At 52.7% G+C, this 69,491-nt stretch overlaps 2 protein-coding genes across 3 annotated transcripts in view; both read left to right on the top strand.

Moving 5' to 3' along the window:
• The window catches only part of LOC131097021 (glutamate receptor ionotropic, kainate 1), a 102,180-nt gene extending 75,748 nt beyond the window's left edge, over nt 1–26,432 (top strand). For both annotated transcript variants that reach the window (XM_058045691.1, XM_058045692.1), the window contains 7 exons: nt 451–654; nt 1,023–1,246; nt 4,101–4,219; nt 8,525–8,742; nt 14,141–14,366; nt 18,436–18,686; nt 26,049–26,432. In XM_058045691.1, coding sequence (XP_057901674.1) covers nt 451–654; nt 1,023–1,246; nt 4,101–4,219; nt 8,525–8,742; nt 14,141–14,366; nt 18,436–18,686; nt 26,049–26,204 — 1,398 coding nt within the window. In that variant the 3' untranslated portion in view covers nt 26,205–26,432. The remainder of the gene's footprint in view (nt 1–450; nt 655–1,022; nt 1,247–4,100; nt 4,220–8,524; nt 8,743–14,140; nt 14,367–18,435; nt 18,687–26,048) is intronic.
• Nucleotides 26,433–38,123: 11,691 nt separating this feature from the next.
• Nucleotides 38,124–68,832, top strand: SLCO2B1 (solute carrier organic anion transporter family member 2B1). Its single transcript, XM_058045693.1, has 15 exons — nt 38,124–38,161; nt 45,071–45,148; nt 49,367–49,504; nt 49,595–49,757; nt 51,140–51,367; nt 52,353–52,451; nt 52,815–52,945; nt 57,594–57,702; nt 61,540–61,704; nt 62,810–63,002; nt 63,856–64,012; nt 65,258–65,418; nt 66,498–66,562; nt 67,959–68,079; nt 68,295–68,832. The coding sequence occupies exons 2-15, from the start codon at nt 45,080–45,082 to the stop codon at nt 68,467–68,469; spliced, it is 1,974 nt and encodes a 657-aa protein (XP_057901676.1). The 5' UTR covers nt 38,124–38,161; nt 45,071–45,079; the 3' UTR covers nt 68,470–68,832.
• The last annotated feature ends 659 nt before the right edge of the window (nt 68,833–69,491 follow it).

Below are 69,491 nucleotides of genomic sequence, written 5' to 3'. Positions count from 1 at the left end.
TTCTCCATTCCCTGTTTGCTCCATTTGAAGCTTTTTCTGAGTAAAGACTTATTTTTCACAGAATACAAAATGCTAGTTTCCCCTTCTGGGTTTTTTTTTCTGTTATTTAGGATCCTCTGTCCTTCAGTATCCCTTCCTGTCCCTTGGAATGGGACAATGCAGGATCCAGACCCTGGGTCAGAGTTTGGAGCTGCTGGGCACAACTGGAATTAAAGCCCCTGGGAGCCCCAAATGGTCCATTCCACTGAAAATTAGGGCCCCTATGCTCATCACTAATTCATTCAGTGAGTTTGTTAACACACCTAGAAGAGCTTTTAATGCACACAGTAAATTGCTGGTTTCCATGTACTTGCAATCCCTGTGGAAAATATTAGCATTGTGTAGAGAAAGCGATCTAACCCGAGCCCAGGCTCACATCTCTCCCTGCCTGTGTGCTGTGCTTTCCTGCAGGAGGATCCCTACGTGATGTACAAGAAGTCTGACAAGCCCTTGTATGGCAATGACAGGTTCGAGGGGTACTGCCTGGACCTGCTCAAGGAGCTGTCAAACATCTTAGGCTTCATCTATGAGGTCAAACTCGTTTCTGACGGCAAATACGGAGCCCAGAATGACAAGGGAGAGTGGAATGGGATGGTCAAGGAGCTCATAGATCATGTAAGACTGAACCCTTCTTCTCTCTCTGTTCTCCTTTCGCCTGGGGTATTCTGTATCTGAAATCTTTGCTGTGGGTTTCACCTCCAAGCGCCACTGCTGTGTCTGTTTTACCATCCATCAGAGTAGGAACGTCTGAATGAGCAGTTTGCAGGTGTTGGGGGGAAATGTCCATCTGTGGCCAAGTCCCCCTTCCTTGTAAAAAGAGGAAATGGAATGTCACACCCCCTAAAATACCCTGGAAATGTTAAATTCTGTTGAATTTGAGCCAAAAGTGGTTTGTTTTTTAATACTCGGGAAAGAAATGGAGGAAATTGCAGTGGGTTTGCTGAACACGAAGGAGATGAGTGTTTTCCCTTTTGTGCTTCCAGAAAGCTGACCTGGCTGTTGCTCCTCTCACCATTACCTATGTCAGAGAGAAAGTGATTGATTTCTCCAAGCCCTTCATGACACTGGGAATCAGCATCTTGTACCGGAAGCCCAACGGGACCAACCCCGGCGTTTTCTCCTTTTTAAACCCTCTCTCTCCAGATATTTGGATGTATGTTCTCCTGGCCTGCCTCGGAGTCAGCTGTGTCCTCTTTGTCATTGCCAGGTAAGGCTGGGACAGAGTTCTGGATGCACCCACAGCCTCTCCCCTCACAGGTGCTGGATGGGCTCTGGAGCACCATCCTCAGGGGGTTATCCAGTCCTAAAAACTTTCTGCAAAGGCTTGGTCTTTTCTCATCAACACTGCTTTCCTGTATTGCACTGAGGTTGTGCTTTTTTTAAGGGCTGTTCGCAGTGAAATATCCCATGGGATGCATCAGGAGGCACCCCCCCAGCAGACATGTGCTGAAAAGCAGTTTGTTACTTGCGTGTAGGCATTTCCCTTTGCACTCACGGTGCACACAGGTCACAGGTAAAAGACACAAAAGCTGAACCTGGTTTTGCTGGAGGCCCAGCCTCAGAGGTCTCTTCCACCCAAACTGGTTCTGTGCATGAGAGGAGGAGAGGCCATGGTTGACCTCCCAGGGGTGGCCTGAGGTGAAAGAGGAGTTTATCCCTCCCCAGCAGCTGTGGGGCTGTGTGCAGTTACTCACCGCTTCCCACAGGCTCCTGCAGTGCCTCACTGCACCATAAATAATAACTCCGCTGTACACAGCCCATGATCTCAGTCATGACTGATCTTAAATCTGCTCCTGTCTGGCAGATTGACTTTTCTGCACTTGTGTGCCAAGACTGAAAACATCCCCCAGCCCTCTCCACCTCAGAACAGTGGAAGGAAACACAAATGCTTTCCTTGAGCTGATGCCTGAAAGCAGTGCCTGGTTAGATTCAGCTGCATGGACTGAAGAAGTGAAATTGTGCTCATGTTAATTTAGATTTATACATTTTAAGCTAAGCTGCTCTCAAAACCCACATCGAGACCTGTCCGTGTCTCCAAATACACCAAGATTTCTATAAGATTTGCAAAGTGTTTCAGCAAATATTGTTTGCTTTTAATAACCCCAGAAACCATCCACTTCTTAGCACTGTCACAGTAAATTACACGGCTACCCACATTTTGACATCAGTTCCTGGAAAACAAATACTTGGGAATAATTTGCACAGACTGGTATAATCCTCCTGTCATTTCTTTCAACTTTTCAGCAGCTGAATAATTTCTCATTTGTCTCTGAGTCTTACATAGCCCTGTCATTGTTACATTAATTTTTAAACTCAAACACTGAGTTTTTATCGCTGTGAAGGGTTGCGGGCTGGCAAAGCTCTGTTCCAAGTACACTGCCAGTGGCTGAACAAGGTGTTTTCTGCCAGAATTTCCCCTTCTGCTAATGCCATCTCAGCTGTGCTGTTACGTCAGTGAAGGTACAGCCAAGTAGCTGAGTCAATAATGTCACACAGATCTGTGTGAAAAGGTGCTTGGGTGACCTTGAGCATCTCAACTTTATCAGAAACCTCAGCACAGCTGCTGCTGGAGAGGGAGAAAAGCAGGGGGGAAAAGGCCAGGAAAGCAGAAGGTCTGAGCAGTGAATTCTACTGAACTGTAAACCAGAGCTCAGTGCAGTAGTAGAAAAACAGGAAAACCAGCTTTTGTTTTGAGGTGTAAAAGAGGCATACACCCTGCCTCTTCAGGGCTGAAATTGATAGCCAGGGCTAGAAAAACCTTCCCAGTCTGGAAGACAAGGCTTTGCTGCCAGAATTTCATGGCACTTTTGCTCTTTCTGTGATGGAGACATTTCTTTCCAGCTCGCTAAATGCTGTGGTTTTCTGAAACCCTGCAAAATTCCAGCCTTGGGCTTCCAGGCAGGTCAGACAGAGGGATTTATTCTTCTTCCTGTCCTGTGTGAACACTGTGGGGGGAACTCTTCACTCCTAGGGCTCTTGGAAACCTACTGGTCCTAATTGGAGGTCTCTTGTGAAGGATGTGTTTCCCTCTGTGTGCATGAGCTGAGTCTGGTCACTCCACAACACCTGCTTCCATTATTGCAGCAGAAATCTGAAACATCTAACTTGGGAATTGCTTTTCTTTTGATGGGTACATGCAGAACTGTCGTAACTTGAACCTGGAAACTCTGTCTTTTGTCATGATTTTTCATACTCTTGTTCTGGGTATTGTGCAGCTGATGGCATCCTAAGCTACATCCTCTCCCAATTAACGGGTTCATTATTACCAGACTTCATTACTTCAGCCAGGCAAGGCACGCCACTCACAACCGTGCATAAATTCAATGCTTAATTATATTGTTGCAACAGCAATTAGAACGTGTTGGGTGAGGTTGTCAATTAAAGCTGCATCCACACGCTCCATGAGGAAGCCACGTGGCGCTGGGGAGGAGGAGCAGTCCTTGGGGTGCTCCTGCTGGGCGTGTGCTCAGCCCAGAGCTCTCCAGGGATCCCTGTGCAGCTCCATCCCTGCAGTGCCCATCCCGCGTCCCTGTGGCGTGGGGAGCTGCCTCCCAAGCTGGGCAGAGCAGGGGGCTCTGAATGCCCAGCCTGTGGGGCACCTGCTCCAGAGGGGGACCCCATGGTCCTGGTGGGTGCCTGCCAGCTCAGAACCTCCCGTGATGCTGGAATGCTGGGCAGTGCTGCTGCAGGGACAGCACGTCCAGCATGCACTGACAGTGAGGGGTGCTGCGCTGACAGGGCTGCTGCCCAGGAGCTGCCATGGCTCCCAGCAGTGCCCGTGCCAGGCCCAGCAGCGTGCCATCCATCGCTCCACAGCTGATCCACAGCTGGCACGGGGCAGTGCCAATGCCTGGGAACGCCCTTCATGCCAAGCTCTCCTTTGGCACGGGGCAGTGCCCATGTCCCAGGACACCCTTCATGCCCAGCTCTCCTTTGGCCTGGGTCATCCCTCCGTGCCAGGCTGTCCCGTGCCCGTTCCCCGCGTGGTGCCGCGCTGCTCAGCAGGTTTGCTGTGTGTCCTCTGCTCGATGTTTACAGACTGTTTCTGTTGACTGCCACAGGTTTACACCATACGAGTGGTATAACCCCCACCCGTGCAACCCAGACTCAGATGTGGTGGAAAACAATTTTACTTTACTAAATAGTTTCTGGTTTGGAGTTGGAGCTCTCATGCAGCAAGGTACACCGGTTACACTTCGTTCTCGCACACGTCCCACAGTCTGCTCAAGGGCTTCTGTGCTGGTAAACTCCACCCTCTGTAAACAGCATGTACTGTAAAACCTGACCTCACGCACGCAGGCTAGCGCAGGGGAGGGAAGCCGAGGGCCACTGCCGCTGGGGAACTCTGCAGCCCAGGCCAGGAGGAAGGAGGGCCAGCGTCTGAGAGGAAGGGGAGCACGGGAATTCCGCAGCTGAAATGGAATTTCATTGCAAGAGGGATACGAAGTGCCTCGTGCTGAAGTTGAGTTTATTGGTATTGGAGGTTTGACAACAGGAAAATGTTGGGCTTCATCCCAACACAAACAGCCTCAGCTGCCCTAGAAGAACTGTTCCAGCTGCCAAACAGGGAAAGATGCTCTTTCTCCAGAAGGGTTGTTGAGTTTGTAGGCACTTGTCAAACACTTGTTTAAAACCAACACCAAACCCTGGTTTTCTATGGCTTTTCTGCAGGTATGAGCCCTATCCTTCTGTAAATCATCCAACCCTAGAAGCCTTAACTTAACCCGGTCACAAGCCCCTGTTACTGATGATTTTGGAAACAGCTGACATTTTATTCAGATGCCAAGGAGGGGCAGTGAAGCTTACTCCATGTGGGAAGTCAAATAGATCTATGTACTAAACACATTTGTTTATGGCATTTATGTCCCAAGATTTCCAATTAAATCACTTTTCACAACCACTGGGGTCCACTGAAAAGAGAGAAAATGTTTTCTGACAAACATTTCAAGTTGAATCAAAGCTGAATAAAAAAGACCCCATCCCACGACAACCAAAAAGGCAAAGCCCAGCAGCACCTTGGTATTAAATTCCTAAACATTTAAGTGAGGAATGTAAAACCATCTCTGCATTCATACAGGTACAGTTTATTCCTTCCTCTTTAACAGACATGAGTAAAATAAATATAAAACTAAAGAGGATTTTTTTCCTAGATGTGGTAGAGAATAAAATTTGTATTGACCTAGGAGGCACTTGCTTTTAGTGGTGCATTATTGTATTGAGAGAGTACAGAACTTCCCCACAGAAGTTGCTTTGAAGGAGGTTGGATGAAAGAAGAGCATTTCTGCTTTGGTTTGGAGCTTTTTTGTTTTGTTTTCCTTCCAATTTGTCAGTAAAACGCAGGCTGAGGTTTTACAGTATCAGGCAGGTGTGTGTATCTAACTGTGGTTGCCCTGTGTGTGAAAGTGCCCCAGGATTTTGTGTTTCCTGTCCTGCCTTTTTTGGAGTTTACCATCATCCACAGCAAACTGTGGGATGCAGTGTCTGCTCGTTACCACTACCTTGGGTACATGACAGTCAGCCCCAACCAGACTCTGCTTGTCTTTTAAGGAGATTCAAAGCAAAACAAAAGAAAGAGAGAAAAAGAAAGAAAGGCATCAGCAAACATTTGTAAGGCAACACAAATGTTTCCATGTGCAAACTTGTGGTGTGATTGTCTGTGCCTCATGGTCACGTGAAGAGTTTGGACATGATGGGAGCGGTGGTGGAATCTGGGTCTAGCGTTGCACTCCTCCTCCTGGCAGCAGCTGCTCGTTATGCTTGACTGGAAGCCACTTGTGATTAAATTTTAAAATGTGATGATCAGACTTTCTCTTTTCTACAGAGCGTGAGCAAAGTCTGGATCAGGATTGGCTGTCATGTCTGCCATAAAAAGGCACTAGAGAGACTTCAGCAAGTATTGTCTCTGCCCCTGAGTCTTGCTGGCAACATTTTGATTTAGATGCTGCTTCCCCTGTTTTTGCCTGGAAGTCTCAGATGTGTTTGCATCCTCCAAAAGCATCCAAACAGGGCACATTTCATCCAATCCATGCAGGGAAGCTGTCACTGTCAGACAGGAGAGCTGTCCTCAGAGCTCAGCTCAGCCAGGAGCGGGGCAGGCAGGAGCAGGGAGCGCCCAGGTGGAGCAGGGGGGATGGAGCAGATCCTGGGCTGATCCCACAGCCTGGGCAGCAGGAAGGGGGGATTCTGCCCCTGAGCCCAGGTGAGAGCTCACCTGCAGCCCTGGGTACACAGCAGCAGCACCTGGAGCTGCTGCAGAGAGCCCAGAGGAGGCCCCAGAGCTGCTGCAGGGCTGGAGCCAGGCTGGCAGAGCTGGGGGTGCTCACCTGGAGAGGAGAAGCTCCAGGGAGAGCTCAGAGCCCTGGCAGGGCCTGAAGGGGCTCCAGGAGAGCTGCAGAGGGACTGGGGACAAGGATGGAGGGACAGGACACAGGGAATGGACTCAGACTGACAGAGTAGGTTTAGATTTGGTGTTAGGAAAGAATTCCTCCCTGGCAGGGTGGGCAGAGCAGCTGTGGCTGCCCCTGGATCCCTGGATTGTCCAAGGCCAGGCTGGACAGGGCTTGGAGCAACCTGGGACAGTGGAAGGTATCCCTGCCATGGCAGGGGTGGCACTGGGTGATCCTCAAGGTCCCTTCCAGCCCAGGCCACTCTAGGATAAACCGGAGCTCTCTGCTGGAACTGAGGCACTCAGAAAGGTGAACCCTGCAATAACCATGGGAAAAATGAAATGCTGCCCCACTCAGCTCAGCCAGGAGCAGGGTTTGCTCTCACCTCACCAGAGCAGTCACTCGGGGCAGGATTACCAGGGTGGGAACTGAGTGTGTAGTTTCCCACAAACCATGTTTTGCTGCAGGAAGTCACAGGAGGTTTGGCACCTCTCCCCACAAGTGCAGCTCACAGGGATTTTCCATCCTCTCCTGAGCAGCACTGGCACGTTCCATGTGTGTGCACAGCATCAGGGGCCAGGTGCAGCAATTCTATTGTATGGCTGCCTAAGCTTAAAAGCAAGAATCCTTTCAGGATGACCTGAATGAGCACAGCTTTTGCAGCTCAACCTCAGCTTAGAAATAGAGAGCAACAAGGAAATATTCCATTGTATTGAAAAAGAAATCTAATCAGGAAAACAAGAAAGTACAGCAGAAGCTCAAACACAAACCCAGGCAGAGCTACAGCTCTGGAAACAACTCCATTTGGCCTGGAAAATTTCAAGTGAGAGTTTTTGCCTTCAGACTGCTCTCGCTGTTTGGCAGTTCTGTCAACACACTCCAACCCTTGGGCTAAGCTTAGCTCTGACCTTTAAGAGACACAGCTCTGTGTTTACAAATACAGCTCCAATCTGTTTGCTGGTTGGTGGGGAAGGCTTTACCCTTTCGGTCTCTGCCCCAAAAGTCACATTCAGAGTTTTTGCAAAGTCTGAAAATATTCTATGCAATGTTGAAATTTCTTGCAGAACTCAGTGAATAGCTGAGGAGGCATAATATGTCAACATGTTTTTCCAGTAATAGAAAAATGTTTGTGAAATCAAAAGCTTTAGCCCTGAGCACTCTGTTCACGGGCTCTTAAGTATTTTCTTAAGTCCATCCCTCATCAGCAAAATAATGATGCAAAACCTTTACTTTGAAGTCAAATTACTCAGGTGGCTACCTAGGAGCTTTGCTGAACCAGATCCTGAATCCCGCATTATGCACAGAATTCACTGAGAATGGCCCCCCAGTTAAAGAGCAGAAGATTTGCCTCAGAATGCCTAGAAACACGAGTATATCTGTGGCTGAAATAGAGATTATCTGGGTGCCTGGAAACCATTGCAGTGCAGGTAACACATAGTGCTCTGTGGGGACTTATGGCAATGGCAGAGAGCTGCTCAGACCTGTTCAGAATAATGTGTTAAACACACTGTCCAAAACTTGGCATCGCCCTGAGGATCCAAGGGATGTGTCCATGGACCCTCTGGTTTCTCAGAGGTGAAGCACACGTTGCTAGAAGAGGGTTTGTGGGGGCTGAGCTGAGGTTCAGTGGAGGTGACTGGGGCTGCATTGATCTCCCTGTTGGTGCTGAGCTGTGTCAATAGGATGCACGGGGCAGGCTCCTCCTGGGAGGTATTTCTGTCAGGCAGCTGGGAGCAGAAGAGCGTTTGCTAAAGAGCTCTGGTTACAAAATTGATTGCAGTGTACGGGCACAAAGGGGCTCCGGGAGCAGACAAATACCAGAGTAGCTTGCTGGGGATGTACAAGATTAATATCACAAGGCTGGTTAGCTCAGAGAGGTAAGGGGCTTAGACCCAAGGATAATTCCATTTGTCATGTATCATGGCACACATCCCCTTCCCAGTGTGTTACCATTATAAATGTCAGCTGTGCATCTGTGAGATTATTGTTGAAATCATTTTATCATGCTACAGCTCATAAAAGCATTCTGTGCCTAAAACCAGGCCGTGGTATCAGGAAAGGCTCATTTTAATATGATTGTTTTGATGGTGTTGTAACAGGATCAGAGCTGATGCCCAAAGCTCTTTCCACCAGAATAGTTGGAGGAATATGGTGGTTTTTCACCTTAATCATAATCTCATCCTACACTGCCAACCTGGCTGCCTTCCTGACCGTGGAGAGGATGGAATCTCCCATCGACTCGGCAGATGACCTGGCCAAGCAAACCAAGATAGAGTACGGGGCTGTCAGGGACGGATCCACCATGACCTTCTTCAAGGTAAGGCAAAAACTGGGGCAGCCGCGGGGCCGGGGCCGCTCACGGGGCTCCTGCGGGGCCGGGAGGCGGAGCCGCAGCATCCCCGGGGATCGCTGGGGTGGAGAAAGGCAGCATTCACCCAAAAACCAGCGACACAGCATCCCCGGGGATCGCTGGGGTGGGGAAAGGCAGCATTCACCCAGGGCCACAGCATCCCTGGGGATTGCAGGGATGGGGAAATGCAGCATTCACCCAAGCCCAGGGCCACAGCATCCCCGGGGATCACAGGGATGGGGAAATGCAGCATTCACCCAAGCCCAGGGACACAGCATCCCCGGGGATCACAGGGATGGGGAAATGCAGCATTCACCCAAACCCAGGCACACAGCATCCCTGGGGATCACAGGGATGGGGAAATGCAGCATTCACCCAAGCCCAGGGACACAGCATCCCCGGGGATCACAGGGACAGGGAAATGCAGCATTCACCCAAACCCAGGCACACAGCATCCCTGGGGATCACAGGGATGGGGAAATGCAGCATTCACCCAAACCCAGGCACACAGCATCCCCGGGGATCACAGGGACAGGGAAATGCAGCATTCACCCCAAACCAGAGCCACAGAATCTCTGGGGATCGCTGGGATGGGGAAATGCAGCATTCACCCAAAACCAGGGCCAGAGCATCCTGAAGGATTAGAGGAGAAGATAAATTCACCAGGTACCCACAGCCAGAACCACAGCATCCCAAGGGATCAGAGGAGTCTGTAAATACATAATTCACCCACAGCCACAACCACAGCATCCTGAGGGACTGGAGAAGGTAAATACAGCAGGTACCCCAGCCTCAGGGGATCCTTCAGCACCAGGAATGTAAAACCCAGCAGGTTTCCCCCAGGACATGTGGAAAACAAGCCTGGCAGTGAAGTGCAGCAAGGGGTAAACCCATCTGCCACTGATGGGAGCCAGGGCATGGACATGGGGATATTCTCCTCCAGATGGGATGCTGTTTCCTCCCAGCCACTTCACTAAAAAGCAGCTGGAAAAGTCTGCTTCCCCTTCTGAAAGCCACATTTGCACCATGGTAATTCCACAGGAAAATGCAAGTTTGTTTGTCCCTTTTTTGAGTGCTCCATGATCATATTACCCAGACTGTCAATGCAGGGGCCACACACACACCTGAACACATCTGCAAGAGAAGAGTTTTCTGTAGCTAATTGTTTGGTAGACAACTGTGATAATTATGTCTTTTTCCTGTTTTTTAATTATTATATTAATTACAGACCAAATGGATAATCTCATAAAATGTCAGTGCAAAAGCCAACAAGCTATAAATCCAGAATACATGCACAAAAACCCTGTGACAGTCAGAATTCCTGAGCAGCTCCCTCAGCAGTGTCAGCAGGGAAGGCAGGCTCAGGATGAGCCAGGATCAGGCTTTTCCCTGTGGTGTCTGAGGATGGTGCTCACGGAGTCACACACACAGGGCCTCGGGAGGGGATGAGACTCTGGGGAAAGCAGTGGGGCAGAGCAACATCTGTGACAAGAGATCTCTCCCTCTCTGGGGACATCCCAAAACCACAAAAATCAAAAATTCCAGTGTCACCTGCTCCAGGTGACCCTGCCTTGGTGGGGGGTTGGACTGGGTGATCTCTGGAGGTCCCTTCCAACCCCAACCATCCCAGGATTCTGGGATCCTGGGCAGTCTGTCCCTGCTGGTGCTGCCAGGGGTGAACTGCCCCTGGCAAGGCTCTGCTGTGGCTGAGCAGAGATGTTTCCTTGCTGAAAGGAAAACACCAGCTACAGCATTTTGCTGTAGTGAGCTCCTGAAATGATGAGCTGACATTTCCACTGAGATGGAAACCCACCTGGAGATGTTCCAGCAAAGCAAGCTCTGCATTCTCCTCTGGCTCTTTCATGCCCAAAGAAGCTCACTGCCCTTGATATTCTGAAGTCAAATTCAGCTTCAGAGACAAAACTTCAAATCCTGTTGCATCCCTGTATATTTAGAGGAACTAGGTCCTGGAGCTATACATGAGAATCTCAGAACAAATTTCCTAGAGCTGTTTTTAGTTTTACACTGATTTCTTTTTGCACCATTAATCCTGCAGGCAGAAATATGTAGGCTTTAAAGCATGTGAGCTTCTAAAAGCAAACCTTCAGACAAGGTGGTTAAATATTTATGCGCTACATGTGCAGCTTACTTGTGCCTGAAATACGTGTGCACAGAGGCACAGGGGAAGGGCAGTACAGAAGCTGGAGATGGATTCCCTGGCAGAGGGATGGGGACACAGTGGAAATGCATGAGAAATGCAGTGTATCACACTTATAAACACTCTGTGGTGTTTTTTTATTATGGAAGCATCTCCAGATCCTCACAAGATAAGGAGTTCTTTGTCTGCCCAAAACCTGAAATAAAAAATCCTGGAGTAGCTGTCTGTACAAAAGCAGCTACTTGTGTCTGCAGAGGAAGGCTCTGACTTTGCCTGCCTCGGCCTGAGATGGTGCATGTGCTCCTTGAGCCAAACAAGCACGCCAGGGTGGAGGGAGGAGGCAGCAGGAGGGAGTTGAGGCAGCAGTAACTGCGCTCCCGCTCTCCTCCCAGGGCACGCACAGTTGCAGCGCCTCGCCAGGCTCTGCCCCTTTCCCGGGAGCTGTCCAGGCCCCGGCAGTGCTGGAGCGCTGGGGACAGGGACCCGGACAGGAGGCATCACTGCGGCAGCAGCAAACACACCCTGAGGAGTGAGGCGCGGGGCTGGGTGCCCTGGGAAGGGTCGCGGCCTCGAGTGCTTTCTCTGCTGCAAGCTGTGGTTTGTCAAATCAAACAGTGCCAAAGCCAAGGGATGCCAAGGGGAACAGATTGTTTTCAGAACAACATTCTTCAAAGCAAACCACAATGTGCGGAGGGGATAGGAACAAGGGACTGACATGCAGGACAGGAGGGGCACAGCCCAAATCCCTCTGGTTTCCAGGACTGAATGGGACACACATGGAAAAAAGGTTTCTGTAGACATCAGGCACAGGAAAACACAAAGCAGACTCTAAAGAGCTTTGATTTAGGACTTTGTGCTCAAAGGAGCAGCAGGAAGCCCTGGAAGATGAGATTACATGGTGTAACTGCTGGATGGGATGGAGGTCAGGAAGCACATTGGAAAAGCAAGGTACTCCCACTGCTTTACCTGCATTTATTCAAATGCACTTTCCAAAGCTCCACTTGCAGTTTTTCAAGCTGACATCACTTGCAGTTAGTGGTGTCTATAAGGCTCATGCTAACTGTTGTGACTGCCCAGGTTTGGAATGCCTAGCACCAGTGTCCTTGTTGCTATAGTTTCCTCAGAAAAAAAAATTATTCTGTAGATGAGATATTTATCAAGGGAGTCACTTTTCTGCAGTTACTTTTAGCCAGACAGTGGGGGGAAGAAAACAAAAGCAACTGGAATTATTTGTGGGGCGAAAATGGAGTTCTTACTTTGAAAAGAACCTCAGAATTGGCCTTTTCCCTATGTAGAGATGCCAGATCTGGCCAAAGTAGATGGAAATGCCCCAAAACCAGGGCCCGGGCAGCTCAGGACAGTGAAGCCTTTTAGGAGGGCAAGCCAGCAGCACCCCAGCAGCATTGCCCATCTGTGGGAATGACAAATGTGGGAGAAGTGCAGATGAAGGCAAGATGTTCCCCATCCACAAGCAGTGACACACTTTATTTCTCCAGACTGCTGTCCTGCTCTGTTTCCAGCATGTCCATAAATCTTCCACTGCTTTTTTGCCCCTCCATCATTACAGATCTTAACCATGTGTTGCAGCTTGTGCCAGCTCCTGCCTTCTAAAGTGCAGATGTGTTTCCACTGAAATTAATGAAAATTCAAAGGCCAAAATTTGGCACAGGATCCATCCTGAGGAAAAAAAATGGTAGCTGGCAAGTTGAGAAGCCAAGATTGTTCTTACAAACTCTTCTGAGTAAGGAACACATTCTTCCACTAAATTCCACTGTCAGACTCAGTCTAGTACATAAACATAGCATCAATTCCAAAAATATTCCCAACTGAGCTATAAAATTGGTAACTACTTGTGGAGAGCCACTTAACCACCTTCAGAGTTTAGCAGCATCGTGTGGCTCACCAAACTGAGGTGGAATTCAGGTGACATTCACAGATACTGAATTTATAGATAAGGCATATTAACATTTAAAGCTCAAAGAACCAGAAAATCGACTTCTCACAGGAATCTCCCCGAAGCTGGTGTTTAAAACGGAGCCTGGAATCAGCTGAGATGGCTGTAAACCAGAGACAGGGCTTGAGGGACTGAGGAGACTCTGCCTTTAAACCCTGTGGCAAAGAGATCACGTCCTCAAGTCTGATTGCAACCGGAAGCACAAAGCAGGAGTTGATTTGGTCTGTTCCTCAAACTTTATCCCTGAAATGTGTGACTTCAGGCAAGTGATATGAACAGACAGGGGCAGAGGAATGCTTTGTTCATCACCAGGCTCTTGGAGCGTGCCCCAATGGGCAGGAACAGTGTCCCAGGGCAGCAGTGTCCCAGGACAGCAGTGTCTGAGGACAGCAGTGTCCCAGGGCAGCAGTGTGCCGGGACAGCAGTGTGCCAGGGCAGCAGTGTCCCAGGGCAGCAGTGTCCCAGGGCAGCAGTGTCCCAGGGCAGCAGTGTGCCAGGACAGCAGTGTCCCAGGGCAGCAGTGTGCCGGGACAGCAGTGTCCCAGGGCAGCAGTGTCCCAGGGCAGCAGTGTGCCAGGGCAGCAGTGTCCCAGGGCAGCAGTGTGCCAGGGCAGCAGTGTCCCAGGGCAGCAGTGTGCCAGGGCAGCAGTGTGCCAGGACAGCAGTGTCCCAGGGCAGCAGTGTCCCAGGGCAGCAGTGTGCCAGGGCAGCAGTGTCCCAGGGCAGCAGTGTGCCAGGGCAGCAGTGTCCCAGGACAGCAGTGTCCCAGGACAGCAGTGTGCCAGGGCAGCAGTGTCCCAGGGCAGCAGTGTCCCAGGGCAGCAGTGTCCCAGGGCAGCAGTGTGCCAGGGCAGCAGTGTCCCAGGGCAGCAGTGTCCCAGGGCAGCAGTGTCCCAGGGCAGCAGTGTGCCAGGATAGCAGTGTCCCAGGAAAGCAGTGCCCAGCTGCACTGGATCAGCTGCCTGCATGCTGCAATCCACGGAGCAGCATGGGCCCAGAAAACTCCAGAGCACTTCACAGCCAGGCAGTAATTCCATTCCTGGCACAGCAGAGAAAGTGGGAAACAACAAGAGATTGCTCAGCACAAAGCCCAGTAAGGGGGGAGTGCTGCTGGAAGGAAGCCCTGCCACCAGTTCCCTGTCACTCTGGATGTGGTGCCGCCATTGAGGCTGGGAGGCTGGGAGGCTGAGGCACGCCCGGCAAGGGCAGCTGTGGGTGGTGCTGGTGTGACTCTGTGCCCCCTTTCCCCGCAGAAATCCAAAATCTCGACGTACGAGAAGATGTGGGCATTCATGAGCAGCCGGCAGCAGACGGCGCTGGTGAAGAACAACGACGAGGGCATCCAGCGCGTGCTCACCACCGACTACGCGCTGCTCATGGAGTCCACCAGCATCGAGTACGTGACCCAGAGGAACTGCAACCTCACCCAGATCGGGGGCCTCATCGACTCCAAGGGCTACGGCGTGGGCACCCCCATCGGTAAGGGCTGGGCGGCGCAGCAGGGTCCCCTGAGGCAAACCGTTCACTCCTGGGACCTCAGAAACGGGGCAAGGGAGAATGGATGCACACTGACAAAACCGGGGCTAGATGGGACATTGGGAAGGAATTCCTCCCTGGGAGGGTGCTGAGGCCTTGGCACGAGGTGCCCACATAATCTGGCTGCCCTGTCCCTGGCAGTGTCCAAAGCCATGCTGGGTGGGGCTTGAAGCAGCCTGGGACAGTGGAAGGTGTCCCTGCCCACCTGACAGAAAGGGCTTTAAGGTCCCTTCCCACCCAAACCATTCTGGGATTCTGTATGTGCCCCAAAGAAAACTGCTTACTCAAAACCCTGCATCTCCCTGATGCAGAACCTTGCAGGTGATCCTCACTGTTCTTCAGTGTTGCACTGTCATTGAATAAATCAGAAAGTCATCCCCTTTCATGCAGAGCTTTAAGACTCCCAATTTCTCTGAACTCCCTCTGGCAGACCTTTTCTAGCATGTCCAGTACCCTTTCTAAGGTCTTCTAATTGTACAGCATTAAAAATTGTGTCAGATTTTTGTGCTGTGCGCTTGTGAACAATTGGCATGGGGGGCCAGGTTTTGTCCTGTGTTCATACAATTATGGAGCCACAGAAGGGTTTGGCTTGGAAAGAATCTCAAAGTGCCACCCCTGCCATGGCAGGGACACCTCCCGCTATCCCAGGTTGCTCCAAGCCCGGTCCAGCTGGAGATTTGTTCATCCATTGCTTGACAGAGCAATATAAATAAGGGAGAAACACCTCTGCACTTGGAACTGTCATTCTTTGTGGTGCTGAGCCCTGCAGACAGATTGTCACAGACATGACATCCCAAGTATATTTTACCACTGGCTATGTGAGAACAGCCCTGGCACCCTGAGAAAAGTGATACAAAAGCTAAAACCCCCAGGAATGACAAACTCATGGCAAGAGTTTCCTTGCGGTTATAAAACTGCCACACTTTAAACTAAGAACAATGAAGGAATAATTGGAACAGATGGCAATCCTCAGAGACAGTGCAGCCATTGGAAATGCAGCTGTGAAATATATTTATAAGATGTTTCTTGTATGAGAAGTGAACCTTTATATTTTTGTTGAGAAAAACCTGCAAAATTCAGGGGAATAGATTTCCCCAAGCACTGTGGAATAATCCAGCATCATTAAGCATCTCATAAACAACTGATTTCATAAACAAGATAAACCTGCCACTGTTCAGAGGGACCCCCAAGCCTCTGTTATTTCTCTCAGAGCATTCAAGAGTATTGATTGCAGAGGCTGTATGGAAAATAAAAAAATTAAAAGGGCTGTCAGTGACCCTTAACACCAGATCTTCATCAGGGCTTAACTGCAGGGGAATGTAAAACCACAGGGTCTGTGACTCCAGAATTTCCAGTGAGGGAGCTGGACAGCACCTTACGGCTCCTGAAGAAACAGGGAGGAGAATTGGAGAATTCCTGAATCCAGGAAATGTATCATTTTACCAGAGCATCTTCTGCAAGTAAAATACAGCAGTTATAGGCATCAGGAGGAATTTCTCCATGGAAAGGGGGGCCAGGCCTTGTCAGGGGCTGCCCAGGGAGGTTTGGAGTGCCCATTCCTGGAGGTGCCAGAAAGGCCTGGGTGTGGCGCTCAGTGCTCTGGGCTGGGGACAAGGTGGGCACTGGGCACAGGCTGGACTCTCAGTTCCCTTCCACCCTCAATGATTCTGGAATTCTCTGATATGTTACTCCAGGATCAGTGCCAGGCTGATGCAGGTAATTCTAACACTAAAGCTCTTCCCAGTTCCTTGGGAGACTGTTTAGAAAGTAGATAAATGTATTTCTTGGCCTAAGAGGTTTGTTAACAGCTCAGAGGCCATAAGTAATGTGCTGAATATTTAAAGAGGTGTGGAGATGGATTTGTGGGTGGTGGTAGAGCTCACCAATAAACCACCACCAGTGCAGCTCTCCAGGCACTCTTGACAAACTCTAAAAGCCAGTGCAGAAATCTAGAGGTGCCTGTTACCCTCCAGATGAATTGTGGTAATCCTGATGGCAACATAAACAACACAAGAAAGAATGAACAGCCCCACAAATCCTGTGCTGTGACTCTGGCTGCTCCACTTTAGCTCCCAGCTGTGTCCTTCCAGACAGGGGAAATGGATGAGTCCTGCAGCCTCACACATTGCAGGGGACAAGGCACAAACAATTCTGCTCTCTCTTCTGCCAGGCACTGCTGTTTCCAGGGGTAATAATTCACTCCTCTGTGCTCAGCCAGTTTTTGGAGGTGTTTCTGGCCTGTTTTCTGTGCTGTTATTTTTGGGTCTTTAACAGCAAGCACACAACTCATCCATTCTTACAGCAGGCACGTTTTCCTCTCAGAGCTGGCTGCCTGCAGCAGTGCTGGTCTCTGGCTTCCCAGATGGATTTGGGATAGAGTGACACACGTCTCCTGGCAGCTGTGGGCACAGCATGGCCCAGTGCTGGCAGTGCTGTGCCCCAGCAGCAGCTCGGTGCTGGCACAACAAATGAGGAGCTGCAATGTTCCTCACGCTGCTCTCCTCAGACAGGGCTGGGGGATGAAGGAAATGGAGAGCGGAGAGGGGCACATGCATCCATGGGACAAGGTTTTTAACAATGTCCTGCACAGCAAAATAAGGAGCAAAACCGAAGCTGTGGGGCCGAATTTCCGAGGCTATTTCAGTGCATGAGGAGTGGTGCCTCAGTGAGATTTGTCTGAAGTGCCATGTGATCCCTTCCATTCTGGCATACAATCTGCCTTAAAGCTTGGTTTGCCTTCATGGAGCTGAGTTTGCGACATCTCTAACGTGCAGCAAAATGTGACTTTGGTAAAATAGAGGTTGAAGAAAATCTGAGAATCACAGGACTGCCTGGATTGGGAGGGACTTTGAAGGCCATCCAGTGCCACCCCTGCCATGGGCAGGGACACCTTCCACCATCCCAGGCTGCTCCAAGTGCCATCCAACCTGGCTTTGGACACTTGCAGGGATCCAGGGGCAGCCACAGCTGCTCTGGGCACCCTGTGCCAGGGCCTGCCCACCCTCACAGGGGAAAACTTCTTTCCAATATCCCACCTAATCCTGCCCTTTGGCAGTGGGAAGCCATGCCCTGTGTCCTGTCCCTCCACGTCTTATTAATGTGCTGCTAAAGGAGGGGAAAGGGGAAAGAAATAGCTGCAGGGCTTTCAGCTCTGCATTTCAGCCCAGACTCCGAATGTTTCCAGCTGTAGGGAGTCCAGCAGGTCAGGATTTGGGAGCACACACAAGCCTTTGGAGCCAAACAGCATCTCACAGAATCACAGAATCATTCTAGCAAGGCCCCCTCCTTGCTATCACAAAATCCTGATCCCACAAAGTCTCTCTCACAAACACAGGCTGCAGGAGTTTGGAAGACGGAGAGGCTGAGCAGAGTGAGAGCAAATCTAAGCAGACTGAGCCACCCAGTGTGACCCCACTCCTCGCCAGACACTGCCCAGCCCATAAAGCTGCAGAGCCTGCACACGCATCATTTAGCAAATGGTGGCCTGCAAACCAAAAGCATGAAATTGTTCCTATTTTCAGCTTGCAGGGCTGCTATTGTTGCAAATCAAAATAAAAAGGACTTGTCCACACAGTGTTCTTACTGTAGGTAAGCTGTAGGTAGCTGAGGTGGAGCTGTGAGTGTAAATGAGAAGAGAAGGTGTCTGAGTGGCTGTGGACTCCTCTGAGGCAGCCCTCATTTACAGGCAGCAGGAAAAACCAACAGATGCTGAAGTCAATAGAAGGGATGCAAAGCGGAAATTCTCAACGAGTGCTCACAGCAATATTCAAATATGATGTGGAGGAATGCCTCGGCAAGAAAACCCACTGCCAAGGCTTAAATAAACCTCCCTAGGAGACCCTAAAATTATCATGAATTCTCAAATAACTGCAGCCGTGCAGCCTTCTGCTTCCCAGTCCCCAGGGCAGACACCAACAGAGATTCCCCTTTCCAGCTGGAATAACCCCCCCTGTGACAAGGGAGGCTGCTGCCTCAGATGGTGGCACTGCCAGGCCTCGCTGTCCCCTTGCAGGGTCCCCATACAGGGACAAGATCACCATCGCCATCCTGCAGCTGCAGGAGGAGGGCAAGCTGCACATGATGAAGGAGAAGTGGTGGCGAGGCAACGGCTGCCCCGAGGAGGACAGCAAGGAAGCCAGCGCCCTCGGCGTGGAGAACATCGGGGGCATCTTCATCGTGCTGGCGGCGGGGCTGGTGCTCTCCGTGTTCGTGGCCATCGGAGAGTTCATCTACAAGTCGCGCAAGAACAGCGACATCGAGCAGGTGAGTGAGTGAGTGAGTGAGTGAGTGAGTGAGTGAGTGAGTGAGTGAGTGAGTGAGTGAGTGACCCTGCCCTGCTCCCGAGGGCTGAGCCCTGGGCACAGTGGGGCTCAGCAGCACACACCTCCGTGATGGAGTGTGCATTTCCTGCTGCTGAGCTCCCACCAGGCAGCCCCGGCTTTAATGACAAATAATTTATTAATAACGACAGGGAAGTGCCTCACCCACGGTCCAATTAGTGCTGCTTAGCAGGGCAGTGCAAAACAAGGGCAATTAATTTCTCAAACAGTTTCTGCTTGGACTTAGGACTTCCAGCATAAATTACATTGGAAAGGAATAAAAGACAACTGGGCTGTTGGGTCTTTTATATGGCATTATCACAAGGAAAGCACATCCAAATCCCAAGAGTCATTTTCCTCTTGTTGTAGAAAGCATCTTTTTTCAAAGCCAGGGGTTTACCACTTGTGCTGAGGGATGCACTTCAAAGCGGGGAGATCTACCGAGAGGTGATGGATGCCACTGTAAAGTAAGATTGTGGAGCCAAAGAAGTTCTGGTAATAGCTCCGCTGAAGTGTAATGAGCAACTTAAAAGGGCAGAAGAAAATGAAGTAAATGCTGTGTGTAAATCACACCTTGAGCCTTAGAGCATTTTGTGAGAAGGGATCAATCCTTAAAACCCCTTTATAGAGCCACCAGCCCTGTGAAAGGGTCAGGGCTGAGCAGGAACTGGCAGAGTGTCCCTAAGCCATCAGCCAGCCCCTCCTGCCCCGGGGCAGTTTGTCCTGCTCTCTACTGGACCCTGCTCTGGCCCTGTTTGGCTCCTTTTCTCTCCAGCAGGACTTTCCCGAGGGACAAGGGGACCCCACCTGCAGGAGCAGGGGGTGACCCTGAGTCCCCAAAGGTTCCCACTTCCTCACTCCAGGCTCCCAGATATGAGGCACCCACCTCGAAGCAGGTTTAAGTTCCCTTTGCACTTTGAGGTGGGAAAGGCCTTTCCATGGAGGATTCCCCATCCCCATCCAAGGTGTTATCCTACAAGGGTGGTGACATAAATGCCAGGAGTGGCTGTTGAGGCAAAGACCCTCCCCGAGGGCAGCAGGGATGAGTGGGAGGAGAAGGGAACATTTTGAGCTCGATCTGGGAGGTGCAGTTTGCATCAAAAGCAGCGTCATTGTCCACAAAAAACAGATGCAGCTCATGGAGCAACCCCAGGACATGCCAACTAAAGGGTCCCTGGTTTGGGATAAGGCAGAGATAAAGGATTAATGTATTTGCACATATTGCAGCTTTCTAATTAGTAATTTAGCCTGTTTTAGCACAAAATGCATAAAAAATGCATTGGTATCTTTGTTTTGTTCCTGTCTCGGGAGATCGTTTATTCAAATACGTTTTGGATAACAGTTGCAGCTAATTAAAATATTTAGTAGAATTAAAATGTTTCGTTTAAGTGCTAACATGGTGCAGAATAGCCTGGAAACTTTGCAGGAGTCTGTGCAAGGCAGTGCCTCCCTGAAGGCAGGACTAAAGCAGACCTAAAGCTTTAGGCCAGGAGTGTTAATTCACTGAGCAATAAGTGGGATGAATAACACAATTCGGGGTTGCACACACGTGTGCACACCCCCATTTCTGCACCTGCACTGCTGCTGCTCAGCAAGGTGTTGCTTAATAATTAGAATCATCAAGTGAGTTAATATGGCACATCCAGCCTCTTTTCCAGAAGCAATTTCACCAGAGCACAATAGCAGCGATTCCAGTGCTTCTCTCTGGTTTCTCTGGGATTGTTTTCTTTTTTCCCTGGTGAGATAAGCAGCTTAGATGGGAAATGCTGTGCCGGGTGTGTTATCACTAAGCTAATCCAAAGCATTGTTGAACACAATCTGTGACTTTTCTGTTCCCATGAGTTGAGTCTCTTTTGATTTATATAGCTTTTGAATCATTCTCGTGCTTGTTTTCAGTTTTGCTTCGTTCATTTATTTACTTTCTCCATTTCTCTTCTCTTGCATGCAAGGCCTTTTGTTTCTTTTACGGACTGCAGTGTAAGCAACCCCACCCGTCCAACTCCACCTCTGGCACCACCTTATCCACGGAGTTAGACTGTGGCAAATTAATCCGGGAGGAGCGGGGGATCCGAGCGCAGCCCTCGATCCACACGGTGTAGTCAGGAGAGGAGCCAGGTGTGTCCGGGGGAGCTCCCGCAGGGTTAACCAGGGGCTGAGCTGATCCAGAGCGAACTGCCCAAGCCCGAAATGGGGCAGCTTAAACGGTGTCACGGGAAATAATTACACCCCCAGCAGGGAGCTCTGGAGAGCTGCTAGCCTTTCACAATTGTCACAGCCTCTCATGCGCAATTGTCACCTTGTCATTTCCTGGGGTAATTCACCTGCTTCAGGTAAGAAAATGATTTGCCTCCTTTTCATCTCCTCCCCAAGCCGAGCTGAGCGGTGGCAGCCTAGTTACTGAAAGCAGGGAGGGGCGGCCGCTTTGGTCTCTGCTGCAAGTGGGCCAGGCAGCTCTGAATTCAGGCAGCTCTGAATTCAGGAACCTCCCAAACACCCTGCAGGGCGCCATTAACTTCCTGAACCCTGTTACAGGCTGCCAGAGATGGTGAGCTGGCATCTCCTATGCCCTGTGTCAATATTTAATGAATTTTAATTCCTCCATTTAAAATGCATTTCTCTAAGCCTGCTAGCAACTCATAGCACAAAGTCAGACCCATCAGTTACATTTTATGCCATGTAAGCCATTAAGGACATATTCAACAGCAGCACCTCAGGCAACACCCACACAGACCATTAACAGAGCAACTCCACTGTCTTGTTTGAGCAATTCACGAGGCTCATTTGTAACAGAGAAACTCCTTTGTGGGAAAGTCGGGCATTAGTTTATCCCAGAGAGCCAGGCCCTGCACTGCTTTGCATATTGCACCCCGGTGGCACGTTCTGTGCAGGTGGCTGGCACTGGATGTGTTTTACACCCTGGGACCACAACACTTGGATTTCCTCCAGCCCTCAGCCAGTCAGGGGCTGACAGGGCAAGGGAAAGTGGACTGGATGTGGTTTTGCCACCAAAAAACATATGTCAACAATCTGAGACACACAAAGTGCACAGAAATGCCAGCTCGAGGGATGTCATGAACTGTGGCACACCCCAGTGTTCCCAAACCCTGTTACCTGTGTTCCATTGTATCCCAGATTCCCATCAGTGTCACCAGCTCCTCTCCCTCCCCTCAGCCCTGTTTTATGTTTTCAGCTCATCAGACAAGTTACTGCTCTGTTTCCCTGGGGCCATTTCTGCCCCCTGTGCAGTCAGGGCCCTTGCTGGAGGGGGTTCCTTCACCCCCGAGTGCTCCCCCCTGGATGGTGTCTGTGTACCTGCTGCTGAGGACAGGCAGAGCAGGCAGTGCCCCCTGACCTCCCCTCAGCCCTGTCCCAGTGCTGGTGCTGCTGGCAGCAGGCTGGAGTGCTTTGTGACAAAGCTCTGCTGCTCACAGCTCAGCTGCTCCCATTCTCCCCTGCCCATCCAGGGTGGGCCTTTATGCTGCGCTCCAGATGCTGCAAGAAATTGTCTTGCTCAGAATGGTCTCTTAACTGGTTTGAATGGGGCCCTGAAAGCTTTGGCTCTCCATAAAATGCTCCCTCTCGCCAGCAAAGACCTGAATTAGGTCCTCTGAATACCTGATTTAAGAAAACACTTCTTATTTGCAGCTTCCCAGTAGAAGAGACTTAAAACTAATTAAATTCAGCTCTTCTCAGCTCTCAGAGGAGAAGGAAGATGCCTAATGTGTTTATCTCCATCACTGCTCCACACAAGAAATCCTCAGGGTTGCAGCTTGGACCGGTTTTGTAATTGTTCCTTAGATTAGTGCCGGATCCAGAGCGTTCCTGTCACCTGCTGGGTAAACGTTGTCCCAGCTGTCAGTCCCACAGCCCTGCTGGCAGTGACAGCATCGTTCCCTGGGTGTAGCTGTCCCACACACAGCCCCACGGGCTGGCAGCAGCTCCCTGGGGAATGCCAAAGCAGCTCCTGCCATCCCCGACACAGCCCCATCCCAGCTGCACAAACAGCTATCAAAAACCATCACTGGTGCTCAGGTGAGCAGCAAGCAGCTTTTCTGGCTTTCCTTGTGAACAGAGCACAAAGGAGCAGTTTCTGTAAGCGGGGAAGAGGTAAATGAATCCCTGGGTTACTGTCACACTGTTTTGACAGCCACAGCTCAATAGACTCTGGCAGGTTAAAGGAGTTAATTTGGGGATCTCCTCGTGCCACCAGAATATGCCTCTCCTTGTGCCATCTGTGTGATAGAATACTCAATGTGCCCCAGCAGCAGTTTGCTCACTAAAAGAAACTATTTCAGATATTTTTTTCTTCCGTGCAAAAGTAAATCCATTTTCTTTCGGCACAAGGCACAGGTCAGTGTCCCAGCTATGGGTGCAGGAGAAAAATCCTGACTTCTGCACTTCCTCCTCTGTCCCTGAGCTGCTCAGGAGTCCTTCCAGAATGAAATCTGCCCCACATCCTTCGATTTTCACAGTTCTAGCACTTCCACCACACCCTGGGGTTTGGGTGGCTGCTTTATTGCTGCTTGGTTGGCTTTGCAAGGTATTAATAAAATGCCTTGTCCTCAATGGCAGCCCAGCAGCAGAAGCAACAGATTGATAAATCCTGACTACAACTCTTTTTTTTTTTCATTGTTTCTACTTTATTTTATGCTATTTATTTATTTATGTGTTTTTTCATTCTGAGTCTGTAATTCTCCTAAAACTTAGCACAGACCTCTGCATGGGAGTGTAAGGAAGGATTTGGAAGCTTCATGACTAAGCTTTAGCAGCTGCTGGAATGACCAAAGGGCACAGAGAAAGAGTCCCACATCACACAGAGAGCAGAACCTAGTCTGTTTTTAAAGGATGGCATTTCCTTCTCCATGCCATGGCCGGCAGCATTTTGACACTGCCAGAATGAGAAAGTTAAGCTGGCTGAAAGCAAAATGTTAAATTCATCATGAGGTTGTAAAAGGGATTGATCTGTGCCCACTCTGCTCTTGTTCTGGGCAGACCTCAGCAGTGGACTGACCAGCACGGGAAAAAAGGAGGTTTTAAAGCAATTCAGTCTGGCCACCTGACTATGAGACAAAAGAACAGTGTATTTCCCTTTTTAATCGAATTTTAATGTCAACATCCCCTTTCTGAAGGCTGCTGTGCAGGTGCTGCTCAGAGGACTTGGACTCAGAGGTCTTGGGGTGTGTTCCTTGTCCATGGCTTTCCTATAAACCCCACACCATTCTGGCTGAGGCTGTGCACCACTTTTCCTAAGAATACCTTGGAGTCTTCCTGATATAATTATTTTAAAATTCAAAGCAGTTGGAAGTGGAGCCATTGGGCACTCCACAGATCAGATATTAAAACCTCCCAGCAAAATGTTCTGTGTATCTGTCTGCACATCCAAAATGAACTTCAGGGGGGTGTTTTGTGGAGATGAATGTGAAAGGCGTTGTGGTTATTGCACAGTCTGAGTAACAGGAATCCCGTTGGAAAATTAAAGTACCAGCCTATTAACAAGGCAGTAAAATGCACTCTTTCACCTGCAGAAATCATCCCTGTCTGCACTCTGCAGGGAGTAATGGCCAGGATTAAATACAACACATTAGGAGGCTAGTGAGAAACACAGGGAAGGAAAATAAAAGACCGATCGATCCTACAAAGGGTTAATAGGACCCTAGTTACCACGGAGCTCTGGATTCACTTTGTAATTCAGACTTTGAAACCAGTTAAAGCTGAGAGCACAGAGAGCAGTAATCCGCGCAGAGCCTTTGGGTTCACAGGTTCGGGGATGAGCGGTGCAGCTCTCCAGGAGAGCCTGGAGCACACGGGAAGGGTCGGGAGCACGCCTGCTCCCCCTGCTGCTCCAGGGGGAAGGAGAGCCGGGATGCCGGGTTTGTATCCACAGAGGGAGCGCATTTCAATGACAATTGCCGCAGCGGAGGCCTGCCCACCGCGGCTGCCGGTTGAAAGGACAGCATGCACCGCCCCGGCTGTGCCATTGGCTCTGGGCAGCGGCACCAATTAACAGGAGTTTAATTGACCTCGGAACCGCAGATGAACAAACATGAAGCACCTCGGGGAAGGAGAATGTTGGGCTGTGAATCTGGGATCTCAGCTCTGTGCAGCTCAGCCCGTGAGGACGAGGTGGCACACACAGGACCCAAAATTCACACCCACACTGAGCACAGGAGCTCGCTGCAGACCCAGTCACACACTTTATTTATTTATAAGGTAAGGGGTTTAAAGCTTAGTTTCCCCCTGCTGCCATCATTCGATTTTATATATAAATCATCTATTCATGTATATTTGCACAGAACAATTATTGGGGGGTTTTTTAGCAAAGCCAGATACTTCCACTTAAAGGCTACTTCTGTTTCTTTCTGTTATACATAATTATTCCAGCTGTGAATTTTAAAATATGTTTCCACTTACCCCAGATGTCTTTGTTAATGTTGTGATGGTGGGAAGAATGAAGATCTCTTCTTTCTTTCCAAGCCATTCATCTCCCTTATTCTTGTGGTAATTATCTCCTTTCTTCACCACACGATATTTGAAAAGATTCTTTCCAAAGAAAAGACGAAGATTGAGGCCTGCGCTATATTTGAGAAATGTCCGTTCATTTCATGAAGGAAAAATAACTAAGCCACAAAGAAACCTTAAAAAAACTCTTCTTTGTTTCCTCCAGCATGCTCGTGGTTCTTTTGTGACTAAAGTATATGGTGTTTAAAACAAGATCTTTTCTTTTGTAAGGCCAGGGCCAACCAAGAAAGGGTAAGTGACGCGAGGCCACCAAAACATGGCGGACGCGCCTGTGGGGAATTTCAGAGATGTCCATCAACGTCTTTAGTTGAGCCCAAGTTACATGAAAGTCACTGGGAGATGAGTTAGGGAAAAACCCCTGCAGTCACCTGTTGTGTCCAGGGATTTTTTCCCAGCTGGATCTTCTGAGGCCGAGCCCTGGCCTCATCTGAGGGCTCCATGAGGGGCCAGGCCAAGCGCTGAGGGCTCCGTGAGGGCCCCGGTTGAGCTCTGCCCTCACCTGAGGGCTCTGTGAGGGCCCTGGTTGGGCTCTGCCCTCACCTGAGAGTTCCACAATGGTGCAGGTTGAGTTCTGCCCTCACCTCAGGGTTCCGTGAGGCCCCAGGTTGGGCTCTGCCCTCACCTGAGGGCTCTGTGAGGATCCAGGTTGGGCTCTGCCCTCACCCGAGGGCTCTGCAATGGCGCACATTGAGCTCTGCCCTCACCTGAGGGCTCCATGAGGGCCAGGCCCAGCTCTGGCCGGGCTCTCCCTGTGGGAAACGTTTAATTCCATCCCCTCTCCCCACAGTGTCTTTCTTTCAATGCCATCATGGAGGAGCTGGGCATCTCCCTCAAGCACCAGAAGAAGCTGAAGAAGAGGTCGAGGACGAAGGGGAAGTCATCCTTCCCTAGCATCCTGACGTGCCAGCAGCGGCGCACGCTGAGGAAGGAGACCATGGCGTGAGCCAGGACAGAGCCAGCCCGCCCGAGGGGACGCCAGCTCCCGCTCCTCAGAGGCTCCCCATGGCTCCTTCTTTTAATCTCGTCTAGACTGATGTACCACCGACCCTCCAGGAGGTGTCTGGCTCTTCCTCTGGGCTGGATTTCTCTGCTCACCTGGTCTGCATCTCCGTCCCCTCCCCGTGCATCGCTGTATGTGCTTTCTAAATAAATAAATAAACAACTGACAGGGTTCTTTTTTCCAAGAATCTGGGAGTGAAACTTTTCTTTTCCCTGACTGCAGTGACCTTCTCCCTGTATCCCAACAAGTCCCATTTCCAGAGAAGCCTGGTTAGAGGTTAGGAAAGCTGAAGTCCTCATTGGGCTGATGGCACAAGGGGGAATGAACTTCCCACTGCCAGAGGGCAGGGATGGATGGGATACTGGGAATTCCTCCCTGTGAGGGTGGGGAAGCCATGGCACGGGGTCCCTGGAAGTGTCCAAGGCCAGGTTGGATGGGCCTTGGAGCTGCTTGGTCTTTTTCCTTGCAATCCAGCAGCATCTTCTGAGAAGGCAACACATTAAATGTCCGGAGGAAGGAAAGTGGGCTGCCTAGCAAGCAAACAGGCAGAAATACTGCTAGCAAGGTTCTCCTAAAGCACAACCCCTGTGCAGGTCAGCGGCTTCGTGCTCTCCTAATTGCCAGAGCAGTAATTGTAACGGGCTACCAGCTCCAAATGAAAAGGGAGGCTTGGCCCCCGAAGGAGTGATGTGTTTAGCAGTTAATCTCTCTAATCACCAGGGCTCCTAACTGCTAATCCAGCATTCTGCTGTGCAGCAGGGATTGCCTGGAGATGAATGCCCCGCTCCGAGGCTCAGCCTGGGCTCTGCTCGGGGCACAGGGAAGGCCCAGCAGCTCCATGCCACAAACCCTGCCAGGGATCCTGCACCCAGAGGGGCTGGGGCTGCCCCTCATCTCCCACAGGCACCACACACACCTTGAACCTGCCCCTCTGCAAGAATGGCCGAATGCAGAGGCTCTGCTGCTTCACAAGCACAAGGACCCAGTTCACACTTGTTTGACACAGGCTCCTCTTGTCACGGATGTCACCACAGGCTGTCCCCAGCCAGGACAGCTTTCTGTCAGACACACTTGTTTCCTGCTCCCTTTCAGAATGAACAGAAAATTACTTCTCTTTAAAAAATTCAACCCCAGGTTCATGATTGATTAAATAATCTTTCCCTGCTGATTAAATCGCTCTGAGCATCCCTAGGGGATGCTCTGAGGCTTGAGGAAATCTTTTCCAGCATGCTGTCACTGTCCCCACTTTTCCCAAATGATCACCTCCCTTTCTCCAGACAGAAATGCCATCCCAGCCAGAGACTGAGCGCTGCGAGGGGATCTTTGCTCTCCTCTAGACCCCAAAGTAATCTCCTCGTTTCAGTGCCCACCTGGAGCTCAGGAGCTGCAATATTTTCAGCAGGGCAGTGTTTTAAAGCCAAGTATAAATCTTATCTGGCTATGGAATTAAAGACAGCAAACTTGCCCAGCTATGGATGGCTAAATTCCCTTTTCCATTTTCTCCTCTCACCATGCCCAGTGCCCACACCTCCAGCCCCCTGCCCAGAGCTGCACTGTGCACCCTGGTATTCCAAGGGTCAAGGCTTGCTCAGGTAATAAGAAAAATTAACAGGGAGACCATCCCTGTGAGCAGCACTTGGTGACAGCTGGCATTATCAAAACAAAATTGCTTTAAATAAATTCCTAAGCAGCGTGACCTATTTGCCACTTCATTATCTACAGGCTAAACTCAGTAAACACATGGCCTTTTGTTCTGTGCTCCTTCTATTGATTTTAATGAGACCCAGTGCTAGGAAGAGCCATTCAACAGGAGGCTGCATTCATTATTTATTTGGGTTTCAGCTTCATCTCTGCACATTTCTGCCGTTATTCCAATCAAAGTTTTGTCCAGGCTAATTCAGCCAAGGCGAGTGCAGGAAGTGACCTAAAGTGTTATCTGCATTTAGCTGAGGTGAACAATTCCCCAAAGTTTCCAGGACAATCTGCATCCCATTTGCAATTGATTACATATTATTTGGCAGGCTATTGGGCAGCGAATTGCTGACATTTTGAAAAGAGCTATTTGATGATCTAACACAGACTTAAAATGTGGCATTTGATTTATGCAAAATGCATAGAAAGTGGGCAAAATGAGGGGCTCAACTTCCTGCATCCATCTTGGCTGATTGTTTTTTTCTGCTTTCCTCACCTCCCAGATTCTCTGTGGAGAGATCTGGGGAGATTTTTCAGGTACAGGTTTGAGCATCACCCACTCTGCAGAGCTATTTCAAAATGCTAATAAATGATGATGCTGATCCAGAGCCAAAGCAGCAGCAAGACATACCAGTCTTGATATTAATAGATGATCAATGTTTATTCAACTCAGGCAGTGTTGGGGTTTGCTTTTTGTTTAGGAAATCCAATGGCACCTTGGGAGTTAAGGGTTGTAAAGGGGATTTCCCCTCAAATCTGACCTTCCAGTGCTATTGGAAATAGCACAATAATTTTTTATATATGTATAAATACACACACACATACAGGACCTCTTCTGCTCTTTCTAAATATATTCCAATGTCCTACACAGAGAAGCCAGAAAACTGAACTGAAAGGAGTCCTGAGAGGTCCCTCAGTTCTCCCACACAAAACCAGAGATGTAGATATCCCTGTAAGGGTTTTTCTTTGGATATAAAGGAAATAAAGAAATTGTAACTATTTTTTTGTTGTGGTTGCTCAGGTCAAATGCAGATGAAGGGAAGAAATAGGGTGCTTGGGTCAGAAATCTAATCCCATAAACAGATGGAGCCAAATTTGGTTTTGCACCTCAACCAATGGCCCAAGAAAGCCCTGAAAGAGCTGGATGGCCCTGGATTTGTACACTTAGATAAAGTCCCAGATGCAATAGTTATGGATAGGAGTGTGACTTCCCACCAAGCTGAAAACCTGCTCTGTGAATTTCATGGCAAATAGATTCCTCCCCAGGTTTTCTGTCTTAGTTTGGCTAAACCAGAAGGACTGTGATTGATAACAGCCTCTTAGAAATTCAGCACTCTGAACCTGCAGGCTGCTCCACCTCTGAGAGAAGCGTGAATTTACAGCTTTTCATTAGGAGAGCTATGCATTAAAAACCCCCAGGTTGCCCAAAGAGAATGAAAACGTGCTTGTCTCTCCTATCAGCTTCTCAGGCACTCATCATTTATTCCAGCCCTTAAGCTGAGCTGCTCAGCCTGCAGTGCTGGTGGCCGGGAAAGCCTGCCCAGGCTGAGCTCAGGCAGGGCACATTAAGCTGAGCTCTGCTCGGGAGTGAATGCAGAGCCAAGCAAGCAGCTGGCACTTCCCATCCCCTCCAGGCAGAAAGGGCAAGTGAAAGCAGAGGGAAACCATTCCCAGGAATTTCCACAGGTGCAAACTGCACGGTGACCCATTCCAGAGGTGTTCAGCAAACAAGGTCATCGCTGGCAGAGCCAAGAATCAAACTTGGCAATGGCAAAGTCTCTGGGGAATTTCTGAACTAATTTGTCTTCTCCTTATTTAATTCCCTAAATAATAATAACAAAATCATGGCCAGCACCCCCCAAAGTGCTGGATGTGTGTGCCAGGCTGTAGGTTTGTACAAACCCGGGGCTTTGTGTCCCACAGACCTGTCGGGAACTGAGCAGCACCTGGAGAACACTCCAGCACCTGGTGGCTGTCCCCTCGTGGCACAAAGGTGCCGGGAAAAGGCAGATTTACAGGCACTGCTCGGGGACTGGGGCTGTGCCAGGCCATCAGTCAGCACGATCCAGGGAACACTCCCCACCCTCTGAACCTCTGCAGGGGACACTCCCTGGGAGAGCGCCACCACCGAAAATGCACCGAGGGCTCAAATAAACTTTTCCCTGACTGTGGTAAGGGTGATGAAGGGAAATTGAAAAAGTAAAGGCATTTAGACACCTTCCCAATTAGTGTTTTCTTTGTTTTTAAGGTTATTTAAGCACGGCAGCTGCACTGACTTTTGTAAAGGGCCATGAAATCTTTTTCTCCATACATAGGAAAGGGCAAAGCAACGTAAAATCTTCCGTGGCAAAGCTGAGGTAAAATGCCTCAAAGTGGTTCAACCACAAAGCCCCATGCAAAAAAATAATAAAAAACCAAAACCAAAACCAAAAAAAAAAAAGCCAAACCAAAACCCACAACAACAAAAAAGCCCCATGCAAAAAAAAAAAAAAAAAAAAAAAAAAAAAAACCCAAAAAAAAAAACCACAACACAAAAACACCCCAACCAACCAATCAAAAAACCTTACAACACCACAACCGGATATTTTGCCATGCAGTGGAAAAACTGGATGTTCCTGGCTCTGACTGGAGCCCCAGCGCTGCCTGCTGAAGGCTCCAGGACACCCAGGGGCCCCGAGGAGAGGCTGCTGCCTGAGCTGGCTTTGGAAAAGGTTCTCTTCACAACCAGTAAAAATAAATGTGTCCACAGGCAATAGCTTGTGCAGATTCTCTATTCTTGTAATCACAAGTGCACTTTTCCTCTCCGGGTTCAAAACATGCAGATTGCCAGCTAGTAACCATAACAAACAAAGGAGAAAAAAAGGCAAGAATAAAGCTGTTTTAAAAAACACAATTTGAACTTCTCATTCCCTTTAAATTAATAATGAAAATATTTTAAAGTCATCAGAAAAGGAGTTTTAAAACAATTTTTATTTTTACAGCTGCAGTAGTGTTTAAAAGGACCTGAGTATTCCCAGCTAAAAGACTTCCCAGCAGAGCATATTCCTGACATTTATCAGGCTATAAACAAACACCCACTGAAGAGCAGCACGCTATCCTTAATTAAACAACAACAGTTGGATGGGGGAGGGAGCAGGAGAAGGAAATAATAGTAATTTAGTTTAACTGGGAAAACGTGATCAGCCTTTTAATGCAGCCACAAATGCAAGCAGCGGCTCAGAGCCACAGCCTCTGGAATTAATGCTCCAGGCACTGAAGCACTGGGCACGATTGGGCACTTATTGGATCAGACCCCTTTTGTTGGTGGCACCACACAGAGCAGCTGTGTCTGTAGCCATCCCAGTAATTCCAGAGCATGGAAAGCTTCACTCTGATATGGCTTTTAGGAGTAAAATTACACCGGTAATAACTACATTAAGTAACCATTAATAATGGCCACACTAAATAACTATTGATAATAACCACACTAAATAACCACTAATAGTAACTGCACTTGTAAAGGAGGATAATAAAATTCAGTGAAGAACAAAAGTTCCAATTTTGCTTTAAAAACAAAAAGAACTCTCCATAATTTAACATTTTAATTTGATGTTCTGGATAAGAAATTCTGCGCAGGGATGTGGGAAAGTTAAAAAGTGGGTTCAAAAAGCTTGGAATTGTGTGCTTAACTCTTACAAAAAGTTCTAAGCTTGAGATGCAAATTTGGAAATGGCTCACTTGGCACAGTGTCCTTACAAGGGAGAGTAACTTCAAGTGAAAGCTTTAATTAGCACAGCATTCAGAACCGTTATTAAGTTATCTTTTGTGGAAAAAGCCCTGGAAAGCACAATCTTAATGTAGCTGAGACATCCCAATTCCATAAATGAAAAATGGGAAGGACAAGATTTATTATCCTGAAAAGCAGGGGGACATTTACTTTAATGCATTTCAGTAGCAGCTTTAAATGACCAAGTGTGGCAGCTTGCAGGATGTGTTTTCAGAGCAGTTCTTTGCTTCAGCTGGTCCCTGGATAGAACTGGCTCTGGAAAGGTGTGAACATCAATTCTGGAATTTCAGGCTCATTTTCAGGTACTTGGAGGTGAATAACCACTGTGGCCTCATCCCACTCTGGTGTCTCCCTATTTCCCAGGTCTTTGGGATCTGTCTGGCCAGAGGTGAGAAGGAAGGGAGATGTATTTATTTATTTATTCCTTGGGATGTATTTATTTTTTAGGATGTGTTTATTCCTTGGAGTGTATTTATTTTTTGGGACATGTTCATTCCTTGGGATGTGTTTATTCCTTGGAGTGTATTTATTTTTTGGGTCATGTTCATTCCTTGGGATGTGTTTATTCCTTTAGGCCATGCTGTGGGTGCCTCAGAGCCCTTTCCAGGGTCACCAAGCAGGGCAGCACAGAGGATGCTCACCGTGGTGGGCCCCAGGTTAAGTGGGGCAGGGCTGGAATGCCAGGAAAGCCCCCGGGGGATCCAGGTGGGCTGAGCTCTGCAGACAAGACAATAGCTGGGTTTATGGGAGCACAGGGGAATAAATCACATTGTCCAGGGAAGGACATCAAATCAGGGTAGGGAAGCTTTGCACTAATCCTGTGTTGTAATGACAGCTTAGAAATTTGGAACTTTGATGAGTTCAGAGATTGACTCAAAGCTCTTTAATTTGGCTTCCTGGTATTTAATCTCTTAACTTTGCGTTCTTAATCAGAACTCGGGGCGGATCTTTAATCTTGTGTGTACAGACTGGAGATTAGAGGCCCTGAGCTGCCTCTGGCACACAGCTGGAGCTCCCCTGCGCCTTCTCCTGCCCCCAGAGGCACCCAGACCTGGGAGAGCCCATAAATATCCTCTGGCAGGGAACAGCAACGCTTCTGTCTCTTCAGCAAAGAGTTAAAATCCATCAGGGCGCGTTTCTTTTAAAACATTCCACAATTCATTTTCAATTCCCTCCACTTTCCCTGGTAGCCCTGGAAACACTTTATTTACTCATTGTTACTGCTGGTCATCCTGCTTTATCTGTTCCTGAATTATTCCAATTACTTAAATAGGGGCAGAGTATATGGAAAAGTAATTTCCCAAAGTTCAGTAGGAGTTTGGAACTGTTTTCAACTTAGTTTGCTGCCAGTGAGCCAGAATTAAACTTTTCTTAATCTGGATTGTTTCCTTACAGAGCACACACAGCTGGACGGAGCAACAAAAGTTATCTGGGGGTTTATTGAGAGGAGCAGGGAAAGGTCAGAAGGAAAAACACATTTGCTATACAGACCAGCAAATAAACACAGGAAAAAACTGCTCATTGAATAAAAAGAATGTTTCCATTCTGACGTGTGGCTTCTGACACCCTGATTTTTGTGCAGTGCCTTTGCAACACAAATGTTACTCACAGAGTACAAGGATTAAGATGAGATCTTCCTCCCTGCCTTGAGGAAGATTAGGAAACTTTTAAGAAACATCCCTGAAATGATTAAGTCATCATTTTAAAACCTGTGTGAAGTAATTTTAAAATCTGTGGGGAGTAATGTTGCACCACTTCTCCATGTTTTTCATCTTGTCTGAATAGCAGAAAATAAAATTTTTTTAAAGGATGAAAACCAGCAGCAGGCTATCAGCAAAGAGGGCATACACACACACACACACACACACACACACACACACACACACACACACACACACACACACATATACCATAAATTGTGTTCTGGCAAACAGGAGAGTCCTGAATCCTACCACGCAGTCCTGCTGCACTTGGGTTTCTGATGCGAGAATAGAACCCAAGAGTTGGATTTTTGGGGCAGGATCTCCAGCTCCCACCAGCGCCACCTGCAGAAGGTGGCTCTGAATCACCAATTCAGCTCCAGAAAATCACATTTCTCCCCAAGGTGTTTTCCCTGGAAGCTGGAACATCTCAAATTGCATCTCCCTGGGAGGACAAACCCAAACTCCCCCCCTGGCACAGCAGGGATTTGATGGAGAAACACCCAAATTTGTGACCCTGGAAGCAAAACCAAGCCATGGGAATGGAGTCCTGGAATCCCAGAACGCCTGAGGCTGGAAAAGAGCCCCAGCTGTGCCCCATGCCCACCTGAGTGCCACCTCCAGCCCTTCCTGGGGCACTCCAGGGACAAATACTGTTCCCCTTGAAGAGCTCCACAGGGTAATGCAGCGAGCAAAGAGCATTTCTGGGATCACTGACCTACCCTCAGAGCAGCAGAAAAGCAGGATGGATGTGCTGCTGCCTTGTCATGCCTGCTCCACCCAGGTTTCAGGCTGTATCCCCGCAGTTTTACAGCCTGGTGTAAAATGCACTCCCTCGTTTGAAGCAGAACTGTTTGGTTTTAAGACGGAGCAGAAATAATTTTTGGATGGCTTAAATAAAGGATTTTTCAAAGCTGTTTTTGTGATTGGAGTCATACACAGGTCATTTTCCATTAGTGAGAAAAAGCATGTGAAGTACTTGGAAATTACTCACAACTGTAAAGCAATAATCACCTTTGAGATAATGATTTTCTTTTTATGACACCACTACCCTCTTGCTTTTAGCATTTGCATTTTAATACCTCAAGAACAAAGACTTTCCCACTTATTGTTCCAACAAAGAGCTGCTTTCCAATCTAGCTTGTAATTTTTCAATCAAATTAATAACCCTCAAAGCACTTTTATTGCTGAGGGTATTTGAAGAGTTTTGTAAAAAGATAACTGGATTTTCTGTAACAATGTGGGGGGAAAAGCCACATAGATGTGAACTAACAAGTGTGGGGGTTTTTTAATTGATGGATAACAAATAAAGGATAAGTTCCTGCCAGCACCTGTGTGTTGCTGAGTTGACAAGTATTTTATCTGTTTAAGCAGATAAATATGAGCTTGGAATTTCTTCATTCTTTTTTAAATACACTCACTCAATCTGGCACAGCGTTAGTGTCACAGATCCCACTGCAGCTTCTCAGCAAAATAATGACAATTAGCTTCTCAGCAAAATGAGACCATTTGACATCTAAGTTATAATAATTAATGTATTGTTTATATTTATATTTATATTTATATTTATATTTATATTTATATTTATATTTATATTTATATTTATATTTATATTTATATTTATATTTATATTTATGCTATTTTATCTCCACTAACTCTTTGTAGGCAGCGTTTCATGGCACCAGCTCAGAGCTGGAAGTGATGCTGTGTAAAAGGGGTAACAGCAAATCTTTTCTTCCAAATTTTAAAACCTCTTCTCCTCTAGATAGAAGCAATAGAAGCTTCTTGAACTATTAGCCCATTTAATATTAAAAAGTGCTAGAAGTTTAATATTAAAAGTGCTTAAACGTGCATGCACATGCAGGACGCGGCACTTTGCCTTTTATTTTGCCCTATTTGTCCACAAATAGTTTAAATTCTGTTTCCCGCTGGGTGTCTCGGGGTTTTCAAGGCAAGGCGTTGGGGTGGCGCTGCTGTCCCGTAGGAGCAGCGAGGCAGCAATCCCAGGGTCGTGCTGCCATCTGCGGTTCCCAGCTGGAAAGGAACGGGCTGGGACACATTCCACCAGACCCGGCTGTTCCAAGAAATTAAATCGTCATTAAAAAACCCACAAATATTTTCTTTTTCTTTTTCTTTTTTTGGTTAAGAAAATAATGGAAAAGTCTCTTCTTGCTGTGGAAATCCTGTGATTTCCCAATTTCCGTTTCCCAGAATCTGACACATCCTGGTCTTATTTCCTTTGGTGGTGGTTTGGGATTTTTCATTAAGCAGAGAGGACAAGTTATTCACTTTAGTTCTGATGACCCTTTCCTGTTGTCCTCTGCAAGCATTACAAATACAGACATCAAAAGGCAGGATCCAAGCAGGGGTTCAGAAGGCAGCTCCAAAATTCATAGAGGCAAGGCAGCTGATTACCACCAGCCCCAGTTTAAATCCCAGCTCTTCAAACGATTTCTGCACAATTCCAAACATTTGCATCCCAGCTTTGTGCTGGCATCAGCAGAGGCCAGATGTGAAATCCCAGCCCTAACCCAGCTGGTTTTTCCAGCCCCACAGGCAGAAAAGGATCATCCCCACCAGTGGCCACAGGTGCCATTTCCCACGCGGGACACTGAGCTGCTCCTTTCCAACCCCAGCTGAAGCCTTGAGCCCAGAGCACACTTGGAATAAGCAGCAGAGCCTGGGCAGTTGTGGGATCCCTATTTTCCAGGCTGGAAGCCTGGATTCCATCATCAGTGCACATCCCCGATCTCAGCTGTGAGATTTGGCAATCTCTTTGCACCCGTAAGTGCTGCTATCATTTCCTGTGAGCTGCTCCCCAGTGTTCCAAGGAATTCTCCTCCCTGCACATGCCCCAGAGCGCTCAGCCCCCGCCTGCTGGAACAGGAATCAGCCTTTGGGGCGGCACTCGGGGGCGGCACATCCCCACAGTCGGAGGCCGCATGAGCTGAAGGCCGAAGGAGCAGCGGGCAATCTCTTGGCCGGAGAGCGGCAGCAGCAGGCAGGACACCGGAGGCTCCAGGGGCACCAGGACCGGCACCGCCCTGCTCCGAACACCCCGGGGCTTTTGGGGATCGGGCTGGGCCGAGGGGTTTTACACTTCCACCGCGCCAGGTGGCTCCAAGCCCCGTCCAGCCTGCCCGGGATGGATGGGCATCCCTCGGGAGCATCCCACGGGCGCGTCCCGGAGCCGGGGCACGGAGCAGGGACGAGGCGCTCTGGGCACCCCCTGGCCGTGGGACGGAGCAGCAGCTGGAGCAGCTGCGGAGCCCCGAGCAGCTCGGAGCGAGAGCTGCGGAGGAGTCCATAGATGGTGCTCTTCTCCCATGGAATGTGGCAGCGGGACACTGCCGCCTCTGCGATCCAGGGTGTCCCCCTTTCCCTGCCCGCAGGATCCCGTGCCGGGGCTCTTTGGGCTGGCTGCCTCGTGCTGCCCGCAGCTATACACTCCCCTCTTCCCCCGGGTTACTGCCCCCTCCCAGCCCCACATCCCCCCTCTCCGGGGTCCCGGGGGATGCTCTGTGCACAGGAAGGAGCAGTGCGGCAGTAAAATATTAATAATATTTGTTTCCATCTGTTAATGCCTTCCGGCGGCCCTGCAGAGCCTCTGGGGCCGGTGAGGTCCCTTCCCTCTGCAGTGGAGCCCAGCTCGGGGTCATTCGGGTGCAGAGTGCTCTGGGACACGCTGGTGTGGCTGTGTCCTGCCCAGCCAAACCCTCCTGCGCTGCCAGGGCCAATAAAGGGGGTTTAATTACTGTGTAATGAGCTGGTGCACAGGAAGCAGATGGTCTTCCCTTGGGAAACATCAGGTGCCTCTGCCCTGCGTGTCCTGCGGGCTGTCCCATCCTCAGAGCCCAAGAAACGCCAGGAGGGAAAGGTCTGTGCCTTTCTCTGCCTCACCACCGCCCTGAGAGGGGAAATGTCCCACTCAGAGCTGGGATAACCAGGAGCTGCTTGTGGCTGCAGCTTTATGGAATCCAAGTGGGAATTTGCCTTGGCAAAGCTCGCCTGTGTTTGTGCACCTGTCTGCCTGCAGAGCTGGGGGCGCTCACCTGGAGAGGAGAAGCTCCAGGGAGAGCTCAGAGCCCTGGCAGGGCCTGAAGGGGCTTCAGGAGAGCTGCAGAGGGACTGGGGACAAGGATGGAGGGACAGGACACAGGGAATGGCTCCCACTGCCAGAGGGCAGGCAGGGATGGGGCTGCCTGTTTGCTCTCATCTGGAAAAGCCTCAGTGCTCAGAGCAAGAGAGTACTGGGGAGACCTTGAAAATAAATAGTCCAGGGTTAGATAAACAAAGTTTCCCTTTCCCAAATCCTAGGATTACACCACGGCTTCAAAATTTATAGAAAAAATACCCCGCAGATGAAGCAAATTGAGAAAACGAACGCAAGGAAAGTGCCCTGGAGGAACGGGATCCTTGCAGGGAGGAGAGAGGGGACTGGAGCTGGAGGGAAAGCCGAGCCCAGTTGGGACTGGGGCTGGGTACGCAGCTGGCAAAGCCCGGCTCAGCAAACCGCGCACTCTGACACCCTGGGACTGCAGGAAAACGCGGGAACACATGAAACCCTATGGAAGGGATTGCAAAATTGGGATTCGCTCCGCCGCCAACAGCGGAGGCGTGGGAAGAAGCCCCACCCCCGCAGAGCCATGCCCACCGGCGGGCAGGAGCAGCCGAATGGCCCCGGCGGCGGCGGCAGAGGGCGGCCCGGCTGCCGGGGGTGAGAGCGTCGGGAGAGCCCCGCGGTGAGTGTGCACGGCTGCCCGCGGGGCACGGTGGCTGCGCCGCCCTCGGCTCTGCCGAGGGGAACTCTGCGCTCCGGCAGGGCTCTGCTGGGCTGGGGGCAGCTTCGGGGGCGCAACGAGGAGCGTCGCCGTGCCTGCTCCGTGCCTGCTCCGTGCCTGCTCCCTGCCAGCCTCTGCACTGTGCTCTGTCGCTCCCTCTCTGCTTGTGCTGATTTACTTGAGGGTCTTTTCTTTTCCAACTCATTTCTCGCGCTGCAGGGAATTTTCCCATTTTCCCACTGCTGCCCCGCTGGCTTTCTCCCGTGGTTTTACTACTCCTAGAAGGGCACTGGCTGTTTGCAGCCCGGATCTTGGGAAGGGGCCAGGCAGCGTGGATCTGAGCCGTGCCTGGCTGGCACAGGGAGCCTGGCCGAGCCAAGCCTCTCCAGCAGGGAGGAGCGCTGATCCTGCAGCCCCAGAGTCATGGGAGGCTCTGGGCTCAGTGCTGAGCTGCTCCCACCGAGCTTTCCCTGGCTGCAGGGCTCTGGGAGCAGCAGGAGGCTGTGTTCCTGCTGGCTCCTGCAAACGGGGAGCTGCCGTGTCCCCTCAAGCCTTTGGGACGGGCGCGTCCCCCGGGAGCCAGCCGTGGGAACAGCCTGTCCTCCCCGGAGCACGGATTTCAGGCTTGGGCTGGGGCTGGCCGCACCTGCTGCTCTGCCAGGTGGCACTGCTGGGCTTGGGGACAAGGGCACGGCTCTGCAGGGTGGGTGGGCTCTGTCCCCTCCTCTGTGGGGGCTGCTGCTCTGATCCCACCCTGGAGATGGGCTCCCAAGGGCAAGGACACCCCTGTGTCAGGAGGGAATGGCACTGCATGTCCCAAAAACACACTGGCTGCTCCTGGATCCCTGGCAGTGCTCCAGGCCAGGCTGGACCGGGCTTGGAGCAGCGTGGGACAGTGGGACAGAGCCCCGGTTCCTCCGTGGTTCCTGGCTCCCAGTGTGCTCCCAGTGCTTCTCTAGGGATGCTGCTCTGCCCCGTGCCCTGCCCTGGACCTGCCACATGCACCCTGGCTGGAGTAGGTTAAATATTGGGTGTCTTGAGCCATGGTGCGGCTTTAGGGGATGGCCTGGGAGCTCTATTTCCCCCCTCAGCACCTGCCATCGGCACGGCAGGCTTTGGAAAGGTGTTTTTCCAGGGAAGTGCAGGCAGTGTGGGAGGCAGAGCAGACGGCAAGGGGAATTCCTGCCTTGAGACACGACTGGAACACCGCAAGGCTCTGGGGCGCCATCCAGGGAAAACCGAGAGCGAGCGCAGGGCTGGAGAAACCCCAGGACACGATCACGCCCAGGGATGCAGGAAAGGGCTTGTTGCTGTCAGGCAGCCCGGCTGGGGCTAGCTGTGCCTCCAGCTGCACGTCTGGGCACCTCAGGAATATAATTCCATTTGCACTGGACTTTCTTGGTCCCTCCAAGTGTATGGATCACAGTGCAGTCCATCAATGTTAAATAATGGGAGAAGGACACTGGGTAGTTCCCCCTGCTGCCCAAAATACCAGCGTTTCCTCCTTTTCCTGTGCCAGCTCCAGCCCCCACCAGCTGCTCCAGGCTGGGGCTTCCCTCAAGCACTTGATCCTTGTCCACCAGCACCCAGAAATGTCACCAGGTCTGTCCCACCCACAGTATTTCATCTGCTGTTCACAGCCAGCTCCTCTCTTGCTGGCTAAGGAATTTTCTCACTTCTCCTAAGCTCTGCTCAGTTCCCTTTCCTGGCAGCAGCATTTTACTGCTCATCCGTCCATCCATCCATCCATCCATCCATCCATCCATCCATCCATCCATCCGTCATCCATCCATCCATCCGTCCATCCATCCATCCATCCATCCATCCATCCATCCATCCATCTGTCATCCATCCATCCATCCGTCATCCATCCATCCATCCGTCCATCCATCCATCCATCCATCCATCCATCCATCCATCCATCATCCATCCATCCCTCCATCCATCCCTCCATCCATCCCTCCATCCATCCATCCATCCATCCATCCATCCATCCATCCATCCATCATCCATCCATCCCTCCATCCATCCCTCCATCCATCCATCCATCCATCCATCCATCCATCCATCATCCATCCATCCATCCCTGTTGCTTGCAGCTCCTGGTGGAGCATGTCGTACTGTCCCAGCTCCATTCCCAGCTCCTGGTGGAGCATGTCGTACTGTCCACCTCCAAAATTTGGGGATGCTCTGGCTGGTAATCCCTGGGTTAGTGTGGAGGGGGTAAAGAGCTGCCCTGGAATGTCCCTTGGAAATAAATGTTCAGGATTGGGGTGCAGCTGCTCCTTGTGGAATACTCAGTGTGAGGAGCGGGTCTGTGGTCCTGGGCAGACCATGAGTGCAGATGGAGAAGCTGGACTTGTTGGGGTTTCTTTTGTCAGAAGTTACAGATAATAAATAGCAAACAAGCTCTGGTTTGCTCCAGGAGGTCTCAACTCCAGGGAGCTGCTGGGGTTTCCACTCAGGATGTGTGTTTGAGGCACGGGGCCATTGCAGGGGCTCTTGCTCCTTGTTTTGCAACAGCTTCCCCTTCAAAAAGTTCATTTTTCTCACCAGAGGTGTCTGTGTCCCTGGAGCCACTCTGGCTCTGCCCGTTTCCTCCAGCTGTTCCTTACACTGCAAACTCTCATAGCTTTCAGGGGAACTCAGCAGAAAATCTGTGTTTTTCTCAGTTTTCACTCCTGTCCGAGCAGCAGTGAAGTACAGAGGGGAAAAAACATCAGGAAGGTATTTATGGTGTATGGAACCCCAAACGGGGGGAGCTGTGGTTTGGGATCTCTTCCCTTCAGGCTTCTCTTGGCAGGTGTTTGTCCACAGAGCCAAGCACTGCCTGCAGCCTGTGGGAAGGCAGATTCCTGCTGGAACTGGGCTCCTCATCCTTCCTTCAGCACTTTGACTCCCCCCCAGGGCTGGAGCTGCTCGAGGCAGGAAGGGTTTGCCTGCCAGACACAGGAGGTGGTGCTAAGACAGAAAGTGGGCACAGGACAAGGCTTTCCTGCAGCACAGCCACATCTGTCCCTCCCAGGCCAGGGGGTGTGTTCAGCACCTGCCTCCATCCAGAACACAGGGGTGACTTCTGTGCTCAGCATTGTGCATGGAACCGTGGAGGGGAGGAGCAAAACTGGCAGAGCTGGGAAGTCCTGGTGTGGCAAAGGCCACAAACCCTGGAGCCCCAGAGGAACCCTCAGGCGGCGGCAGGAACGGGGCAGGAGCAGTTTAAGGGTGCTGCTGGTCAGCCCACAGGAGCCTGGCAGCAGCAGGAGCCCCCTCAGCCCGGGTGCCAGGGACGGGCAGGCAGCTCGGGGGGCCTCAGCACACAGCACACAGCACACACCTGGGGAGCAGGGTTCCATCATCCCCCAGCAGAGGGGCACCAGGGCAGGCTGAGCCTCTCCCTCACTGCCCGTGCTTGCACGTCATGTCTTCCAACACCAGCTTTCCTTGGGCTTCTAATTTTTAACCTCCAGCAATGCTTTCCTATTCTAATTTCTTGTAAGATTTCTGTCATCTGTGGCCCATTTCTCATTACACAGAGTCGCTGAGCTGGGCCCATCTCATTTCTCTTTCTTTTTGCCACGTGGTGCAAGGCAGGAGCAGCTCTCGGGCGCATCCCTGCATCCCTTGTTGTTCCCTGCCTTTTCCCATGCTGTGTGTCCACTGCTTTTCCCTTCTGTTGTGTTATAAAGCATCTCTGCACCCACATCTTCCAAGCCAGCTTCCCCTTCACCCCAGGCACAGAAATACACAAATTACCCCCTCATAAATACACACCCTGACACCCTTCCAGCCTCCAGAGGCAGAGTTATTCAGCAGAAGGAAGACAGATTCTGGAATATTTGCTGGCATTTCCAGTGCCCTGCTGGGGTTTAATTTGCTCTCTTACATTGGCTGTTATTTACTCACGCTCTGCTGAGCCCAGCGTGTGCCTCTCCTTGCTCAGCCCAGGGAGCAGCTGCTGATGCAGGCTTTGGGAGGAGAAATGGCCCGGGGAATGGGACAGGGTGCTGAGCACCCAGCCCAGACCCTGCTGGCACAGCCAGGACCCTGCTGCAGCTCCCTGAGGGCTCTGGGGCGTTTCTGCTGCCCTGGTGTCAAAGCAAGGCAGCCTGGGGACAAGTGGAACATCTGAATCAGTGCCGCAAATGGTTTGGGAGATTGTCTCAGATATAGGCAGTGACAGGACAGGGAAAGCTTCCCACTGCCTGAGGGCAGGATGAGGTGGGATCTGGGGAGGGAATTCCTCCCTGTGGCTGCCCCTGGATCCCTGGCAGTGTCCCAGGCCACGCTGGACAGGGCTGGCAGCAGCCTGGGGCAGTGGAAGGTTCCCTGCCATGGCAGGGCTGGCACTGGGTGGGTTTTAAGGTCCCTCCCAACCCAAGGGATCCTTCCCTGCACAGATGGGGGTCATTCCCAGCCTGCAGCTCCCGGCAGTCACTGTCCCCTGGGAGCAGAGGGGAGCTGCCAGGCAGGTGAGGCTGGCATTCCTGGCAGGATTTTAGTGGCATCACCTGGTGTGAGGCTGAGCTCAGATCCCTGGGATTGCCATGCCAGGCCTTTCTGAGGGGTGCACTGACCCAGGACAGAAGTGGGAAGAAAACTGGGCTTTGAGGACAAACCCTGCACCTGTAGCTGAAGGAATAACAGCAGCTGATGGATCTGCAACACTCTGAACAACCTTCCTTCCTTCCTTCCTTCCTTCCTTCCTTCCTTCCTTCCTTCCTTCCTTCCTTCCTTCCTTCCTTCCTTCCTTCCTTCCTTCCTTCCTTCCTTCCTTCCTTCCTTCCTTCCTTCCTTCCTTCCTTCCTTCCTTCCTTCCTTCCTTCCTTCCTTCCTTCCTTCCTTCCTTCCTTCCTTCCTTCCTTCCTTCCTTCCTTCCTTCCTTCCTTCCTTCCTTCCTTCCTTCCTTCCTTCCTTCCTTCCTTCCTTCCTTCCTTCCTTCCTTCCTTCCTTCCTTCCTTCCTTCCTTCCTTCCTTCCTTCCTTCCTTCCTTCCTTCCTTCCTTCCTTCCTTCCTTCTTTTTCTTTTTTTTATCAGTTAAGCCTTATCTCCCTCTTTATTTGATGTCCTCTCAGCAGGATCAAAGTCCTTTTCTGTTTAGTTTCCTTCCTAAGGGAGAGGAGCTGGGCGGGATCTGAGGGCAGGGGTTTGTGCTCAGTTTGATCTGCTGGCACACCCTGGTGTTTGAGGTCTCTGCTGAGCACTGCCCGGGGCTCAGCCGCCCTCCCTCCTTCCTCCACACATGTAAAGGAGAGCTGGAAAGGGTGACAGGGTGCATTCTGGATTTGTGGTTTGCGGGTCTAATGAGGGACAGAGACATTAGAGGACACGGAGCCTGCTTCCAGCTCCATGAGTATTCCCATCCCTGGAAATCCAGGCTCCTTTGGGTTTCCTGCCTTTGCTGTTCCACCCTTTTCCTGCCCCCTGAGCACCCCAGGGGCAGCAGCAGCAGCAAGCTCGGGGCTGTCGATAATTGATCGGGGCTGGAGCCAGGCGGGTGCCTCTGCCCCAGCATTGCTCGGCTAGACCTCCAGGGGCCGGGCAGCTTTTCCTGCCTGCTTCCATCGAGGATCAAACCCGCTGTACTGATCCCGGCCTGCATTTGTTACAGCAGTCTCTCTCAGAAGGGGCTGAGGGCCGCAATCGCGTTCTGCAGAGGCGGCTGTGCCGCTCAGGACTCGTGCAGCTCCCCTCTGGAATTCACCTCTCAGGGTTTATGAGCACCACAGCGCAGGCAGGCTCCTCCTGCGAGAAGTTACATCAAGCCCTGCATTTTGTTAATTAGTTTGAGGCTGCGGGTCCCCGCTCCTTTGCCTCTCATCACGGGGGAAATAGAATTACACACAACAATAATGGGAAGCCTTTCACCCCATTTGCTGCGGAGATGAAAACATCTATTAGAATGTGCTGAACAACAAGTTAAAGCCTAATGGCTCTAGCGTGCCTGGGAACAATGCAGCTTCCTGAGCAGGAAGCCTGGCCGCTGAAACCCAACAAAGACATCGCGGGTCCCTGGGGAGGAGGGAAGGAGATCTGCGGGCAGGAGGGGCTGCTGGCTCCCCACGGGCTGGAATTCCATTGCATCGTCGCGTTTAGGCGGTGGCTGAGGGTCCAGAAGCGAGCCTGGAGGGGTAATTCCAGGGGAGATGCGGGAACGCCGCGGTGGCAACGGGATGAGCAGGGATGCGGGGCTTTAATCCAGCAGTGCCCAGCACAGGGAGGGATGCAGGGCTTTAATCCAGCAGTGCCCAGCATGGAGAGGGATGGGAAGGGCTTGCTGAGCAAGGAGGGATGGGAAGGGCTTGCTGAGCAAGGAGCTGCTGCCCCCGAGCCTGGACAGATCCCTCCAGAGGGATGCAGGGAGTCCTGGGCAGGGCAGGGCCAGGACTTGGCGTCTCCTTGAACTTGTGGGGTTCTGCAGCCCGTGGGATCCCTCCGGAAACCCATTTCTGCAGCCCACTGCTCCCCTTCGGTTCGCACTTGTCCAGGCAGCTGAGGAGCCTCTGGATGGCAGCACAGCCATCAGCTTTGCCAGCTGCCCTGGCAGAGTTTGCTGCCGGCAGCAGCCGAGGGTGCCCCATCACCCGGGCCGTTGATAAGGAGTCGCACCGACCCCAGAAGTGTTGCACAATGTTGTCCTTGGCCCTGCTGAGCAGCGTTTCACCTCGCAGCCTCTGGGGTTGCACATCTCGCAGGCTGCCTTGTGGCTGTGCAGAATCCAAGTGCCCCGAGCAAAGGGAAGGCAGGAACAACCGGTGCCTGCCGGGGAGACCCGTGTGCCGCTGTGGGGGTGTTTGGCAGGGCTTTGCCTGCTGGGCAGGGGGGAGCTGAGGCCCGGCCAGGAGCATTGTGCTGATGATTTATCCCCAACAGGCCGACAGCATGACGGGGAGCAGCCGGCCCGACGCGGCCCGCAGCAGGCTCTGCAGGAGCCCCTTTCTCAGCATCAAGGTAAACACCCCCTGCCTCCCCAGCACCCCCTCGGCTCCCCGGGCTGGCAACAGCAGCTCAGCCCCCTGCAGAGGGCACTGGGAGGATTTATGGGCACCAGCTGTGCTTGGGAAATGGCCCCTGGCTTTCCAGGGTACAGGTGCCTTTGGTGTGCAGGTGTCTCCATTCCACAGCCAGTGGTGGGGCAGTGATGTTTCAGTGCAGGTTTGACTCCCAGCTCCTCCAGAGAGTCACGGGGTGGGATGGGATGGGATGGGATGGGATGGGATGGGATGGGATGGGATGGGATGGGATGGGATGGGATGGGATGGGATGGGATGGGATGGGATGGGATGGGATGGGATGGGATGGGATGGGATGGATGGGATGGGATGGGATGGATGGGATGGGATGGGATGGGATGGGATGGATGGGATGGGATGGGATGGGATGGGATGGGATGGGATGGGGTGGGATGGGATGGGATGGGATGGGATGGGATGGGATGGGATGGGGTGGGGTGGGATGGGATGGGATGGGATGGATGGGATGGGATGGGATGGATGGGATGGGATGGGATGGATGGGATGGGATGGGATGGGATGGGATGGGATGGGATGGGATGGGATGGGATGGGATGGATGGGATGGGATGGGATGGGATGGGATGGGATGGGATGGGATGGGATGGGATGGGATGGGATGGATGGGATGGGATGGGATGGGATGGGATGGGATGGGATGGGATGGGATGGGATGGGATGGGATGGGATGGGATGGGATGGGTTGGGATGGGATGGCTTGGAGGGACCTTAAAGCCCATCCGGTGCAACCCCTGCCATGGCAGGGACACCTTCCACCATCCCAGGCTGCTCCAAGCCCTGTCCAACCTGGACTCTTCCAGGGGCAGCCACAGCTGCTCTGGGCACCCTGTGCAGGGAACAATTCCTGCCCAAGAGCCCATCTAGCCCTGGCTCTGTCAGTGTGAAGCCTTCCTTCTAAGTCCTGGGTCCTCCTGGGTTTGGTGCAAGCCCAGGCCCACCATGTGAGGGCTTGAGGAGCTCTGCAGGACCACAGGCTGCACGTGGAATGGTTCCCTGTGTCTTGCAACATCTGCTTCGTTCCCTTCTGGCTCAATAATTCCCTGTTACCAGTAGTGGCACCCTATCACAGTGCATTACAACATTCAGGGTAGCTGGAAGCCAATTACCTGGCTCATTAGGGAGTCTCACCAGGCCAGAGTGCACAACATGACAGTTGGACTTAAAGACTCAAGACTTCTCTGAGTGGGCAAGATTTGGGGTTTTGAGGGTTTTTCTACAAATGCTGGTGCATTTACTCACCCTCCTTCTGGGGCAGGAGCCAAGTGAGTCGCTGAGGCAGAGCTTGCACAGAGGCTGGAGACACAGAGCATGGCCTGGGGCTCTTGCCCAGTCCTCTTTCAGCCCATTCAGCTGCTTTTTATCTGCTGGGCTTTGCTTGGTTCTTCTTTACTCCCCAGCAAGGTTATCTCTAGAAATATGGCCCTGCTGATTTTTCCATGAGGAGATATTTTAAAGAGTTCAAAGATTGAAGCATTGAGGGGCAAAGCCAGCAGAATCAAGTTGTATTTTGCTGTACCTGTGAAGGTAGATCCCAAAATCCCAGACTGGTTTGGGCTGGGGGGACCTTACAGACCCTCCTGTCACAAGCCCTGCCATGAGCAGATGTGGAGGAAGCCCTTGTCACCAAGAGCACAGTTGTCCTCAGCACAGGATGTTTTCCCCTTTTCTCCTGGGCTTATTTTTCAAGAAGTCAGGCCACCCTGTCCGGTTTCTAAATGACTTCCTCAGAGAACAAAACTTGCAGCCCAGGGTTTGAATGGCTCTTGCAGAGCCACAGAACCATTGCACAATGTGGTTGGATGTGTTTGAAGTGGCTGGAGGACCAAAAATCACAGCACTGCAGTTTTTATGGGTATTTATATCTCCAGAGAGCGTGTCACAAAAACCACGACCACATGTCCAAATGCAGCTGAGGGACATAACCAAGACCTGCCCTTCTTGGCTTCAAGGAGCACTGTGATTTAGATGGGATATTGGGAAGGAATTGCTCCCTGGGAGGGTGGGGAGGCCCTGGATGCCTGGCAGTGCCCAAGGCCACCTGGATGGGACTGGCACGGTGGGAGTGTCCCTGCCATGGCAGTGCCCAAGGCCACCTGGATGGGACTGGCACAGTGGGAGTGTCCCTGCCAAGGCAGGGGTGGCACCGGATGGGATTTAAGCCCCTCCCAGCCACAGGCCCAGCCAAACTGGTTCCAGCTTTTCCTCCCAGAGCCATTTGCCGTGAGCTCAGCCCAGTGTGCCTGTGCCACGTGCTGAGGCACAAACCCTCCCTGAAAACAGCCCCAGAACGTCCCAGGCACGAGGAGGGAGCGTGGTGGGGACGTGCTGCTGTCAGCTGGGAGCCCTCGCGGCAGAGTTTGCTGCCAAGCTGCTCCATCCACCCTGCAAACACAGGCAGCCCTTGGAAAAGGGCCTTTTCCACACCACCAGGAGTGGAACTACTGCTGTTTCATTCCCAGCTCTGTGATTGACTGGCTGCCTAGGATGGAGGGTGTTTCTCTGTTCCCTTGCACATGTGGGGTGGGAGCAGCAGTGGTTTGGGTTCTCTGAGCTGTTTAATTCCATGGGTTAAGGGAAGGCTTTACAAGCACAGCTCAGCCCTGGGGCTGCTCCTGGTGTCCATGGGGTGTCCTGCCGCTGGAGAAAAGCCCTTGGGAAAAGCCTGGTGTCTGCCAGTCCAGGTCACCTGCTGGGCACCACATCAGTCCCACCAGTCCAGCAGATCCAAAGGCCAGGCGAAGGCTGCTCTTTCTTTTCCTGGCAGAAAATGGATGGCTGAGAGCAAAGAGCCCCTGGAGGCAGAACTGGGGTCATTGCCCAAGCCACTGCAGGGCCATCTCTCCTGAAATACCAGATTGCCAATGCACTTTGAGCTGCAGAGGATGCAGGGCAGTGCTGGGCAGCTCTGTAAGCCCCTGCAGTTCCAGGATCTGGATGCTCAGGGGGCTGTGTGCTGTGGAGGCCTGCAATGAACAGATCTGGTTTCAGCCTTTCCCTCTGAAGCGGTGTGCTCAGGAAGCAGAGCCTGGACACGGGCAGTGACTGGGAGGAACGCAGGAGTTCAGCAAAGCTGACTGGGGACGCTTTCCTTTGGCTGGGTGACACTTCCCCAGCCCGGACACGTTGCAGCCCTCAGTGGTGACATGAGCCTGGGAGGGGGGGTCCTGGATGCTGTCCTGGTGTGCAGTGACCTCAGCCCAGCCCTGCCATTCCCAGGGGTTTGACCTTCCCCCTCTCTGTGCTGGGGCTGCTGCCTTGGCTGCCAGAGCAGCCCAGTTTGGCAGTGACCTCACTGAGGCCTGGATCAGAATGAGATGCAGCAGAAATCCAGAAATCCAGGCCAGACTCAGCAGTTTCTCCATGGTGGGAGCGGCTGCAAAACACACAGAGCAGGAGCAGTGCCCCAGGGTTTGGGCACCAGCCCAGGCTGAGGGCAGCAGCTCTGGAAGGAGCCAGGGCAGCCAGCCTGTCCCACAGGGAGATGGGTGGGCCGTGTCCTGAGGGTGCGTGACTGTTAGGGCTGGATATCTGAGCTCCTTCGGGGGCTGGAGGGGTGCCTGGCAGAGCCACTAGGCACCAAGAGGGAGGTGGCTGCAGTCTGGAAGTGGAATAGAGCCATGACGTTTTCCAAAGGAGATGTGTTTTACATCTAGGGCTTTGTGAGAGGGAAAGGAAAGCAGCCTGAATTCTTGTCCCTGGCCTGCTGACTTTCTCCAGAGGAGTTGTTTGTTGGTGTGTTTGGCAGGGCTCGTTCCTGTCCCAGAACAGCTCCCAGCACTGGGATGGCTGTCTGCCCCTGGGTGTTGTGCAACCTCCCTTCTGCTGCTGCATCCGAGGGACAGGGCCAACACAAACAGGGATCATCCCAGCTGAAGCCATGTGTTTGTCCAAAGCCACTTCTCAGCTAGGAAGTTACAGCCTTCTCGCAGATACTGACCCTGCTGTGACCTTTGGCAGGGGTCAATTCCGTGGTTCTGGCCTGACCTCAGGAGATTTCACTGCTGGCAGAGCAGGGGTGATATTTCCAGGGCTTGTGGTCAGAGGTTTAAGTTGGATAATGGTGCCTTTCTTGCAGTTGGTTGTGCTGCAGCTCTGGGTGACCCTGCAGCTCTGGGGTTCCATCTCTGTGTTGGCAGTTCTTTGTGTTCTGCCACGGGCTGCTGCAGCTCTCCCAGCTCCTGGTCTCGGGCTACCTGAAGAGCTCCATCTCCACCATCGAGCGCCGCTACGGCCTCTCCAGCCAGACCTCGGGGCTGCTGGCCTCCTTCAACGAGGTGAGCGTGTCCCCAGCCGTGTCCCCGTGCCCCCGGGCGCTGTCCCCGTGCTGCCCTGCCCGGGGACACAGCGCCGCTCTGTCCCTGCAGGTTGGGAACACGCTGCTGATCGTCTTTGTCAGCTACCTGGGCAGCCGCGTGCACCGGCCGCGCCTCATCGGCTGCGGGGCCCTGCTGGTGTCCCTGGCCGGCTTCCTCATGGCCCTGCCACACTTCCTCACGGGGCCCTACGAGTACGACCGCTCCGTGGCCAGTGAGTGCTCAGCAACCTGCCCTGGGCCCTGGGACACCAGGAGCACATAGCAGAGTGACAGGATGGTTCGCGTGGAAAACACCGTAAAGATCATCTCGTTCCACCCCTGCCACGGGAGGGACACCTTCCACCAGCCCAGGGGTCCGGGGGCAGCCACAGCTTCCCTGGCAGGCACCCTCACAGGGAGCAATTCCTTCCCAACATCCCACCTATCCCTGCCTCCTGGCAGCGGGAGCTGTTGTGAAATGCCCTTCCCACCAGGCACGGGGAGCTACAAGCTGTTGGCTTGTCCTCAGGAAATTTTATTTTTCCGAGAATGAAATCATCCCAGCCCTGAGAGGCAACAGCTCCTGGTGGAAAGCAGAGCCAGGGGGATGTGGGAACCATGGGAAAGGGCAGGAAAACAATCAAAATGCAGGCTGTCCCTCTGATTCCCCTTGTTTGCTGCACATCCAGCCTCACCTGCCTTCCCTGGTCTAGCTGGGCTGTCCTTGAGGTTTTAGACCCCACTGGAATATCAGTCTCCCTTGAGAAAGGGTTTAAATCACTCATGTAGGGAACAGGACAGCGTGGGTTTGGGATTTTCTCCCTAAGGAAAATGAAGGGATGGGAACAGAAAGAAAGGAGAAAACAAGTAACTCGCTACCTCCCCAGTTCCTCCCAGCCATGAAGTTCCAGCAAACCTTCTAGAAACCTCCACTGAACAGCTTTTGGTTGGCTCACCAGAGGGAGAGCAGCTGGTTCAGGCAACTGCAGACACCAAAGGAAGGCTGAACAGGTGAACCATTGCTGGCTGCAGGCAGGGGCCAGCTGCAACCCCAGCTTGGAAACACTGAGTTGGTGTTTCAGCAGTGCTGCTGCAGGTGGGCTAGAGTCCAAGCACTTGGAGTTCCCCAGGATCTGGGGCATAACCATGGAAATCCTGCTGCCAGCACCCCCTTGCCCGGGGTTCTGAGGAAGATGAGGGTGCTAGAATCAGCCCTTTCCTCTTCTGAGGAAAACGAGCTCTCATTTCCTGGGTAGCTGCTCACAAACTCTGCAGGTCTGCTCAGTTACCTGTGTTGGGCGGTCTGTCAAAGGTTCTGGGAGTGACCTTTGATGGAGGAAAAGCCTTGAAGGCTTTCCTGGCTCATGATCCTGTCTCTGTAAACACCAGTGCAGTGATCTTTGCACTTGTTTGTGTTTTCTTTCACCTGCCATCTAAGACCAGGATAAGGATAAGACAAGGAGCGAGATAAGGAGGTGGAGCTGCTGAAGCAGATCCAGAGCTGGGGGTGTTCTCCTGGGAAAGGCTGCAGGGAGAGCTCAGAGCCTTCCAGTGCTAAATGAAGAAGTCCTTCCTGCAGACCCAGCTCCTCAGAGCTGTCCCCTTGTCACCTCAGGCACCTTCAGCAACACCACGGACCTGTGCCAGCCCGGGGCCCCGGGCGCTGGGGCCAACCTGAGCGATGCCAGCTGCCCTCCCCACGGCTCCAGGGAGAACCACGAGGTGCTGCTGGTGATGTTCGTGGCCCAGGCCCTGCTGGGCATCGGCGGCGTGCCCATCCAGCCCTTCGGCATCTCCTACATCGACGACTTCGCCAGCCACAGGAACTCCCCGCTCTACCTGGGTGAGGCTGCTCCTGGGCTGGGATAACGGGCATTAATGAGGGCAGGGCTCATTACAGCCCCTCTGCTCTGCCCACGGCCAGGAAGGATTCCGCAGGAAGGGTTTATGTGCTTCGGGCTTGGGCAGGCAGCAGGAGAGCTGGGAAACACCATTTGGGGCTGAAGCTGGGGGTTTTGGCCCGAGGATGGCAAAAACTCCATATCCTCCTCCAAAGAGGTTTCAGGAAGGACCAGAGGGACAGTCTGATCTCTGTGTTCACAAGTGGCGGCTGTAGGTTTAAGGGGCAGCAGTGGGGACCCTGTTTAGCTGCCAGCAAAGCCAAAAAAAACTAAACCAAACCAAACAAACCAAAGAAAGCAGTATTAACCACCTGGGAGAGGGGAGGGTACCCTTCAGCAGAGGGGCTGTTGGAGAGCAGCTTGGGCACAGGCCCACAGGGATGTCCCAGCACGGTGGGATGGACAAAGTGGTCCTTGCAGCTCCTTCCAGTTTTCCCAGCTGCTACCTGTGACAGCCTTGAACTGAATGGAGCAGCAAAGGTAGATCAAAAGCAGGTCATTACTGCTGAAAAAAAGAAGCACAGCATCAAGTTTTGTTCTGGTAGATGATCCAAACCTCTCACATGTAAGGTAGGAGTTGAATGTTACATGTGTGGATTTCTTTTATCAGCAATTCACAGAGAAGAGTTCACTGATAACTTTTATCTCCTTCACCTTGTAAAAGTTGGTGTTCCCTGGATTACTGATGCCAAGGGGCACCTCCTGTTCCTGGGAGGCTGAGTGTCAGGAGAGGTCTGAGCCAAAGGGAATTCCACGTGGGAAAGGAAGGTGGGGAGCATGGGGCTGTTACTCCTGGAGATGGGAAAGCTGCCAGGGAAATGGGCTGTGCTGGAGGCAGGTGCAGCAGAGCCTGGTGCCACCCTGAGGCCCCTGTGTCCCCCAGGTCCCTTTCCCAGGCTGAGCCCTCCCTGCTCTCGTGCCCCACAGGAATCCTGTTCTCCCTGACAGTCGTGGGGCCAGGGGTGGCCTTCATGCTGGGCTCTGCCATGCTCAGGTTCTACGTGGACATCGACAAAGTCACCTCAGGTGAGGCACCGCGAGTCCTGGCACAGCTTCTGGAGCAGGGGTGTTCCAGCCTCCTGGGGGGTCTCTGTGTCAGTGGGGCAGAGTGGGCATCCAGCACATCCCTGTGCCTGCTGTCTCCATCCAGAGGGGCTCTTTGGACGCCCTGGGGGCAGCAATGAAATGGGGCAGAGACCACGAAATGTGATTTAGTGGTGGGATGAGCAGGACAAATGCTGCCCAGGCCCCAGGACTGATGGTCCCAGGGCTGGGAGCCACCACCTTGGGGCTGGTTGGTGCTGGGGGTGGCAGGGGCCAGCCTTTGGTGCGCTGGGTCCCTGCTTTGTGCCGGCAGTGGTCTGATGCCCCTCTCCTCTCCTCTTGCAGCTGAGGTGCAGCTCACCAACAAGGACCCGCGCTGGGTGGGGGCCTGGTGGCTCGGCTTCCTGGTGGCCGCCAGCCTGGTGGCCCTGTGCGCCCTGCCATACTTCTTCTTCCCACGGGAAATGCCCAAAGAGGTAGGAGAGGTTCTGCACACACACACACACCTCGGTAGGGCTGAAATGTCTGCCTCAGGAACCAGAACCGCTGAGAGTCCTGTGCCTTGGCGAGGATGCAGTCCCAGACTCTCATGTTTACCAGAGCTTTGCCAGGGGAGGCAAAGGGCACCGGCTTTGTCCATCCTGGCAGCTTTTGTCCAGGAGAAATCACTACCTTTGGAGGGGAAATTGAAATTCCATCAGTGGGCTCCTGGCAGATGAGGACAGCTCTTCTACAGCAGAGCTGGGGAGCAGGGCAGGGAGTGTCTGAGCAGTCCAGAGCGGCTCCCCAGGGCCTGACACGGCCCAGGAGCATCCCAAGCGTCCCGGCTGTGCGTGGCCGCGCCTCGGGAGCAGCAGAGCAGAACGAGCTGTGCTGGCAGAGCAGCTGTTTCTGAGGGCTGGGATGTGGCTGGAGCTGCTGGGACACGCTCAGGAGGTGAAGCTGTGCTCCTCTTGGCCGTGCTGGAGGTGGTGTCAGTGCCCTCCACGTGTGCTGCGCCTCGAGACAGCGTCGAAACCTCCCTGTCTGAACAAGTCTGTGCAGAGCAATCCTTCATTTCTTCTGACACTGCCTGAGTCTCCACAGGAATCAGTGCAGACTGGGGGTTCCCTGACCTGTTCTGCCAGCTCAGCTTGGGGGTGTAGTGATTTATTGCTGCTGACCTGAGCTGTGAGGTGATGGGGTGCCCTGTGCATGGCAGGAGGGGGTGACCCCAAATGCAGCATGCCTGATTGCTCTTCCTGCAGCCTGGGCTGCTCTCAAGCCTTGGCTCATCTTCGGGAAAAGTTCTTCATTAGGGCTGATGGGAATATTAATTTGATAAACGCCTCTCGAGAGCAGATAATGCACTTCCAGCTAACACAGCTGCACTTCCTGGCAAGTGCTGCACTCTGGAAGGGTTTAAGGGGGAGCAGGCTATTGATTTTAAAAGGAGCAGGAAGATCTCACCCTGCTCTGCTGGCTGGGATCTGTAGGGAGCATCCCACATGGTTGAGCACCCACGTGTCCCTCTGCAGCCTGCGAATTTCTTGAATTCTTGGATTTCCCCCATTTTTGCATCTCGCTCAGAAAGCTCTTGGAATCTGCTGACGGCTAAAAATAATAGCAGGAAAAGTGAGTAAATAGCCAAATTCTGCCCTCCTTGCAGAAGGGGAGGCACTGGGGCAGCCACACCTGTACCATGGGGTATCAGCACTAGCAAGGAGCCCTGCTTAAAAAAATTCAAATAAAAAGCTCTGCAGAAAGTTTGCCACGTGCTGCTCTGGGTAACACGTGTGGGCTGCAGGAGCTCACACTCCAAGCTGTGCTGGAAATGGGTGTTTTCCTGTGTGTGTGTGCTGTCCTGCCCTTCAGGCACAGCCTGGCAAAGCTCAGCTCTGAGGAGCTCCTGCAGCCCCAGCTGGGATCCCACTGGTGCCCACCCTCCCCAGTGGGCACTGCAGCAAACACTGGGTGTCACTGAGCCCTCTGTGCCTCTGGGGACTGAGCTGCCTCCTCCCACCAGCCAAGACACATCCACATGTTTTATTCCACGCTGCAGCTTCACCTTTTCCTGATGAATTCTTCCTTTGAAGTCCCTGGAATGGCTGGTGTTAACATTAATGATAGTGTGGGACTGCTCTTTTGATCTTTTTCTCTTAAATTAGTCGCTCCAAACCCAGAACATTTTTATTTCTCTGCTTTGCTGCTTGTCTGTGGGTTTCTAGCACCAAAGTATCCTGAGTGATCCTCTTGAGGGCTGACCATGGCAAAGCCATGATGTTGTCATGATCTCAGGAAGGGGATGAGAGGATGAGGCTCTTATACTGGACAAACTGGTTTCAGTCAACAGCAGCTTTTTCCCCAGTAATTCCAGTTTAATCCTGCCTCCATGGGCCCAGACCATTCCTTGGAGTTGTGTCCTGTTCCTGTGAGGAACTCCCAGCACTCTCCAGCTGCTGTGTGGCCACAGTTTAGCTCATGCTTTGCCATCTGCTGGTGGTGCTGCATCCCGAGGCAGGCAGCAGTGTTGTCACAATATTCCAAAATTCCTGGCACACGGGCTCTGCCTATCCTGCAGCTCTGAGGGTGACACAAAAAGGGACTGAAAGGGGCAAAGCTGCTCTCAGAGACAAAACAGACACTTGCAGGGCACGGTCTGAGGAACAAAGAGGGCCAAGTGGCAGGACAGGCTGCAGGAATCCTGCTCTCCACAGCTGGACTTTCCCCAGGGAGCTCTAAAGGCAGGCACAAACAGCAGCTAAAAATAATCCTCCCTTGTGGTGGGAGCAAGGTGCCCCTCAGCTGGTTATTTTAGCACTCCTGGAAATAGGGTCCCTGGAGGGACCCACACCTGCTGGAAGAGGCATAATGAGGTGTTTGTAGGGAGCCTGACCTTGTCAAAAGGAAAATAACTCTTTCCCAAGCAGTGAGGCTTTACACTTTGTTTGTCTAATATGAAAATAACTTCTCTGACCTTACTTTTCAGCGAGCTGGGAGTGCCAGGTTCTGTTCACAGCCAGAGGGAAACTCTGCAGAAACCTCAAAATAAACAAAGAGAACATCTCTGTCACAGAGCAGGTCATTTATCCCTGTTTCCAGGGGTGCATTTGGATCAAGCCAGCCTGCTGGCACCTCTGGCTGCCCTTCTCACAGGTGCAGAGCAGGTGGGGAGAGCAGGAGCTGCCAGGGAAAGCTGCTTTAATTTTGCTCTCCTGCAGAGCCCTGCTCAGCCATGCCCGGGTTTATTCCAGTCTGTGCAGGGAGATGGGGGATTTCCCCAGGCCAAGGGCAGCCTGGGGATGCTGTTCCCAATGCAGAGTGTGAGGCAGCTTCATCCTCCTTCTCCAGAAGCCTGTCTGCCTCCTCCAGCCCCCTGAGGGTGGCAGTGATGCCAGTGGACTCATGGAATCATGGCATGGTTGGGTTACAGGGACCCTAAAGCCACCCCTGCCATGGACAGGGACACCTCCCTCTGTCCCTGGGGGCCCCAAGCCCCAGTGTCCAACCTGGACACTTCAGGGGTCCAGGGACAGATAAAAATGCAGATAAAATCTGATTGCAGAACCGTGAGATGCAACGAGTGGCGGCAAGGAGCTGAGTCCTTTAAGGATTCATCCAGGGAGATCCAAGTGTGGGGGCATTTTGCAAGCTGAGCTTGTTTCTCCTTGGCAAGATGCTGGGGCGGGACTGAGCAGCCAGTTCGTGTTACTGCACCTTCCAGCTCCAGCCTGACAAATTTCTGCTGTGACAATGCCAAAATCCCCCGTGGCAGAGGCACAGCATCCTCCTCAGGGCTTGGGCATCTCTGATGGTGCAGCAGCACCATTCCAGCATCATCCACAGCAAGCAGGCAGAATTCCTGCTTTTCCTTCTGCCCCTGCTTTCCTTCAGCCCACAGGAATGTGTTTCCTGATCCTTTCAGACAGCAAAACACCCTGCCAGGGCCAAGGCAGCACAGGGAGAGGAGCTGCCCCCCTCGGCGAGGGCTTTGCACGCAGCTGAGGCACGGAAACGTGCCCTGCGAGGGTCACACACAGGGACATCCCAGCCTGGGGGACTGGGGGGAGCTGGGGGGAGCTGCCTTTTGTCTGGACGTGCAGACTGTTGACTCTCACAAGTACAAACAGCTGGAAGCTGAGGAAGGAGCAGCTTGAATGTATTTTTGGAAAACGCTGCAGTTTCAGAGCAGAGAAGAGCCCCTGTGAGGTGAAAGGGGTTTTATCTTTGCATTTGAAAAATGTATGAATGCCTGAGCTGCAGCAATTCAAAACAGGAAAGGAGTTCATTGCCTCTGTCCTCAAAGAGGGCAGGTGGCAGCCCCAGCACAGACACTGTGACCTCGCTGCTGTTTAATGAGCACTCTCATCTCAGAGCAGAGGCTTCAGCCCAAGAGCTGCCGTTTCCTCCTGTCCATTACAGCTCTCTAATTGCTGCTCAATGAACTCATTTGCCCAGCTCGGGTCAGGGCTGCTGAGCTGATGGGGTGGCAGAGCTGTAAACACTCTGTGGCTTCCCCTGAAACCTCTCTGCCCCGAGCCCTGCCAGGCACAGCAGCACAGCTCCTGTCAGTGCCAGTGTCCCAGCGGCTGCAGTGACATCCCAGCCTGCTCCTGGGGCTCCCCTGCAGCTCCTTTGGGGTCAGCACACACCCAGCAGTACCCCTTTGGGGTCAGAACACACCCAGCAGTGCCCCTTTGGGATCAGAACTCACCCAGCAGTGCCCCTTTGGGGTCAGAACTCACCCAGCAGTGCCCCTTTGGGGTCAGAACACACCCAGCAGTGCCCCTTTGGGATCAGAACACACCTAGCAGTGCCCCTTTGGGGTCAGCACACACCCAGCAGTGCCCCTTTGGGGTCAGAACACACCCCACACCCAGCAGTGCCCCTTTGGGGTCAGAACACACACCACACCCAGCAGTGCTCCTTTGGGGTCAGCACACACCCAGCAGTGCCCCTTTGGGGTCAGAACACACCCAGCAGTGCCCCTTTGGCTTTCTGTGCCCTGGTGTGGGCAGGGAGCACAGCTGGACACCACAGGGATGGCCGTGCTGGGCTGCTGTGTGTCAGGTCCGGGAGAGAAGGGCCAGGGCAGGGGAAGCTGTGGCATGGCGTGTGCAGTGACAGCCTCTGGTGTGTCCCCAGGTGGTGAGAGGGGAGGACAGAGGCAGCAAGAAGAAGGAGGACATGCTGAGCCAGCTCAGGCCGAGGTCCCAGCACACGGAGAGCCTCTCCCTGATGGAGTTCATCAGACGTAAGTGAGCCAGCCCCCTGCACAGACAGCAGCTCCCACTGGGCCGTGCCAGGGCTGTGGTGCTGCCAGGGAGCAGGGATGCTCCCCTGGGCTCAGCCCAGCCCCTGGATCGGCGCCTTAGGCTCAGGGCTGGCTTTAAGCCCTCTGCTCCCTGCCCACCCTGCCCTGCTGCACCTCCTGCCAGCCAAAGCACCTGGCCTTGGTCACTCTGAGTGTCACATTCCTTCCCTGGCAGTGCCCCAGGCCAAGCTGGACGGGGCTTGGAGCAACCCGGCACAGTGAAAGGTGTCCCTGCCACGGCAGGGTTGGGATGGGATAGGCTTTAACATCCTTTCCAACCCAAATCCTTCTGTGACTCTGTGATCTATGGCTCACGTGGGCAGTGGGAATCAGAGGCCAAGGTCTCACCAGAGCCCAAATGCAGGCAGGAAGGAGGGGTGCTGGCTGTGGGGCTGGAGCAGAGCTGTGGGAAGGGACAGAGCCCTTCAGTCAGAGGGGTCTGGGGCCTGCTCAGGCCATGGAATCAGGAATAGGTCCCACAGCAGCACTGGCAACTTCTCCTCCCCAAAAATCCTCATCAGACTCCCTCCTGCAAGGCCGGAGATGCTGTCCAAGGCAGGCTGACCCTGTCCCGCTGAGGGTGGCCAGCACTGCCTGGGGCCAGGGTCTGGGCACTTAAAGCCCATAAGGAGATCTGAACCCAGTGCAATTAAATTGTTTGGAAATGAGTGGGCTCTTTATGCTGAAGGGGATCGGCTGGGCTTCAGTCTGTGGAGGCATCTGCTAGTGCTTGGGAAGTTTGGGTTTTTTAAACACTCTGCACTTTGGCAGCCACTTAAGAACAGTGACCCCCTGAAGACACTCCGTGTCAGCTTCCTCCATATTTCCCAACTATTATCCCATCAATTTATGGCAAATTCTCCGTGTTCTGAAGGTCAGTGCAGGGAGGGCAGGCTCAGCCAGGCAGGCGTGGGCAGGCTTTCCTCCTGCTTGCTGTCAGCCTAATGCTCAATTAGAAGAGGCACTCGGGGGTTCCTTCCCTCCCTGACCCTGTGGCACTGTCATTTAGAAACCTGTGTGCTGGGAGAGGCTGCGTGGGAGCAGATTGATGGTGCTCGGATGGGATTTTCACACCAACCCTCTACTCTGTGCCTCCCAAACACGAATCAAAATGAGCTCCCTGCTCCGGCTGCAGCTTTGGTGCGGGGCTGGAATCAGCGTTGCTGTGTCAGGGCTGTGCTAATAAATCCATTATTTCTCAGGATTTATCCCCCAAAGCCCAGCTCTGAAATAAATGAAGTGTCTGGTTTATGTCAGGAGAGCAGCCTTGCTGAAATCACCAGGATCTCTCATACAAAACTCTTTTTAGAGCCAGGAATGGGGTGGCAGGTAGTGTGTGATGGGGACCTGGGACAATCTGGGTGAAGCCCAATGACTTCAGGGCTGGCTCATCTGCAAGTCACTGGAAAGACAATTTCCTTCCCATTTCACCACTCTCCTGCTGGTTTTGTTTCCTCTCTCTGTTTCTCTTTTAACTATTATTTTATGCATTATAATATATTAAAGCAGCCTTTGGAGATGAGATTCTCCAGCCTGCATCTCCTTGGAAGTGCCCCAGGCCAGGCTGGACGAGGCTGGGAGCACACTGGGGCAGTGGAAGGTGTCCCTGCCATGGCAGGGGTGGCACTGGATTGGCTTTGAGGTCCCTCCCAACCCAAACCATTTCATCACTGTGGAGAAGGAAACCCTTTTGCCGTGTCTTCTGTTGCTTTGGGGATACCCAGAGAGCAAAATCACTCCTGTGGTAATTCCTGCCACGTCCTGCAAGCAGAGCAAGGGTGGGCTGGAACTCATCCATGCCACAAGGGCCTCCTGGGAGCCCCTGAGCCTCCCTGGGCAGGCTGTGAGGGGCAGCTGCAGAGCCCCGGAGGCTCTGTCGGGGCAGGGAGGGCTTTGCCAGCCCAGCAGCAGCACCAGGACGGGGCTGTGTGCAGGGTGAGGGTCAGACCAGGCTCTGGGGATGCTCCAAGCACTGGGGATGTTCCAAGCCCATCGTGGAGCTCTCTCTGGACTCAGAGCTGGGCACTCATTTGGCCCTGGCACAGACACTCTGTGTGGCACCAGCTTACACCCTGCTCCTCACACTCACAAACTCCTCCCAAATTCCTCCTGCTGCAGCATCAGGTCTTCCTGCAGTAATGGAAAATGTAAGATTTAGCTTGCCTGAAGTCATTTCCATTGCTAATTTCCAGGCTTCTGTTGGAAACACCTGGGAGGATGTGCAGATTCTGCTGCACATACTGGGAATTAGCCCATTGAAGGTGATCTTCAAAGCAATTGGAGCGCTGCACTCGTGACTCGTTTGTTTCCCTTATGGTCCCCAAAGGCAGTTTCAAGGATGTTTTTTGTTTATTATTTTAAAGTTTCCACTTGTTTTCCCTGTCTGCCCAGCTGCTTCTCCGGAGCTGTGAGGAGGATCCAATTAGGGATTGCAGAGGGTGGAAATCTTGCTGCTCCCACCATGAAGTGGAGACCTTCTCAGCTTTTCACCTCTGATTTGGGGTGACAGAAGGCTTAATTACAAAGATCAGAGACCTCCAGGGAAAAGGAGTTTTTGGTGGAAGATCCTCCACAAAAGGCTGGATTGGCTCTCAGGAGATTTTTCAGCCAGCAAGCTGAGGTTTCCCATCTGCAGCATGGCTAAGGAATTCAGGGAATACTCTTCAAAAATCAGTGTAGTGGTACTTGAGAGCAAAACCATCTCTCTCCGTGGGTTGACAGTGGTGTAGTGCAGCTCCTTCCCTCCCTGCTGCCTGCCAGCCTGCAGACGGTCAGCGTTCCAGGGTCCTTGTCCATGCTGGTATGCCTGGGCCCCTCCAAGGACTTGCTTTTGTAGCTCCCTATGATTTTTGGCTGCTTGCCTGACCTGAGGGCAGAGTGCTGAGCTGGAAGGGGAGCTGGGGACGTGGGGGACCCCACTGCACCCTCAGAGAGTCCTTTTGCTCTTCAGAGAAGATTTAGGACAGCCAAAACCCGTCCCCATCTGGGGCCAGCTCCCAGACAAACCCCAGGGAGATGTCCCCAGCACCGCTTTGCTGGAGCAGATAGAAAGATTGTCCCTCTTGTTTGTCAGTGCTGAGAATTAGCACCATTAATTGATGGCAGTCCTCTGCATTAATCCTCGCTGCTAATTCCTTATCTCTGCTCCAGCATATTGGCTGCCCTGGCCCTCATCTGGGACACTCATCAGCAGTTTGTTTGGAAGTTGCCCTTTGCTGCCAGCCCGAGCAGGGGGAGGCACAGGGGGAGCAGCAGCAGAGCAGAGAGGGGCTCTGGGCTCTGCAGGGAGGGGACATCGCTCCAGCAGGGACAGTGGCAGCTCTGAGCAGGGAAAGGCACAGGGGGAGGCACAGGGGGAGCAGCAGCAGAGCAGAGAGGGGCTCTGGGCTGTGCAGGGGGGGGACATCGCTCCAGCAGGGACAGTGGCAGCTCCCAGCTGGCAGCACGGGGCACTCCCTGTGCTCAGCAGGCTGCGCACCTCTCCTGCTCAAGGGTTCAGCCCTGGGGCAGTTTGCTGGAGTGTTCCTTGGCTCTTATCAAAAATTGCACTTTTCGCTTTTCATTTGTTCATTGAAACTGAAAGGACACTGAAATTGCCACCGCAGCAAACAAATAAATTAACTTGTAATGACTACCCATTACTTTTGTGTTTGTTTTAGCAGCAGCCCTGCCAGAAAGCTGCAGGGAGAGGGGTGGAACGAGATGAGCTTTGCAGTGCCCTCCAACCCCAACTCTCCTGTGGCTCCCTGATGAGAATTTTGCTCCCTGTCCTTTCAGGTTTCCCCGTGGTGCTGCTGAGGAACCTGAGGCACCCCGTGTACCTGCTGGTGGTGCTGGCTCAGGTCAACCTCTCTGCCATGGTGGCTGGCTTGGCAACCTTCATGGGCAAGTTCCTGGAGAGGCAGTTCTCCCTCACAGCCTCCCTGGCCAACATGATCATTGGTAAGTGCTGCTGAGCTCTGGATTCCTTAAAAAACCATATAGAAATTGGGAAGAGTTCCTCTGGAGTAAAGCCTCCCTCTCAGAGAGTTCAGTCATCCTGCCACAGAAGTGTTTAAAACACGTTTTTGAGCAAACAGCACCTCAGGGAAAGAGGCCTCTGAGGTCTGGGACAGATAAATCAGAACAAAATGAGCAGAACAGGCTGGCAGAGCCAGGGGTGAATGCAGCAGGAAGGTTAAATGCTGAAGCAGTGCTGTCCTGCCCTGAGGTGCCAGCTGAGCTGTTCCCAGCCTTGATTTACCCTCTGCATTCAAGTCAGCACCGTGTTCCATGGATGAATTTATCTGGCCTTTGTTCCCACCGCTGAGTCTCGCTTGGCCTTTTCCTTTCAGATCAAAAAGCTTTCTGTAGCTGGAAATTCCTTCCTTGCGTGGGCATTGAGGGGCTGAAAGCAACCTCCCTGTGCATTCTCAGCTGAATTAAACACTTTGCGTGTCTCTAGCTGAACTTTGGTCTCCCCAAAAAATGGGGGGTTTTATGTAAATGGGATTTTATGGAAATGGGGGTTTACAAGGGTGACCACAGAAATGGGCACAACCCTACCCTGCACAGAAATTAAACACCCTCCTCAGGCTGATTTGGTGCTTCTTCCTGTCCACACTGAAAAATCACATTTTGCTGGGTGAGGCACAGCTTTCCACTGCTCCTGACAGCTTCCACCCATGGATCCACAAGGCAGCCAGCTTGCTGTGGGATCCTTTTGAAAAGCAGCTTTTTTGTAGCATTACTGCACCAATCCCTACAAAAACCTTGGTCCCTTCTGAACCACCTGTGCTGAAAAATAGCAACCCAACAGCAAATCCTCTGGGCCTTTGCTGTGAGAAGGGACAGGCACAGAGAACAGATGGAGAACAAGGTACAGTGACAGGACTAAGGGGGTGGGTTTAGATTGGGTGTTAGGAGGGAATTGTTCCCTGTGACTGCCCCTGCATCCCTGGAAGTGCCCAAGAACAGGTTGGATGGGCTTGGAGCAGCCTGGAAGGTGGAAGGGGATGGGACAGGGTGGTGCTGGAGGTTCCCTGACTGCATGCCTGCCTTTCCCCAGGTGCTGTGAACATCCCCGGGGCCATGGTGGGGATCGTGGTGGGCGGTGCCATCCTGAAGCGGTTCCAGATGTCCCTGAGGCAGTGCAGTGCCCTGTGTGTGCTGGGCATGCTGCTCTGCCTGCTCACCGCCTTTCCCCTGCTCTTCCTGGGCTGCCCCACGCAGAAGGTGGCCGGTGTCACCCACTGGGACAGGTACCTCAGCTCCTGGGCTGGGCACACCCCAGCCACACTCCCTGGGGGTGGGAGCCAGGCAGAATCCCCAGAAATGGGTTTGTTCCCTCAGGAGAGGCAGCCAGTGGAGGTAAACTAAAATCTGATTTTGCTGTGTCCTCAGGTTTAGGGCAGAAAATGTACAGCTCATCTTTGTGACTTATCCACACATGGTGGAGTCATTTCAGCTTTATCTCCTATGGGTTAAAACCTTTTTAACAGCAGGGTTTTAGGAGCAGGGTTACAAGAGTTCCACCAGTGAGATTTCCTACTGAGAAGCAAGTGTGCAACCTGAAGTAAACACGGTTTTGGCACAAACAGCACAAGTTTTCATCTTGGAAAGTGTGATGGATGAATAATTCAGGCAGGGGCCAGCCCTGGGATCACACCGTGTAAGCTGTGACAGCTAAATGTGGGCAGGAGCTCCTTGTGTGCCCTGGAGGCTGGATCCAGGTCTCTGAATTGCCTGTTCAGTGTCCTGTGGTCCCTGCCCTCAGGGGGATCCTCGCTCTCTCCTACAGTGTGGTGTTGTAAGAACCCCAAAGGCCAGGTTTGGGACCAAGAATGAGGGCAGTGGGTGGTGGGGATGCTTTGCCAGGCAGAGCAGAGGTTTGGGGTGATGGTGGGAGCAGTAGGTGGCTGTGGTGCCCAGCTGTGGTTGGGAAGCTTTGCCAGGCAGAGCAGAGGTTTGGGGTGATGGTGGGATTCCCTTGGGGAAGGGCTCCTTGTGCAATCGGGTGGGTTTTGCTGACCCCAGCACACACACAGTGGCGTTTCTCTGTGAGATGCACGCGGGTGATGCCCCGTGCCTGCATTAACCCTTTCCTGGCCCCAGCTCTGGCTCTGGCCACCACGCCATGGCGTGCAACGCGCGGTGCCGCTGCCCCGAGCGCGGCTTCAACCCCGTGTGCGGCCCCGACGGCGTGGAGTACGCGTCCCCCTGCTCTGCTGGCTGCAGCGGCCTGGCCCTGCGCCCCGACGGCTCCGTGCAGGTGAGTCACAGCTGGCCCTGCCGGCCCTCCGGGCTGCCCGGAGTGTCTGCGGGACAGCGGAGGGCAGTGCGGGGCCTTGCTTGTTCTGCTGCTGCCCTGCTTCTGCGCACAGTGCAGCTCCGCAGACCCACCCGACGAAACCTCTGCCACTCCAAGCCCGACCTGCAGGTCGTTAGCAGCCCGTGTAGGATGAGTGGCTTTCCCTGCACTCTTGGCACAGGCGGTGATGGCAGCAGGGAGCTGTCTGGGCGGTTTGCAGCAGCGTTTTGTTAATTAGCGGCGCTTCGTTTTGATAACACTTGTGCTTTCTGCCAGACTCAGTCCCAAATGTGCTTTCCTGCACCCCCACGCCTGCCTCTTGTACAGCAGACCCTTTCCAACTGCTTTTCTCCTCCTCAACCATGCCTCTCTTCCAGCCCTCACCTTCTTAGAAATTTTACACTTTTCTTACCATTTTCAGCAGTACAGGGACCTGTGGCACTCATTGCCTGCTGCCTTCCCTGTCCCAGGGTTTCCAGGAACCCTCCCAGCTTACAGAAAACCCTGCAATTGTGTGCCCAGCTTTGCTGCAGCCCTCCCAGAGGGCACCATGTAAGCTTGGATGTAGGAACAAGGTTTTGGGAGACCCCGAGCTGCCCCTGCCTCTGGGATCACTCTTATGCAAACTGCCACCCCCTAACAACAAAAAGATTGTACTCATTTTATTTAAAGGTCTCTTTAAAACAAAAAAAAAACAACACAGAGGTTTCTTGTTTGAAACAGATAAAAAAGAGATAACGTGACTAAGAAACAGAGAAATGGAGAATTTCCTCATTCACCACCCCAAGGCATCTTTTCTTTGCTATAAGGCTGTGCTAGTTATTTATGAGCCTGTCTCAAAGGTGAGGTTACACATGTTTGATTAAACACTCCCTGAGCTGTGGCTGCAGCTCTGCCCGGGATGCAGGGGGTCACAGCAGGACAGGGCCTGGCACAGGTGGCACAGCCAGGAATTCCCTCCCAAAATCCCATCCATCCCTGCCCTCTGCAAAGCCATTCCCTGTGTTCTGTCCCTCATCCCCAGTCCCTCTCCAGCTCTGCTGGAGCCCTGGACGTGTCTCTGAGCTCTCCCCGAAGTAGTGAGTGCTAATTGCTGCTAATTATTCCCAGACAAACCTTACCTGCTCTCCTTGGCTCTGTCAGCTGGCAGCGTTCCCTTCCACCTCTGGAAGCAGCCTGTGGATGTGGTGTGTCTCCTCTTTGCAGAACTACACGGGCTGCAGCTGCGTCGGGGCGGCGGGCGCTGCCAGGCCAGGCCCCTGTGGCACCGGCTGCTCCCACCTCTTCGTGCCCTTCGTGGTGCTCTCCTGCCTCGCTGGCATCCTGGCCAGCACCTCCCACACGCCCTCCTTCATGCTCATCCTCAGGTGGGCACGGCTTGGGCACCTCCTGGGCAGGCACAGAGGGCGTCCAGAGCGGGTCTGTGCGGCAGGGGGAAGGATTTCACCAGCTGCGGGACTGGGGGTTAAACCAGCCCTGGATGGGAGTTAAACCAGCCCTGGATAGGGGTTAAACCAGCCCTGGATAGGGGCTAAACCAGCCCTGGATGGGAGTTAAACCAGCCCTGGATGGGAGTTAAACCAGCCCTGGATAGGGGCTAAACCAGCCCTGGATGGGAGTTAAACCAGCCCTGGATGGGAGTTAAACCAGCCCTGGATAGGGGTTAAACCAGCCCTGGATAGGGGCTAAACCAGCCCTGGATGGGAGTTAAACCAGCCCTGGATGGGAGTTAAACCAGCCCTGGATAGGGGTTAAACCAGCCCTGGATAGGGGCTAAACCAGCCCTGGATGGGAGTTAAACCAGCCCTGGATGGGAGTTAAACCAGCCCTGGATAGGGGTTAAACCAGCCCTGGATAGGGGCTAAACCAGCCCTGGATGGGAGTTAAACCAGCCCTGGATGGGAGTTACACCAGCCCTGGATGGGAGTTACACCAGCCCTGGATGGGAGTTAAACCAGCCCTGGATAGGGGTTAAACCAGCCCTGGATAGGGGTTAAACCAGCCCTGGATAGGGGCTAAACCAGCCCTGGATGGGAATTAAACCAGCCCTGGATGGGAGTTAAACCAGCCCTGGATGGGAGTTAAACCAGCCCTTAGATTGCAGGTGGCAGCAGGATGGAGCCAGCCAAGATGGGCACCCAGGCTGCTGGGGCTGGTGCCCAGCATGAGGCAGAGGGGAAAACCATGGGGGAATCTCTGTCTTAGTCTGTCAGCGATACTTCCAAGCTCTTCTGGGCCAGGCAGGATTTTCAGGCCAGGAAAAGGCCATGGTGTTCAGCCCTAATGAATGAACCCTCATCAGCTTTGGTGATGTGAATGGGAACTCCCTGGGATCCTTGGAGGCTGGGTTGAAGGATGAGTGTGTGGGCGAGGTGCTGTGCCAGGGAGGGAAGCATCCATCCTGGAGGGATTGCCAGAGGGCATTTTGTTCCATTTTATTTTTCAGGAGCATCCAGCCTGAAGACAAATCATTTGCTGTCGGCATACAGTTCATGCTGCTGAGAGTTTTAGGTAAATTGAAATGTGTTAAAATACCTTCCTGGAAAATAATGGCAGCTCTTGGAGAGGGCTTTCCCAGGGCAGGAAAGGATGCTGCCCTGCAGGGTCTGGGGGCACATGGGGGGGTGAGACAAGGCAGCTCCAAGGGCTCCATCCCCGGTCCCTGGGGCCGTGGTTTGGGGTGGCTGTAGCCCCTGGGGCCATATTTTTGGGGGCATTTGTGGCCTCTGGGACCTGTTTTTGGGGTGGCTGTGACCCCCGTGGCCGTAGTTCAGCCTGTGGCCCCTGGAGCCTGTTTTCAGGGTGGCTGTGGCCCCTGAGGCCTGGTTTCGGGGTGGCTGTGGCCTCTGCAGCTGTGGTTCAGCCTGTGGCCCCTGGGGACTATTTTCAGGGTGGTTCTAGCCCCTGGGACTTGTTTTTGGGGTGGCTATAGACCCTGGGGCTTGTTTTTGGGGTGGCTATAGCCCCTGAGGCCTGTTATTGGGGTGGCTATAGCCCTTGAGGCCTGTTTTTGGGGTGGCGGTAGTACCTGAGGCTGTGGCTCGGCCTGTGGCCCCTGAGGGCTGTTTCTGGGGTGGCTGTGGCCCCTGAGGGCTGTTTCCGGGTGGCTGTGGCCCCTGAGGGCTGTTTCCAGGGTGGCTGTCACCCCTGAGGGCTGTTTCTGGGGTGCCTGTGGCCCCTGAGGGCTGTTTCTGGGGTGGCTGTGGCCCCTGAGGGCTGTTTCTGGGGTGCCTGTCACCCCTGAGGGCTGTTTCCGGGTGGCTGTGGTCCCTGAGGGCTGTTTCCGGGTGGCTGTGGCCCCTGAGGGCTGTTTCTGGGGTGGCTGTCACCCCTGAGGGCTGTTTCCGGGTGGCTGTGGCCCCTGAGGGCTGTTTCCGGGTGGCTGTGGCCCCTGAGGGCTGTTTCTGGGGTGGCTGTGGCCCCTGAGGGCTGTTTCTGGGGTGGCTGTGGCCCCTGAGGGCAGTTTCCATGGTGGCTGTGGGCCCTGAGGGCTGTTTCCGGGTGGCTGTGGCCCCTGAGGGCTGTTTCCGGGTGGCTGTGGCCCCTGAGGGCTGTTTCTAGGGTGGCTGTGGCCCCTGAGGGCTGTTTCTGGGATGGCTGTGGGCCCTGAGGGCTGTTTCTGGGATGGCTGTGGGCCCTGAGGGCTGTTTCCAGGGTGGCTGTGGCCCCTGAGGGCTGTTTCTGGGGTGCCTGTGGCCCCTGAGGGCTGTTTCTGGGATGGCTGTGGCCCCTGAGGGCTGTTTCTGGGGTGGCTGTGGGCCCCGGGTCCAGGGTTCGGGCTGTGGCCTCTGGGGCCATGGCTGGGGCTGTTGCCCTCAGTGCCATGGTTTTGAGGTGTCTGTGGCCCCGGTACCTGTTTTGGGGTGTGTGAGGAGAGGGGAGGCCAGTCTGACTGTTGCTGTTGCAGCGTGGATGCCGGGCCCGGTGCTGTACGGCAGCGCCATCGACACCACCTGCGTGCTGTGGGAGAGGCGCTGCGAGCGCAGGGCGGCCTGCAGATACTACGACAATACCCTCTTCAGGCACAGGTAGGGACACAGGGACAGCGGGATAAGCCCTGTGCTGAGCACCAGGAGCACCCAGGGACGCTCCCCTGCCCCTCACCATGGAGGGTGACTCCAGGACAGCTCCCTGCTCTGGGGCAGAGCCCGTGCCTGGAACAGCCTCCCCAGAGTGCCAGGGTGCTGCTTGGAGCTCTCGGGAGCATCCCCACTGCCCTGACCCGTTGTGTCTGTGCCCACAGGTACCTGGGGCTGCAGTTCTTCTTTGAGGTGGGCGCCTTCCTGTGCTTCGTGGCCGTGTATGTGATCCTCAGGAAGCAGGAGAGGGAAGCCAGCCAGGCAGAGGAGACCAAGGCAGAGCCAGAGAAGGAGAAACTGGCGGCAAAGTCCACAAAGAGCCCAGAATCCAAAGTGTGACGGCGAAATGTGGATTGTGGTCCGTGCTGGTGAGGTGAATCAGCCCACGGCCAAGCTGTGCTTGCAGTGATGGACCCAGGGCTGCTTCCTGCTGTCCTGGATGGGATGGACTCTGCCTGCACTGCATGGATCCATCCACACATTGTTCTCCTCCTCACGAGTGCAGCTTGCTCCTTCACATGGATTAGTCCTCACTCTTTAGCCTATGGACTCTGCAGCCTCCTGGGTTTGTGTCCCACAAAGCAGTTTTTCCTGCTGACTGTCTCAGTGGTGCCAGCACTGAGCAGAAGCCATAAACATGAAGGGTTTTGTGGAGTGGGTTTTTTAAAATAAATCATTTTTAATAAATGGTTTTGTACTGAATCTGCAGATCTCTGTGACTGATGTTTATAATTCTTACTTTCTGTGTTATCAGCACTCATTTTCTGATGGTCAGTGCTTGAAGCATGTGGGAGTTCAGGTGCATTCCTGGTTTTGCAGTTTGAGAAGGGTTTTTCCCAGGGTTGCAGGATCAGAGGATGAGGTTGGAGCCCTCTCCAGACTGGGTAGAGCTTGTGGCTAAACCATCTGAGCCCAGCAGTAGCCAGCCCTGGGCTCCCTGAAGGGGGCTCTGTCTGTAATTATGGGGTGGAAGTCCAGCCTGGCCCTATTTTGGTTCAGCTGCCTCTGTTTCCTGCATTCTTCCCATCCTGGGGTTCCTTCCCACCCAGGAGTGAATTGTGTTACCCAGCCACAGCACTGGGGAGCTTTGTCATCTTTGGCTCCAGGATGGAATTTAGTAGAGAAAACAAAACTTGTAAGTTCAACCCAAATATGCAGAAAAGAAATACACAGAGGGGAGCATTCACTGTCTGCTGCCACCCTGGCAGATATCCCCTGGGAAGGGAGCAGGCTGTGGTGAAGTGACTGAATTTAGCTGTTTGCCCAAACTGTTTGCCCAGCCATTCTGAGGGACCCAGTTACCTCAGTGCAGACTGGGAGGGTGACTGGAATTTTTTAGGGGTTTGGGTTGGGGTTTTTTT

Source organism: Melospiza georgiana, chromosome 2 (assembly GCF_028018845.1).
Source record: "Melospiza georgiana isolate bMelGeo1 chromosome 2, bMelGeo1.pri, whole genome shotgun sequence".
NCBI classification, from domain to species: Eukaryota; Metazoa; Chordata; class Aves; order Passeriformes; family Passerellidae; genus Melospiza; species Melospiza georgiana.
The sequence above is the reverse complement of the archived record's forward strand: the minus strand, read 5'-3'. Positions and strand labels throughout refer to the sequence as shown.

Excerpts from the sequence above, each read along its gene's own strand:
- SLCO2B1 (XM_058045693.1), top strand. The coding sequence starts at position 45,080 with ATGACGGGGAGCAGCCGGCCCGACGCGGCCCGCAGCAGGCTCTGCAGG. Across the intron at positions 45,149-49,366 it reads GCCCCTTTCTCAGCATCAAG|TTCTTTGTGTTCTGCCACGG; the intron begins GTAAACACCCCC and ends CTGTGTTGGCAG. Across the intron at positions 64,013-65,257 it reads GCCCCGACGGCTCCGTGCAG|AACTACACGGGCTGCAGCTG; the intron begins GTGAGTCACAGC and ends TCCTCTTTGCAG.